General features: G+C 37.5%; 6 protein-coding genes across 9 annotated transcripts; 3 read left to right on the top strand and 3 right to left on the bottom strand.

Moving 5' to 3' along the window:
* Positions 1-3,132: 3,132 nt before the first annotated feature.
* LOC121998354 (transcription factor DIVARICATA-like) lies at positions 3,133-4,842 on the top strand. 4 transcript variants are annotated; one of them, XR_006116482.1, is made up of 4 exons: positions 3,135-3,813; positions 3,894-4,203; positions 4,322-4,578; positions 4,671-4,842. XR_006116482.1 is itself a non-coding variant. In XM_042553254.1 (3 exons), the coding sequence occupies exons 1-2, from the start codon at positions 3,260-3,262 to the stop codon at positions 4,192-4,194; spliced, it is 855 nt and encodes a 284-aa protein (XP_042409188.1). In that variant the 5' UTR covers positions 3,135-3,259; the 3' UTR covers positions 4,195-4,203; positions 4,322-4,842. The 4 variants fall into 4 exon arrangements, 3 of the variants coding, with proteins under 3 accessions (XP_042409190.1, XP_042409188.1, XP_042409189.1); XM_042553254.1 differs by having other exon boundaries at positions 4,322-4,842; XM_042553255.1 differs by lacking the exon at positions 4,671-4,842 and having other exon boundaries at positions 4,309-4,622.
* A 12,108-nt stretch (positions 4,843-16,950) lies between these two features.
* Positions 16,951-22,631, top strand: LOC121998353 (non-specific phospholipase C1-like). Its single transcript, XM_042553253.1, has 3 exons — positions 16,951-18,255; positions 21,405-21,581; positions 22,055-22,631. The coding sequence occupies exons 1-3, from the start codon at positions 17,109-17,111 to the stop codon at positions 22,372-22,374; spliced, it is 1,644 nt and encodes a 547-aa protein (XP_042409187.1). The 5' UTR covers positions 16,951-17,108; the 3' UTR covers positions 22,375-22,631.
* Positions 22,632-23,481: 850 nt separating this feature from the next.
* Positions 23,482-24,198, bottom strand: LOC121994503 (transcription factor bHLH149-like). The gene has a single exon (XM_042548514.1). The coding sequence runs from the start codon at positions 24,111-24,113 to the stop codon at positions 23,586-23,588; it is 528 nt and encodes a 175-aa protein (XP_042404448.1). The 5' UTR covers positions 24,114-24,198; the 3' UTR covers positions 23,482-23,585.
* Positions 24,199-27,270: 3,072 nt separating this feature from the next.
* On the bottom strand, positions 27,271-40,986 carry LOC121998352 (COBW domain-containing protein C15D4.05-like). The gene is made up of 11 exons (XM_042553252.1): positions 40,629-40,986; positions 40,458-40,549; positions 40,200-40,366; positions 34,747-35,033; positions 33,351-33,501; positions 32,912-33,158; positions 32,467-32,535; positions 31,997-32,075; positions 28,592-28,709; positions 27,646-27,724; positions 27,271-27,557 (listed from the first exon to the last, which is right to left on the bottom strand). Exons 1-10 carry the CDS (start codon positions 40,897-40,899, stop codon positions 27,697-27,699), a joined length of 1,509 nt encoding a protein of 502 aa, XP_042409186.1. The 5' UTR covers positions 40,900-40,986; the 3' UTR covers positions 27,271-27,557; positions 27,646-27,696.
* A 15,073-nt stretch (positions 40,987-56,059) lies between these two features.
* On the top strand, positions 56,060-57,051 carry LOC121998351 (ras-related protein RABA1f-like). The gene is made up of 2 exons (XM_042553250.1): positions 56,060-56,389; positions 56,492-57,051. The coding sequence occupies exons 1-2, from the start codon at positions 56,172-56,174 to the stop codon at positions 56,925-56,927; spliced, it is 654 nt and encodes a 217-aa protein (XP_042409184.1). The 5' UTR covers positions 56,060-56,171; the 3' UTR covers positions 56,928-57,051.
* Positions 57,052-57,076: 25 nt separating this feature from the next.
* Positions 57,077-63,385, bottom strand: LOC121998350 (D-amino-acid transaminase, chloroplastic-like). The gene is made up of 4 exons (XM_042553249.1): positions 63,079-63,385; positions 62,741-62,916; positions 57,463-58,136; positions 57,077-57,387 (listed from the first exon to the last, which is right to left on the bottom strand). The coding sequence occupies exons 1-4, from the start codon at positions 63,133-63,135 to the stop codon at positions 57,299-57,301; spliced, it is 996 nt and encodes a 331-aa protein (XP_042409183.1). The 5' UTR covers positions 63,136-63,385; the 3' UTR covers positions 57,077-57,298.
* Between the last annotated feature and the right edge of the window lie 8,704 nt (positions 63,386-72,089).

Below are 72,089 nucleotides of genomic sequence, written 5' to 3'. Positions count from 1 at the left end.
TAAATAAGAGGCTACGATAGGGACCGAGAGGAGGAATTGGTTTTGGTCTCCCGATAAAATTAAGCATCCCGTGTTCGCCCCGAACACACAACTTAATTTTATCAATAATAATTCATTCCACTAGAGAACTATTATTGAACTACCGCACCAATCCCAAATTACATTTTTGAGCTCCTTCTTATTATGAGTGTGTTAGTCTCCCTGTGTTTAAGATATCGAATGTCCACTAATTAAGTGAGTTACTGACAACTCATTTAATTAATATCTTAGTCCAAGAGTAGTACCACTCAACCTTATCATCATGTCGGACTAAGTCCACCTGCAGGGTTTAACATGACAATCCTTATGAGCTCCTCTTGGGGACATTATCAACCTAGTATCTCTAGGACACAGTTTCCTTCTATAATCAACAACACACACTATAAGTGATATCATTTCCCAACTTATCGGGCTTATTGATTCATCGAACTAAATCTCACCCATTGATAAATTAAAGAAATAAATATCAAATATATGTGCTTGTTATTATATTAGGATTAAGAGCACACACTTTCATAATAACTGAGGTCTTTGTTCCTTTATAAAGTCAGTATAAAAGAAACGACCTCAAATGGTCTTACTCAATACACTCTGAGTGTACTAGTGTAATTATATAGTCAAGATAAACTAATACCTAATTACACTACGACCTTCTAATGGTTTGTTCCTTTCCATTTTGGTCGTGAGCTACTGTTTATAATTTATAAGGTACTGATAACATCATCTTCTGCATGTGACACCACATACTATGTTATCTACAATATAAATTAATTGAACAACTACAAACAAATGTAGATAAATTGACCAAATGTGATTCTTTATTCAAAATAAATGTTTACAAAAGCTTAGGCTTTCAGTATACACTCCAACAAGATGGATGTGAGATTTTGCGGCAAGAGAGGGACAGAGATTATGTGAGATGGTGGAACCCTAGCTCCGTCTCGCTAAGGGACGCAACTTGTGAGAGATTGTTGCTACGAGGCAGGGCACGACAAGGAGAATCGTCAACAAGGGCAGCTGTGGTGAGGAGAATCGTGAGCCTCAACGAGAGAGAATCAAGAGTTAGGGCTTCGGGCTAGCAGGGACTCAGGCGTTTAACATGGCAAAAGATTTTGGGTTTAGCAAAAAAAAAATAGCATGAACCCTACCACAAGGGGGATCTGCAGCGATCCACAACTGAACAAGTGATATATATATATAGCTTACACACCTATACTGGGTGGCCAGTGTGGCACCCTTTAGGGGTGGCACCTCAAGCATGAGGGGTGCCCATGCTGGTTGTCCAACGTGGATGTGCAAGCTATATATATATATATATATATATATATATATATGAGTTTTGTTACCCTGAGGACTTTATGTCATATATCTCATACACACTCAAATTTTTTTTGGGTACTTAATACTATAATTTAACGACTAAACTCTAAAGACAAAATCTTATTAACATCATTGAAATATTTAAAAAATAAAATAAAAAATAAAACAAATGAAATGTTGGTTGTTGCGGACTCATCTGCAGGATAATTTTCCTATATATATATATATATATATATATATATATATATATATATATATATATACTCCGTAAACATCTCAAAAAAAATTCATTTTGAAATTTTTTTACTTAATACTATAACCTACCTCCTAAAAACAAAAATCTAATTAGCATAATCGGAAACATAAAAAAACAAACAACACTGGTGCCTCGTGTGTGTATAAACTTTTGGCCTGTGCGGCATGTGTTCGATTCCTGGAGTTGATCCAAGTGCCTTGAGCATTGATTTTTTTTATTTACTTTTTAAAAACTTAAATTCCTTAAATCCTAAATCCTAAATATTATACCTCAAATTCTAAATCCTAAACCCTAAAAAAAAATTAAGAAACTAAACACTAAATCCTCAAATCTCAAATCCTAAGCTTAAAAAAATTATACATCCTAAATACTATATACTCCCTGTGAGTATCTAAATTTTTTTCGTTTAAAATTTTTTTAGCTTGAATACTATAGCTCATCTCTAAATCCTAAAGTCAAAATCTAATTGACTTAACCCTGAGCTAAAAAACAATTTTAAAAATCACAAAAAAATGCTCATAACAATTGAGGCGTATCGAATCAATTCGAGGTACCTCAGTCATGCACAACGCACACAAACACGTAAGAAGAGTCGGACAGGATATTATTTTCATATATATACACACACAGCAATGATATACTGGGTGTTGGCGTTGTGCGCGCCCAATGTGCCATTCGATTTTTTTTTTTTTTTTGGGTTTTTTTTAGTGTATCTAAATAAATTTGTACCATTTGATTTCTCATAAAGGCACCTACTTTTTAGTTAAAAATATCATATTTTTTTTACCCCATGTGTAATGATAGAGTATCTCCTTAATTTCTCAAATATCTAACGATTAAATTTCAACTTTGATAAATTAATGTATAAATTTTTCTTAATGGGTAGTTGAGTTAAAAATATTGGACTGATAGATCTACCATTACGAATACTTTTTGATTTATCCTTGTTGTCAGTGAAAAATTTCTATGATAATAAGTATCACCTCAGGATTGATTAGTGTAGACAACTTTAAAAAATATCAAATTTTTATTTGTAATATAATGATAAAATATTTTAAAAAAAACATATTTGTCCTCCTGAATATCATGGTGTGATAAAATATTTAAGAGAATTTCAAAATATAGATAAGTTCTGTCCCAAAGACCAAAAGATTATTTACAATCCAGATTAATTAGGTAAAGTTGAATTATATATAAAAAAAACTTAAAGAAGTATAGTGGGATTATCAAAATAAATTAAATTCTTTTTTAGTGTGGATTAATAATTGTAAGAGATCAAAAATTTTAATTTTAGATAAATATTGTTTATGAATGAAGTTGTAATGTGGGACAATGGTGCGATGACATACTGTCTTAAATTTATTTTAATGGTCGATACAAAATTTATATAAAACCGGATTTATTATTTTTAAAATTAATTAATATAAGTTATTAATATCTTATTAAATAAATAAAGTTGTATTCCCTCATTAGTGTATTTTTTTTCTGTTTTTTGGCATATAGGCTGAAAGTGAAATGATTCACGATTAGCGGACGATTGATAGCTTCGGATTGTTGCGTCGAAAAGGAAGAAAGCGGCGGAAGTGCTCTCTCTTCCTTTACCTTTCTCGAGGTAGATCGTTTCATTTCGCGAGTTGGATTCGAATGATTGGGAGGCTACCGTGCATCTTCCGGCTTCCAATTCACCTCCGACCTCGCTTCCTCCAACCAAGGCTGCATCTTTTGGGGGGTGTCTGCGACCAATTTCTGACTTTTGGGGGTTTCTGCAACCGACCACGAGTTTCGTCGATGGATGCTCTTCCTCAGAAGCACGAGGCGGCGTCGGCGGCGCGTTCCTGCGGCCCCAACTGGTTCGTCGCTCGGGAAGGCGGCGGTTGCGAGGGGTGGAGTTGGACGGCGGAGGAGAACAAGCGATTCGAGGAAGCGCTGGCAAAGTTCGACGGCGAGGCTCCGGACCGCTGGGCCAAGGTGGCGGCTTCGATCCCCGGGAAGACCGTCGGCGACGTCATATACCATCACCGGGAGTTGGTGTTCGACGTGATCCAGATCGAAGCCGGCCGCGTCCCCTGCGCCGCCTACGGCTTTCCTCCATCTCTTACCTTGGACTCCGAAGGACGTAGGCGCGTAAAGCGATCGGGTGGGCGGTCATCCGATCACGAGAGGAAGAAGGGAGTCCCGTGGACGGAAGAGGAGCACAGGTAAGCTCGCCTCGGCTTCCTCGTGATCTTCCAGTCACACATTTTCTCAAAGATGCGTATCTTTCCCCCAAATTGTTTAGGTTATTTTTGCTAGGTCTGAACAAGTACGGCAGAGGAGATTGGAAGAACATATCGCGGAACTCGGTGATCACCAGGACCCCTACTCAGGTGGCCAGCCACGCGCAGAAGTACTTCCTCAGGCTCAACTCCGGCAGCAAGGACAAGAGAAGGTCCAGCATCCACGACATCACTACGGTTGATTTGCCGGATAACGAGCCCACCCCCTCTCCATCACGTTTAACAGCGATGCCGGCGTTGCCAGGCCACTCACCTATTCATCCTGCTCTGTTCTTCAATTCGTTGCAGTCGCCGACTGGATGAAGGCGAATGGTAGTTTAACCTCTGTAATTCTCCTACATAGTTTCGCAGTTTTAATTAAGCTTGATTCTATCGTCAGAATGATGGATTTGTTATTGGATTTACAACTATGATTAGCTCTCTTTCGCAGAATTAGACCGAGATTGTTCATCACTTCATGCTCGATTTGACTTTGTCCTGATGAAAGCATGCAGAGCGAGTTGATCTATGATTTGTGAAAGTGACGGTCAAAATGCCACTTGCTCAGCATCGAATTCCTTAGTCCTCTCTGCTGTAGGTGGAGGAAATAAACAAGGGAAGCCAAAGTTGTTCTATTGTGTCGTTATCGCAATCTTTAGCGTTCCATGCATGCAAATCCTTTTGGGTGTGCTCAACGAAACTTGAAGTGTAAACTACAATTTCATAAACATAGTAAATTAAATATTAGCGCAGTGGGATTTTTTTTCTGACAATGGAACTTTCCTGAAATGGCTGTGCAGTTCCTGAAAAATCTACGCTAGGCCTTGTTAAACCTGATAAGCTGCCGATATCAATTTCATTCGGAACGGGATCATCAGCAAAAGGCGATGTTGAAATAAGCACAACTAATATTAAAATGTATGTTAAAAATGTAAATGAAAAATGAATGGAAAAAGATTTTATTGTGGATAAGATATTATTTTTACATTGTGAATTGAGTCGTTGGAAAGTTGACTTATAATAAATCATAATAATTAAAATGGTGAGAGCACAAGTTGGTAAAAGATAAATACGTTCGTCCCAACGTCTCCGTCAATCGATCTCAGGATTCACGCAGAGGAGGTAATCATGGGCGTCTACTAGTGTTTGGAATAGTGACTAGCACATAAGGGAGGTATTTACCTCAGTTTTATCGAGATTCGAACCCCAGACCTCATGGTGGTAACATCTCATGCACTAACCACTAGACTCATTCGAGGGGACAAAAATGGTGAGAGCACATGCTCGCAGGAGGAGTACAAATTTAGAGATCGAATTAAAGTAACATTAAATGACTCTTGTGAACCCGTGTCAAATGACTAATCAATCGAGTGAAATTTATTCAAAGGATATGATAAAGTATAGAATAAGTCTTATATTGAAAAAACATATAATAAATCTTATATTAGTTTTTATTCTTTTTTTTATTTATTTAAGTTGTCACGTGTATTGTTATATACCTGTGGTATATATATATATATATATTTTGGCATGTACAACAAAATCTAATCTGAATAATATTCCAGATTCTATACAATGCCGCCTCTTCTTCTTTGTCTCTTTTCTTCTTCGAACTTCTCATAGAAAGTTCATCAGGATCAATCTGCGTTCATTTGCCTGAAGGAAATCTAAATATCTTTTAATTTTTTTAATTAATAATCCATTAATTAAGTTTAATTTATATTTTCTTAATTATATTTAAATTGGTCCTAAATATTAAATTTTATTAGTTAATTTATTCTAAATATTAAGAATAAATCTTGTTAGTTAATTTATCATTGAGAATTATATAAATTTATGCTTAGATGATGTTTAAGACAAATTATTTTGATATTGGCTCAATTGATTTTACTTGAGCCACGTTACGACTATTTATCTTTTCTTTATGCTCTTAATTTCATAATGGGTTTTAAACTAATTTAGGCTGTGTTACTTCTTTCTTATTTTCTTATTAATCCATCAACAATTTCACGCCCTAGAATAATATACATATTCTGTTCAGCGTCACCATCTAGATTGATTTTTTCTTGCCTGCTTGTAAAAGAGACACTAATATCTCGGATTTATAAGAGCATTCACATCAATTTTCTTATCTAAAATTTTGGATAAAAAAAATACTTTATTAAATTTTGATATCACTTTTCACTACACTATATATTAATTTTTCTTTTTTTTCTCTCTCTTCTATAATGTTTAAGGAATGAAATTCATTTCTTAAATTTAGAGAAGTATTGTTCATAAATGCTAAATTTAGGAATGGATAGGGTAGTTGATGTATAGATTTTTTAGCTACCCTATCTAAAATTTAGAGTAAAATATTTAGATAGGGTAACTGATATGGATGCTCTAATAGTCGGATGTTAATAGAGAATCCATCCGCCTTCATTTCCTTCTTTTAGTAGCACATTTCGCTTGACTGCCTTTTTTCTGATAACATTCGGGTATATGTTCGGTTTGAACCACCTGTGTTTGGTTGTATATACGTGATTATGTTGTTATATCTTGAGAAATAGACATCCAACATGACATTAAAGTAAAGTCAGAGAAGACAAATCTGTTTTAAGAAAATTAGATTCGAACATATACCTCGACTTCTCTAGTTCCCGACTTGGCACTTGGCGAGCTGCGCTTGACATTTGGACGTTGCACTTGGGCCGGGAACTTAGCAATTGGTGTGTTCAGCTATCATACTCGATCACTTAGACTTAGGGTTACTTCCCGAGAACTCGACTTTACTTCCTAACCAACGCGACTCTGCTCCCGAGCACTCAGCGTCCCACTCGGGATCACTCAGGCTGCCCACTTAAACGACACTTGCACTCAACAACCCACTCGGGCTACACTTGGCATCACTCAATGGCTCGGACCTTGTGACACTCAACCTCGTTGTCTTTTGGACAATGGACTCACTCAGGTCAATCATGCTCTCAATGCTTGGGCGACAGTCTCCCTGCTCGAGCTCAAGCCACTTAGGAACGATCCGCTCAACCTTCCTTGCAAAGTTTGGACTCCCAACACTGACGATGTCCAGCTTTCCCAAGCAAATTCAATGCATAAGGCCATCGACATATTGAATTCCTATATATTTATTTTCACCCTTCGCTATTTGACTGTTGGCAATAAATTAACTCCTGGCTAAGTATAATCATCCTTGCTACAATTTAATTTGAATTCTTATAATTTTGATTCACAACTCCCCAACAAATTTTATAGTAAAACTATCCAATAGTATCAACTAAAATTTTATAGTCACAACTCCACAACAATTTTTATAGTAAAATTATCCAATAAGAGTTATCCTTTTTGATTTTTACCTAAAAATTTCTATCACAATTTCTGTCAATATTATTATATATAGTGATAATATTATAAAATAAATTGTTGTTTAAAAGTTTTTTTTAAAAAAAAAAATCATTATTGTCATATTTGCATTTAATGATGAACTTATTAATACATTTATTAATAACAAAAATATCATTAAAACTTTCAATAACAAAATTGTTCTTCAAGTGATTTAGGAATCAAAATTTTCTTCCTTATTTTTTCCCCCGTTGTGTGTCATGTAGACACGACATGAATCAAACGATAAGCGCTTAACAACTATGACAAGCAGATTGAAAATGAATGAAAGTGTTTGTGCTGACCGTCCAAAGGCTCTTGGCAGAGCTAAAGCCGAGGAAGCCGCCAACACAAATTCTAAAGGCTCTGGAGCATTGATTAAACTGATAATCAGCTAGTCAAGCGATGAACAAACAGGCAAAGCTCCCTCCATTTCGAGCCTTGAAATTTGTGTGCCGCATAACAGAAGCAAAAGGGCTAGCTCAGAGAAGGTTCAGGCTCAAACAGTGAGTTGCCAACGCTTTCCCACCTCAAAAGAAATGAAGCGAGCTTTTGAAGAGCACGGCGCATTGGCGCGTCTCTCTGCTCACTCTCGAAGCCCTGCCCAACCAGAGCTTTCGCTCGCTTCCAGGAACGACGAGATTCTTCCGCCACGATGCCTCCAAGAGCAAGCCAGCTCAGTTAGCGTTCCACGCCGATCGATCGTCTTCCACTTTGACCATTGCTCTGTCAATCTCCTCCTCCTCCATTAAAATTCCTCGAGCAGTTATAATTATGATGAATAAAGATAATTAAATACGTTAATTATACCATCTCTTCTCTAATTTGAGTGTAGCTTTTTGAAGTGGTATGATGAATAAGCGTTTGATTGGCCCTACACTAATGGATATGATGAACATGGAAATCATGTGTTGACAGTTAACGGACTGTGTAGAAAATATGTTCTAAATGCATATAGACGAATTAATTAAATGTGATAAAAATTTACAGCGATCTCCCATAGATCCCCAATCGGCAATGACGAAGCTCGCTATCGGAAGAGCGATCACAGGATCGGAAAGCCCTCCGCAATTCCACAAACCAAATCCCGCCGCCTTGGATGTTTTCCTTTGACTCTCGTCGCACGCTTGCGATTTCCACACCCTGAGCCTTGGACGTACCCCCTTTATATAGGGAAATCCACTAGGGGTATAATGGTCCTTTTCCATTATGAGTAGTGGGGAACATGGGCCACGTTCCCCACTATCCCCATTTCCAACATCTCCCACTCGTCCAAGGCAAGTCACTAAGACTAGTTCATTCAGGTAAGTCACAATGACTTAATAAGTCACATAGACTATTAGAGAGTTTGGTCACATAGACCATATGAGAACATCCAATCCATACTTAGAGAAAATGATTCGTGCGACAGCAAGTACACTGAGCGATAGTTGCTAAGAAGATTGTTACACCTTGACTTAGCCGCTCGTTGAGCAATCAATGCTAATAAAGTTGTTACACTTTGCTTAGCTGCTCAAATAAATTAGAGACACACTCTTCATGGCACATAGCCTCTTTCCTGGTGGCACATAGCCTTCATCCAGGATTCATCCAATCTTCAAATGACACACAGCCATTATCTTGAAGATATCCATGTCTTGCTATTTACCCAGATTAAATAATTTTCATTTACATCGATATGAACATCTCTAATCCCTTATAATGACCACTATGTCATGAGCATGTTCCATATCCAATATTCACATTCATTTCCGTACATAACAGAAATGGGTCGACCAGTGAATACCAACAAAAGATGTAAATATATTTAATCTTCCTTTTTAGCTAGAATCAATTCATTTTAATCAGTCGCTTTCCTAGTTATGCTCCATAGACCGAATCATCCATAGCCATAGGATACACGCTAAAGTAGCAGACACAGATTAAAACTTCAAGTAGACAGTTAAATAGTCACTAAGGCAAAAATTGAGATTAACATATAATCTCAAAGGTCTCACATAGTAGAGAAACAGGGATTCATTCTCCTACTACCTTTATTGTCGCAATAGCACATGTGGTATGAATCACATGCTACGATGTTATTCTCTTTACTAAAAAGAGTGCATGTTGTCTTCAAATTTAACATCGTACAGATTTCGATCTAGACATACCTAACGTCTAATCCTGAATTCAACATATGAATTCTAATCTGGCTTTCAACAGGTTCAGTAAATGGTGGGTTCATTTACTTCGATCATTATTTACACATAAATGATCTCATCTTGACACAATTATCAAGACGACCTCAACTTATGAATCTGTCTCTAATTTCAGCTACGTAAGCTGTTTCATAAGTAACGGTCTTACCCCTATTTGTATTTAACAAACAGAGATGATCGTCCATGTGAGTGGACCAATCTTCACCTGCCAACATGCTCACCGAGATCTTACATGAATGTAACAAATACAACATATACACTGAATAAATTATGGCAAATAACATAATCATAACACAAAGTCTGATTGTTATTTCAATATTGTTACATTCTACGAAGTCCCATAGACTTTACATGTTCTTTAAATGACTCTTTAGTCATTGGCTTAGTAAAAGGATCTGCAAGCATAACACGTGTAGGGACATACTCAAGAATGACTTTTCTTTTAGCCACAATATCCTTTACAAAATTATATTTAATTTCTATATGTTTGCCTTTGCTGTGATATTTGGGATCCTTGGAAAAAGCTATTGCAGCTTGACTGTCACAGTAGACAGTTACTGGACTCCCACTATCCTCAGCAATTTTCAGATGCTTCAGAAACCTTCTCAACCAGATCGCTCAGTTGCTGAACATGCCACATATTCACTTCCATAGTCGACAAAGCTACACAAGCTTGTTTCTTGCTATTCAGGAGATGGCGCCACCATTCAAAGAAGAATGCATAGCCCGATGTGGATTTTCTATCATCCAGTCTCCACCAATCGCATCGAATAACCTTTCGACTCATATCGATCCTTGAAAAGAGACAATAATCATTGTCGCCTTGAGATATCTGAATATCCTTTTACGCCTTCTCTCGGTTCTTGGTTTGACTGGAAGCGACTGACCAAGCCCACAACATAGCTGATATCGGGACGTGTACACAACATAGTGTACATTAAACTACCAATAGCACTGGCATATGGTTTTTTATTCATCTCAACTATTTCCTCTGGAGTTTTAGGACACATACTCTTGCTCAACACGGTACCTTTCACAATAGGTGTATGTTCTATGTTGCAATTAGACATGCTGAAATGATGTAACATCTTATTTATATAAGACTCTTGTGACAGACCCAAAAGTCTTTTAGGACGATCTCTTATGATCTTTACCCCTAAGATGTATTCAGCTTCTCCCATATCTGTTGTATCAAATTGTGATGACAGTCACTTCTTGACTTCATTCACATATCCTATGTCATTTCCAGCTATCAGCATATCATCAACATATAATGATAAAATGACATATTTTCCTTTTTCCCTTTTCAGGAAAACACAATGATCCTCATTGATCATCTCGAAACCATAAGATAAAACGACTTCGTTAAATCTTATGTTCCATTGTCTTGACGCTTGCTTTAGCCCATATATAGACTTTCTAAGTCTACATACTTTTTGCTCTTGGCCTTCAGCAATGAAACCTTCTGGTTGAACCATATAGATTTCTTCGTCAAGATCACCGTTAAGGAAAGCGGTTTTTACATCCATTTGATGTAATTCTAAGTCATAATGTGCCACAAAGGCCAAAATAACTCTTATTGATACAAATTTCACTACGAGAGAAAATGTCTCTTCAAAGTCAATACTCTCCATTTGGGTATATCCTTTTGCAACTAAACGAGCTTTGTATCTGTTGATCGATCCATCTGCTTTCCTCTTTATTTTGAGAATCCATTTATTCCCAATAGCCCTTCGGCCCGGAGGAAGATCGACTAAGTCCCAAACATGATTTTGAATTATGGACTCCATCTCTTCAACCATTGCAGCTTTCCATTTTTCTCTAACTCTACATCCCAATGCATCCTCAATGGATTGAGGCTCGTCGTCATCAATTGGAAGTGTAACCAATGCCTCATTCTCAATATCAAACCTCTTCTTAGGTTTGATCTTACGAACACTTCTCCGTAAGTTGGGCTGTTGAGAAGTCAACTCATGTCTCGGCATATCACTCCCACTCGGTTGACTAGACTCAGGTATCCCTTTTGACACCTCTCTTATTGATAATATCTCATCCTCCTCAAATAGAGGAACATTTTTATCAACATCACCTCTGATTGGGAACTCTGTTTCGAGAAAAGTCGCATCTCTCGAGTCTATTTCGGAGATGGTTCCATCTAGTTGCTCACCTATGAAAACATAACCTTTGGAGGTCTCATGATATCTTATAAAGATACATTTCTTACCTCTAGGCCCCAGTTTTCCATACTTGTGAGAACTATCATGAACATAAGCAGCTGACCCCCAGGGTCTCAGATTACTCAAATCTGGTTTTCTGCCTGTCCAACGTTCATATGGGGTAGATGGAACTGACTTTGAAGACACTTTGTTAAGTATATAGGCTGCAGTTAATAATGCATCTCCCCAATAGGAGATTGACAAATTAGCTTGCGCCATCATAGACCTAACCATTTCAAGAAGAGTCCTATTTCTTCTTTCAGCTACCCCATTTTGCTGTGGAGTTCCAGGGATTGTCAGCTGTCTAATAATCCCTCTATCATTACATATTGTCTCGAACATATCAGACAAATACTCCCTACCACGGTCAGTGCGTAAAGTCTTAACTTTACGTTCCGTTTGATTTTCAACTTCGTTCATATAACGAATGAAGCAATCTAATGCTTCGGATTTGTGAGAAATCAAATACACATGACCGAACTTAGAGAAATCATCAATAAATGTAATGAAATAGGAAGCTCCATGTCTAGCCTTCACATTCATTGGACCACAAATATCCGAATGAATTAACTGCAATGTTGATTCAGATCTAATAGCCTTACCAAATGGTTTCCTAGTTGCTTTTCCAGCAAGACAATGCTCACATATAGACAATTGAATCTTAGCTCGAGTGTCCAATAAACCCTCTTTAGCTAATCGATTCATACGTTCTTGTCCTATGTGTCCTAATCTAGCATGCCAAACCTCATCAGTTATATCTGCATCACTAGTTAAAGCAATGTTTGAAAAACAACCATCAATATCATAATTGACATCTGGTTCTACATCAAGAACCATAAAACCATTTGTTAAATAACCATATCCGATTGACACTGAGTCAATCTTAAGTTCAACAGACCGACTGTAAAAATTAATACAATACCCTAAATCAAGAAGACACGTAACGGAAACAAGATTCACACGAATTTCAGGAGCATACAGGACATCATGTAGAAATAAAACTCTACCACCACGTAGGTTGAGTTTGCAAGTGCCGACTCCTTTGACTTCAACTCTTGCATTATTTCCCACATAGATCCACTTGTTGCCAGCTGGTACCCGACGGTACTCAACAAATGTAACTCGTTCCCGAGCTACATGGTTGGTTGCTCCCGAATCTATAATCCACAAAGGATAAGAATCAGCTAACAACACTGAACTAGCAACAAAATGCTCTTGAAAAGAAGACACACTTGGATTTACCTTTTTCGGCTCAGTGCACTCCCGAGCAAAGTGGCCCTTTTTGCCACAGTTAAAACAAGTCAACTTGTTTTTAGGTTTCTTTCCAGTCTTCTTGACTATCTTCTTGATTGGGCCCTGTCCCACACCAGCAGCTTCCTTCTTCTTTCCCTTCCCTTTCTTGAACCATTTCTTTTTCTTGGATCCATATGATCCTGCAGAACCTTCAGCCACATAGGCTTGTCCAGAAATCCTTGCGGATTCAACTCTCTCCGCCTCCAATTCTACATGGCGTGAGACATCAGTGAAAGTCTTGATACTCTCACTGTGAGTTAAGGTCTGCTTCATGGTTTCCCAAGAATCTGGAAGTGAACGTATAACTGCTTGAACCTGTTGTTCATCAGTCAACTCATGACCAGCAGTTTTAAGCTCCCGAATCATGTTCGACATCTCCCTGAGGTGTTGAACCATTGACACATTCGGACGCTTTTTGTAGCTGTCAAATTTAATTGTCAGCTGTCGAAGTTTGCTCAGACTTACTCCACTGTATTTTTCTTTAAGGGCAACCCAGACTTCATGAGCCTTAAGATATGACTCATATTCAAAAGCTAGGTCATCTACCATTGAACTAATCAATATACCCTTTGCAGTGGAGTCCTTTTTCTTCCATGCCTTATAGGCATCAAGATCTCGTCTGTGTTGTGCAGTGGGACCATCTACAGGTACTTCCATAACCTGATTTACAGCCTCTAGAACTTCTTGTTCCTCAAGTACATATTGTATCTTGAGGTGCCAGATCTTGTAGTTATCCCCATTAAGTTTTTCGCCTTTGTTGAGTTCAGCTATTATGTTTTTGGTTGCCATAATCTATCATAAATAAACAAATTATTTAGTATTCAGTGTATCATATGTATGCAATTTATGATTGACTTAATATTACTTTGAGTTGGTTTACAAAATCAAGTGACAACTATGTTTTCACTCATCATCCGTATGACCAATCAAATTAATATTAATCAATTCTATTACATACATCCCAACAAATGAACTAATCATTTATAATATCATGAATTCATTAATTAAATGAACTAATCATTTAATATATCATGTTTTTTTTAATTAAATGAACTAATCATTTAATACATCATGAACTAATCATGCATCATGTCAAGCAAACAGCATAAATAAATGAACATATCATTAATATAAAATTATGCTGCAAATTGTTAACATATAACCAACTGACATGAATGAAATGGACTAACTATTGTTCATACAAAACGACAATAAAAATAACAGAACTCTAATAAACTAGATAGGCAACTACCACTCCCACTAGGACAGACACTAGTGCAGTGGTTAATATAATCCCTCTCAGCCTGGACTCATTTGGGGTAATCCCAGGCATGACAGCTTCAAGATTTTCTTTTGGATCCAGAATTGGATCCTCTTCTGGTTCCTCCTCGATCATTTCCGGGTCCTCTTCGAACTCTTCCGGATCCTCTTCAGTCATATGATGAAGCAGCTCCTCACATAATACAGAATATGTGACGCGTCCTTGATGACGCCCCCAAATATAATCTGCTATCATCCTAGGATTTTCTGGCAATGATTGCATCAAAGCCCAAATCCTATAACTGTCCAGGACTGGAAACTCTTCTTGCTCAAGTTTCCAAAACAGATCATCAAGCCGTCCAATGTGTCCGTCGACTCCATAAGCAGAGTTATACTCTATCTCCTGAATATCCTCCCTGAGCTGATTTCGTCGCACTTCGCGACGAGTCAATGTGGTAATCGTCCATGCCATCTGAAAAATTGAAAATAAATAAGTCAGTACAAAACCGACTAACCAGTACAAAACCGGCTTATTTCAATTTATACAGGCATAGTACCAACATAAAAAAAAATCAAGAAAAACAAATCTTCTCGATTTTCAGGAGTTCAAGTCGACTTTTAGAACTAATCTAATTGGTCAAATCCATTGGATCGGTTGATTAGGGATCCAGATCTTAAGCTTGGTCCATTGTCCTTAATTAGAACTAATCTAATTGGACAGGGATTTTTGTACCTATGTTCTGTTAATTTTTCTCTAAGTCCATTTCAACCAATTTCAGACTTATTGATCAAACTCAGATCCGTTTGATCAAACCAATGCCATTGGTTTAAGTCTGACCAATTAGAACAAATCTAATTGTTTTGATCAAATCTAACCCATTAGAACAAATCTGGTCATTTGATCATATTTGGTCCAAGTCCAATTAATCAACCCAAATTAATTTCGGGTTTGGACCAAATTGATTCAGTTAAACCAACTAATGATTTATACTTAAACCGGGTCTAAATGGACCAAAATTTATTTTGATCACTTATCATTAATGATAAAATTAATTGAATTTATTTTCAATTAATTACTGTATGCACCCAAATTGAAATTAATGCTACGGTAGGCATGCATCCAAATTAAAAAAAAAATGTTACAGTAGGCATACATTAGCATGAAACAATAAGCATGCATTAGCATATTTCAACGATGCATCATTTGGCAAACAAAAAATTAAACTTTAATTAAAAAACATAAGCATATTATGTTTCTTAATTTCATATGCATGCTGTATTTTCGTTCACGGTTTTTTTTTTATTATTTGATTTTTCAAAATCAAACTTTATCTCACACGAAGCACTGTGCTTCGTTATTCTGCCGAATTCTCCGCAACTGCCTACGTTGCACAGGCCGCTCAAGCCACGCACGCCGCTCACAGCGACGAACGCTGGTCATGGCACATCACCTCCCCTCTGCAGCCAGCCTCACAGCGACGAACACTGTACAGAAAACTGTACAGAAAATTCAAAGGCAGCCTCGAGTACGCCGTTGGCCAACACACAGAGACAAACTCCATGATTGTTCATTCGAGACCTTTCAACAGACGTTGATTACGGCTGCTTTTGATGCCGACGACTGTAGCAGATTGCAACATGAACGCAATATGCTTGGCTACGGCAAAACTAGACGGAGACGGACTCCGTTCACGGCAGCAATTTTAAACAGGAGATCGCACATACATTTAGAACAAACTACGCGCTCTGATACCATTGTAGAAAATATGTTCTAAATGCATATAGACAAATTAATTAAATGCGATAAAAACTTACAGCGATCTCCCGCAGATCCCCAATCGGCAATGACGAAGCTCGCTATCGGAAGAGCGATCACAGGATCGGAAAGCCCTCCACAATTCCACAAACCAAATCCCGCCGCCTTGGATGTTTTCCTTTGACTCTCGTCGCACGCTTGCGATTTCCACACCCTGAGCCTTGGACGTACCCCCTTTATATAGGGAAATCCACTAGGGGTATAATGGTCCTTTTTCATTATGAGTAGTGGGGAACATGGGCCACGTTCCCCACTATCTCCATTTCTAACAGACTGGACAAAGTAAAGCTCTTAGAACTTGTGACCACAATGGTCACGAAGATCATGCATTTGAGAGCTGAAGACCTAGATTGACTAGAGTGTACGAAGCTCGATGAACTGAATCACTAGAGCTTAATTAGGGAGGAGTCTAATAGACTCAAGAGCTAGAGACTTGAATAAATTGGAGATCTAGAACAAATTTGGTGGACTCAAAAGCTCGAAGCTCAGATTGGGATGTTGTTTGGATCAACTTATTACACTAAAGCTTCAGGAGGAGCCTGGTGGACTAGAGGTCCAAATTTGATAGTAAGGACGTTATGGCATTACTGGAGAAATGTTAACTATTAATTGAGCTCCCTTCATATATAATCAGACGTATTGCGATTTGCGAAGGACATCAAACCTTCCACGTACGCTATGCTGCCTGCTACGATGGATTACGAGGAACATCAAAGGATGCCTGCTACGATGCTTGTCTTTAGCCCATGACTCATCGTCATCGACCGAGATTCGTGTAGTCGAATTAAACGAGCTCAACCGTCCACGCTACTGCGTTTACCGACACAAACGAACTCAACTGGTGATAAATGATTCACGCATCCAATCCGAAGAGTCGAGATACGATGGTGACGCGGTGCCTTTTTATTCTTGTTATTCGGTGCGTCGGTAAACGCCGCCCGGGTCCTGCCTGCCTGCCTGACTGCGTGCCGGGTCGACTTTATTCGCGTCGAGTGTCGACGCACGCTTCGTGGCTTCCTGACCTCGCTTCGTCTCTCTCTCTCTCTCCCCTCCCCCCTCCCCCCTCCGATCGCCGAAATGGATTTGGGGGATCGACCGTGGCGCCGGCGTCGCCTCCTCGCCGTCGCCGTCGTCTTCCTCTACCTCTTCGCCTCCTCCCACTGCATCGACGCCGATCGGATGGTCGGGTGGAGGAGGAAGAGGCCCAAGCACGAGATCAAGGGCCCAATCAAGACTGTCGTGGTGCTCGTGATGGAGAACCGGTCGTTCGATCACATGCTCGGCTGGCTCCGCTCCAAGGGCGGCCGACCAGATATCGACGGCCTCACCGGCCGAGAGTTCAACCGCCTCAACGCCTCCGACCCTTCATCTCCTGAGGTCTTTGTCTCCGACGGCGCCACCTTCGTCGACTCTGACCCGGGACACTCCTTCCAGGCGATTCGGGAGCAGATCTTTGGGTCCGAGGACACCTCTGCGTCGCCGGCCCCCATGAACGGCTTCGCGCAGCAGGCTGAGAGCATGGGTGAGGGCATTTCCGGTACCGTCATGCGCGGCTACTCCCCCGAGGACGTTCCTGTCTTCTCCGCCCTCGCGGAGGACTTCGCTGTGTTCGATAAGTGGTTCGCCTCCGTCCCGGCCTCCACCCAGCCCAATCGCTTCTATGTTCACTCGGCGACATCTCATGGCGCCACCAGCAACGTGCGCCGGGATCTCATCCATGGCTTTCCACAGAAGACCATCTTCGATTCTCTCGACGAGGAAGGGCTCAGCTTCGGCATATACTACCAGAACATACCTGCTGTACTTTTCTACAAGAGCCTTCGCAAGCTCAGCCACCTTACCAAATTCCACAGCTACAAACTCGCCTTCAAGCGGCACGCCAAGCTGGGCCGCCTGCCCAATTACGTAGTCATCGAGCAGCACTACTTCGACGTGAAGCTTTCCCCAGCTAACGACGACCATCCCTGCCACGATGTCGCCAGGGGACAGAGGCTTGTGAAGGAAATATATGAGACCCTTCGAGCGAGCCCGCAGTGGAATGAGACAGCCCTGCTCATCACCTACGATGAACATGGTGGGTTTTACGACCATGTGCCTACTCCCGTCACAGGGGTGCCCAATCCGGATGGTATCATTGGCCCTGATCCCTTTTATTTCAAGTTCGATAGATTGGGGGTCAGGGTTCCCACCCTCCTCATCTCCCCTTGGATCGAAAAACAAACTGGTAAGTGACTTCGTTTCTGAATTTTCCCTTCTTTCCAAATTGATTGAAATAAATCTGATAACTATGGTTTCAAATGCATGCATACCGGTCATTTATACTTATATTTCAGTTGGATAGGCTATATACTGATAACTATAGACTCTTAAGAGATGACTTGAAGGTGGAGATCCAAGGCTTTGACATAGTTAAACTCGGATTGATAAGAGGGGCATAATACATCTAGGGTCATATGACTGTACAAAGATAAGGTGAAATTGAAAGGATATCACCACAAGGCAGGTAATAGAGTTCTGAAGGTGACTCTTGGTACTCATCTCCATTTGACAAAAAAGATGTAGAAACTCATGTATCACCTTGAGACATCCTTGGGGCAGTTGATATAGTTACATGTGCAGAGAGCTCAGGTGGTACAATGCATATCAACACCTAATAGTTCAAGAGCAAATTTGTCAGTTGCTAGTGGCTAGAGAGATTCAGGAGATCTTCCTCTATTATTGAGTGACATCATCAAGTGAGTTTGGTATGTGGATCCAACAACTTCCATGTGTAGAGGAGAAGCATGCCGTGGGAAAGCAATTCCATACTGGAGTATCACTTTGAGGTATCACATTAGTAGGATAGCATCTCATCAGCGGGAGATTGTTAGATGTTAGCTTGTTTGTGGGCAGAGGTGAGCATTGCCCTACCCCTTGGAGTGAGTCTTTTACTTTAACAGGCTTATTATTTGTCCTTGCTACTAAACTTCTGCTTTAGGATTATTTTTCACTGATTCTTACATGGTTATCATATGGTGGTTCGTAGAATTTTGGTAGTTGTGAACTTTTTTCACTAGTTAAGAATTCTGGAACCTAGGGAACATTGTATGGTGTGTTTGGAAGTTGTGAGATACCAGATTGCCTATAATGAGGAAGTTTTTTTTGTGGGTCAAGAAGAGCTTTTGATATTTGGGGAGGACTGCTCCAGTACTGTTAAGGGAGAATCTTAAGGATGATTGAATGAGATTTTCTGAACTGTTGCCATAGTTTGTTGGAATTTTCATTGTACTTTTTCTTTTTATATTATAGAGACTAGATTGTCTGCCGATTAGGCTTTCTCGGACTACATTATATTGTTCTCATCTTTGTTTAGTTATGCTATACTACTGAAGGTGATGAACATTTCATCATGTGAGCTTATAGTGGATGAGATTTTGCATTTTAGAAGTGCTGAATTTGGATCTGTATGTGTGCAGTTTAAGACAAAGGAGTCTAGCAAGTGGTATTGGAGTGATTTTTAACTTTATTAAGTGGTATCAAAGGCATTTGTGATCCTAGCAAGCATGTGACATTTGGTAGAAATCTTGCTTGATTTGTTAGTACTCTTGAATTTGACTTCCCAACATATCATATATTTCTTATAGATGCCTTCATTAATGTATTATTAATGCCATTTGGATATCCAATAGATAAGGAATAGAGATGCTTCTTTTGGATAATGAACTTCGTTGATTTTTTTTCAAAAACATACTGTTTGATACTTGGGGATGATAATTTTGAAATAGCTTAATTACCAATGTGTATGGCAGTTCGACAGGAAACCACCAAAGTAAAACATGTAGTATGTGAAATAAGTCGTGGGTAGTAAATATTCTTTTTTCATAAAAGTATATTAAGGAAATGATTGAAATAAAAAGTCTGAATTCTCCCACTCTATCATGCACAATTCTGAAATGTAATGAATCTGATATCATACATGTAGCCGTCCGATTGAAGGAAATACCATCCACACCCTTCTCTTTCTTTATATAGGTTCCTTGAGTTTTATAATATTTCAATGTACCCACATAAGGATTTTTTTGGGGGGGGGCTTTTCTACTCTGTCATAAAATTAAAATTATCTAGTTTGTAATGAAAAACAAGGGTTACTTTATCTTTGCAAAGGAGAGACAAATCAAGTATTAAAAGAGAAAAAAAAATCTTTTAGCTTTTCCCTTCTTTCCAAAAGAGAGTGCATGTTAGACCTAGGGGTGAGTTTCCTAAATTTTCATATCAAAACTTAAACCAGCAAGTTTCCAAGCTCAATGAATTGATTGATTTGAGTTGGATAACCAAAGAATAAAAAAATGACTTTTCCATAGTAAAGATCCATCAAATGGTCCACCTTTATGGTGGATGAATTGATTTTTTTTTTTATTTGGTTTGGTGGAGTTGTTTTTTAGGTTTCCAGTCTTGGAAGTTGACCTAATTGCTAATCTTTCCTTCTTTGAGCTGAAATGTAAGGGAAAGAAAAAAAAATAGATAGGATGCTTCTATTGTTTACTTGGACACAAATGAGAGGAGGGAAGAAAATAGAGAGTGAATATTACAATTTTATAAGTTAGATAACTTCAATAAATAAAGGGGTGGAGTAAAGTAAAGAAAACATTAGTCAATGAAATAAAGGATAATTTAATTGATTCTGCTATTACAAGTGATAAGTTCAGTAGAGGTAAGATTCATATAGCCAGCTCCAAATAGCTGGAACAAACATAGCTTGATGATGCATGACGATGATGACGACCAATTCATATTGCCAGCCAATTTGAGGGAAATGAAAGGAAAGAAGGAACCATTTAATTCTTGTTTTCCTGTCTAGGAGAGTGGTGGCTAATAAATTGATTTCAATTCATCTGCACTATCTCCTAATAACAATTTTTTGGTTTTCTTTTATCATTTTTTCCATCTGCTAAAAAGGTGTGAAAATTAAGTGAATGCTTTTTCCTCCTAATTTTTTCTCTAGAAGTAAACAAAACAGGTGAAAATTCTGCCTTTGTGGTGGTGATGCTACAAGACTTGCTTTCATTTTGCAACGATAGATTTGCTTTCATTTTGCAACGATAGTGTAAAGGAGTAGTGATTTTTTTTGAGTGATGTGATTAGAAATTTTTTGTGTTTGCTAATCTTGTCTTTCTAATCCCAACATTTTTAGTTTACATGTTTCCACCTTTATCGTGTTTCACGAGTATAAGAACATTTTTGTTCCATTTCTTTGTTTGATTTAATTTAGTTATTCTGTGCTTATCCTGTAAATATCCATGATGCTAACTGTCATGAGAAGTACACCTGTTTATAAATTATCCCATCTGTTGCATGTAGTGTCTTTACAAAGTTTTCATTTTTTTTACCATGCAGTGATCCACGAACCTAAAGGGCCTTACCCAGATTCACAGTTTGAGCACTCTTCCATTCCCGCAACTGTAAAGAAATTATTCAATCTGAACTCCAATTACCTCACAAAGAGGGATGCTTGGGCTGGAAGTTTTGAGAGCTACTTCAATCTCCGGAAGACGCCGCGAACTGATTCTCCAGGTATCCATCTCCTCGTATGTTAAAAAATTACAAGCACCTACAATTGTGTGAGAATATACCTGATATATATTAATTTTAAACTTTGATACTCTTGGATCAGATCATTTGTCAAAAATAATCCTATTTCTGATAGAAAGAGAATACATTAAGATGATAAGGACATATTTAACATTATGGAATCTATTATTAGAAAGAGTTGAATCTGTTAAACAGAGATCTGAGTTCTTAATTATAGAATGTCTTATTCTGCTTGTGGCGTCATCACTAGCAGATTAATAAGTGTTCTTTTTATCAGTTTGAATCAGAATAATAATATTAGTACTAACTATTAAATAAATTTAGTTGGAGTTGCTCCAGGAATACAAGGGAAGCCAAGCTAAAAAAGCTTCATCTCATTGCTAAAAACTAAATGCATTGGATTTATTATCGGTTTTTGGATTCCAATCCGGCTAATCTCCCGTTGTTTTTTTTAGAGAAACTTCCTGAAGTAGACCTACTTAGGCCATTTCCAGCTAGGGAGGATAAAGTTCTCTCCGAATTCCAGATGGAGTTGATCCAACTTGCTTCTCAACTCAATGGAGACCATGTTCTCAATACCTATCCGGACATTGGCAAGGACATGACTGTTGGCGAAGCGAACAAGTATGCAGAGGATGCAGTCGCAAGGTTTCTCGAAGCCGGCAGGGCTGCGCTGAACGCCGGAGCAAACGAATCCGCCATTGTTATGATGAGGCCTGCTTTGACTAGCAGGACCAGTGGGTGGCCGTCTGATGAGGTTGTTCAAATCGTCTAATCCTTGCACGATACGCAAATGTCATTAGTTGTTTTGTATATTTTGGTAGTTTTTCCTACTGGAGCCAATGATTTGTAAGAAAATGGGACGGGATGGGTCTGGGCCATACCCTGTTTATACATAACATGGCTTTGCTATATATATATATATATATATATATATATATATAGGTAATTTCATGTACATGCTCTTCCAAACTTGTGACGACTGACGCGGATGATTATTCAAGATTTTTATCGTCAGACATTTTTATATGAGATGTTAAAGGCTACTACTATTTTCCTAAAGGCAAATTTGGGTTGTCATTTCTTTCTTCTTGTAAACTGTTGGACCTCTTCCATGTTGGAGAAAATTATTGTAGCTCTAGCGAGAGCCGGGCCAACAGCAAGATTGTTGTTGCTCCCTTCGTACCAATGATGGTGATCTTCTACGCCAAACTAAGGTCAACCCTCACCCTCCCCAACGGGAGAAAACAACAGTTTTTGATAAAACACTGCAGCAAAAAGATCACCCCCTTCGCATGGAGTCAGGTGACCAGGCTTTGGGTACACGTTGAGGATGGATCCCGCCCGTGATCTATTGTAGCAACACTACAAATTGTGCCAACTCGTAGAGACAGTTTTTGACCAAACATGGATCATATAAATGAAGAAAGATCTTCCTCCTAAGCTGAAGCAACAACTCTTACATTTGTTTAGCTCTGAACAAATGTAAATAAGCTAGCTGAATCATCATAGAATTTAAAAACACATGATCAATCAATAAATCCACTTAAAACTCAAAGGAAATTGCTGATATATATGATTCATTTACCAAAATGATATGATTAATATCGTCAAGAAGTTTATTTTATCTTGATGATCTAGGTCAATAACAAATTTACAGGTATAATTTTGCATGCAGCTTTCTGCTACGTGAAGAGAGAAGCTGCGTGATTTTTGAGAATCTGCCAAGAACAAAGGAGGCTGGTGAGGCTGAATTTGGTCATCGACGTCCAAATTAAGAATGATTGTTCCTATTTTGATTTTGATTTCAAATCAAGTCCCTGTCAAGTGGAAATAACATTTTGATTTGTTATTTTTTTTAGGAGGATGAAAGAATCTGATCAAGAAAATCATTCAGCCATCTCTACTATCAGACCAATTCTCATGCTTTTACAATCTTGAGATCGAGTTCAGATGAGGAATACAACAAAGGACGGGAAATCCCAATCATGCCCCTCCCCGCGCCTCCGCCTCGGCCGCTCTCGCCGCCGAGAACACCTCCGCCAGCGCCCTCATGGCCTTCACTTGCATCTCCAGCGCCGCCACGTAGTCGGCGGCCTCCTTCAGAACACTCTGCTCCGACAGTTTCCGGCACCCGGGCACCAGCCTCCGGAGCACCTGCAGCCGATCCGGCCTCACTCTATGCGCCTCCGCCACCGCCGCCGCCGCCGCCGCCGGCCGCGTCCGCGCGCGGCCGATCTTGCCCGTGACGCGGAGGAGCTTGCGGCGGGAGCGGCAGCGGCGGAGGAGGATGGCCCGGCTCCATCGGGACTGCCCGCGTGCGGTGAGCGCGAGGGCGGCGTCCGCAGAGGCCTTGACGGCTAGCGGCCCGCAGCCGGCGGTGGCGCGGAGCGCGTCGAGGAGCCGGCGACCGTAGGCGCGTTGCTGCCCCGAAGAGCCCCACCTGGTCGGCGGCTGGGCTTTTCCTCCGGACGACTCCGTTTTATTCCGAGACGCCGGCGAAGAAGTTGTCATGTTGCAGAGAGAAGGAAGAGAGATCAGAGAAAGAAGAAGAGGAGGAGAATGGAGAAGCAGATTTGTAACGGAAACAGAGATATAAATAAATAAAGGTGGTATCTTTATTTATTTTATTTTATTTTTCTTTCTTGTCCCAACTCCCAACTCACAGTCTCACATGGAATAAAAACTGTTTTGCAAAAAACTAAAGTGATATTCTTGTCATTTTAATCTTTTTGTCGGCAAAATTTATTTTAACCCCTTAGAGTTTACATATTCATAGATTTTAATATTATCAGAATATTCTCCAAATTGATCCCTTTTTTTAACAGAATTTCCTTTAAATTAATTTCTAAATAAGTTCACACTATAAAAATTATAAATTTCTCACTTTTTTTTTAAAAAAAAAATTACAAGATGAGTATTTTAGATTTTTAAATGTTGTGTTGTGAAAGTTATAAAAATTATATATAAAATTTAAATTTTAAATCTCACCGCAATTTAATTATAAAATTATCTCATATATATTAAAAAATATCTTATATTATAAATACTACGCAATTATATAAGACACAAATATCATAGATGTGACAATTATGAAACGTATTACAAATTTAATTTTGAAATACTACAAATTGTGCATTTTAAATTTATATTAAAAAATTCTTATTTTTTTACGTTAGATTTTTTGTAACCTAATTTGCTAAGGCAAGGGTATTCTAAATAAATATACAACATTTGAGGTTTCTTTTGAGAAAAAAACAATTATAATGTATTTTTTTAAAAAAAAATATACTAAAGGCACATTTTGGGATGTTATTCAATCAATATATTGAGTGAACTCGAAGTATTCCATGTTTTTGCCTTTTTATGATATTGATCATGATGAGAAGAGAAATCAAAAAGAAATCAAATATCTATAGGACTACAACAAGGCGTTAAGTATTTATTATTATCATTTTTTTACCCAAAAGCAAAGAACTGACCTACTAGTGCCCTCCTGCCACTTCCGACCTCTATTGCTACTGTTCCATACCTCTTCAGATCCACGGCTCATGCCACTTCTAACCTCTACAGCTCGAGCGTTCCAAACCTCTCTAGCTCTACAACCCGGCCGCATTAGACCTCTCCAGCTTTACAACTCGGCCACGTCAAACCTCTTCAACTTTATAGCACGACTACACTAGACCTCTCTAGCTCAGCCAAGCCCGACAGAAGTCTCTTCTGTTCGACCCACCATTGAGAGCGTAGGTACCAAGACATGTAGAGGATGTGGAGTGATTGGATCCAATATGTGGATCCACATGACAATCCCACGACCTGAACGTGGCTCCTAAGAGCATATTTAAAGCTAACCTAGCTACTTCTGCGGGTGTGTGTATGCATACAAATTCAATCAAACTTCTTCTACTTTTCAAATTTCTAATCACACATGAATATCAAAGTGGTTACACCTTAAAATACAATTGTCCAATTCCAAATTGGATACGAGCTTGAAATACCTCACAATTTAGTTTAAAAAATTATTTTTTAAAAAAAATAATACTCATTTGGATGCTCATTTTGTTAATATCTAAAATAATTAGAGGAATTTTACAAATTAAAAAGAAAAATAGAATCATGGTGCAAAATAAATGAAATTCTTTCATACTATATATCACACGTGCTACTAGTTAAGTCCATTATTAGCGTTCGGATGCTGCGTTGCTGTTGTTTGATAATGATGTCCATTCCGAAAAGACTATTGAATGGTTAAGCGGGCTCTAATTAAATTAGGTGATGTAAAATAGGTTAATTAGCGGTGACATAATTAAAATATTATTGACAAGGTTTATTCATAAGCATCTAATGATGCAACATTTTATCCACCGTCAACAGCCCTTGGGCAGTGGATGGTCAACTCAGTTGGATGGTGATGCATGGAAAACAAGAAATTTACTTGGGGAAATCATTAAATCAATCACACTCAAAAACTTAAGAGAATTGGCCACTGTATTTTGTAAATTTCCAATGGATGCATCTTGATATGTATGTATGAATGAATTTGTGAGGGTCTGTTTTTTCAGGACGGGCAGTTAGCTAGTGTTAGCATCGACCATGATATCTTACAGAAGATATTCTCAATTTGTTGCAACTCAGTGTCAATAGAAGAATCCTGTTGCAAGTTAGTACAAAGCACATAATTGTAATAGCTTCTGCTATAACATTAGTATTATTACAAGCTGCTGGAGCTGTCGTAACTCTTTTGACTTTGCCAATAAGTTCTTATCACAAAGTGTTCAGTATCCTGTCTAAATCCCTCATATTAAAACAGATATCTACAACTCTAGTGCGTGGAGGTCATCCTAATCACCTTTTGCACCACACGAGATATATACAACTCTAATAACTTACTTAATAAGCCAATCAAATGACTGGTGGGCTTCCTCATTTTTTTTTGAATTTTTTAAAAAAAATCAAATTAGATTGAATTGAAACGCAGCAGGTCAGGGCTTAGTGGTCCTTAAGCCATGAAGTAGTGTGATTATGATATATGCTTCGTGTGTACAGGAAGTAATAAGATATTATAAGATGTCATTATGAACAATTTAATAGGATAAATGTTATCAGCTAAGGAAGAGTTAAACCAAATATTCTACTTTTGATTATAACGTTGTTTATAAATCATGTTGAATACGATTTGATTCCATGATATTTATAGTATTTAATGCGGGTAAAACGACAATAATTTAAAATATTGTAAAAACAACCTTCCATGGAATAAACAATTATTTGTTGAAGTCGTAAATACAAAACATTTGGGCCGATCTAATGACTCGATCAATTCCACATGCTTGCCATACCCATTCAAAATGCATATTTTATATAAAAATATATCAAATAGAATAAAATAAGAATAGTATCCGTCCAAATGAAATAATAAATAATTAAGAAAAATGATTAACAGATATCAATTTCATTTAAATTGATACTCCAAATTCCTTTTTATTAAAATATATCGACATTTCAAATACTTTTTGGGGGAAAAAAGTATATAAATTATTTGTTTCAAGGAATAATAAGAAACCAAAAGCATAATTATGCAATCCAGTTAGCAACCTTTGTTTTTTAATTCTTGTCACATTCTTATTTTTCATATTTCGTTGATTTACAAATTTTGATGCAGATTGGCATGTAAGAAACAGAAATTAAAATCACGATTTTCACAAAGATACCACGGAAGCCTTCCTGTTAACACGTTTTTTTTTTTCCTTTTGAAAGGCAAATTTTAAATTCTCCATGTAATATCTAAGCAATAAATGAAAAAGAGATATATAGAGTATACATTGCAGCATACACTACCAGATCACGCTGGCCAAGCATGCTTGGTTTTAAGCAACTGAAACGTAAGTTGCCATCAGTTCTGGTTGTGAACCAGACATTTGCTTTTCAGCTCAAGACTTTCTATTAGTAGGCAACCAGCTGAATTATTAAACATGATTAGATAGAGTTAAGAGTGTGTTAGTAAAATCTTAACAAGCAGTGCAAGGGAGAAGGAACAGGAAATTACCTCCAAAGTTCATGATACAGAGGCAGGCTTTACAATAAGCTTCAAAGTAGGTCAATGGACATGAGCTGTAAGATCTGACCTGGAGCATGCCCACAAAATATTAGGCTAAAGACTGGAAAATAAGGTGTAGGTTAGGGTGTCTAAATTAATTAAAATGATCGATTAAATATCTATTATTCATAAACGGCTTGGTCAGATTATGTCCCAACCTGATCCATTCATTTATTTGTTAAACATAACCGGCTCAACTTATCTTATAAGATGAATACTTTTAACTCAGACCCAAACCTGCAAAATTATAGGTCAGGTCATGCCGTCTGAGTGAACTGATTGTGCCAACTTTTGTCACCCCTAGTGTAGGTTGGCAAAATCTGATTACATTCCCTGAGGTTTAGAATTTAAGGAAGGTGAAGTCAATTCTTTATCACTAATACCATGTATATTTATCCTACTCCATCTCATGTATGGATATCTTTATGGGTGTCTATCCAAGAGTCCAATATAATTATTATTAATATCTATAATACTGAGTTAGGAGGGATAGATGGAAAACATAAATATGAGAGGAATTATGACTGCTAAATTTGATTAACAACTTATCCCAAAGTTTAAGTTGTTAGAAAAGAGACAAATTTATATATTTACACCCTTATACACCCTTTCTAATGTGTAGGTGGTGAGAATACTTCACTTGATTGGCTCATACTCAACAAATGGATTAATGACGATACCATGATGAAAGCCCAACAGCAAGCCCAATCCAACGTAATACATTAGGGGAACCTCTTGATATTTATGCATACTAAGCCTCACTTAACAATATGAACTAAGACATCTATTCTACCCTCTCATTGTCACTTCTTACTCCCTTTAACATGTCTACTTTCAACAATAACAATATCTGTGTTTCCAGTACTGAAAGCAATCAAAATTTCCATATAATTACCTGCAAGGGCAGAAGTTTTTGCATATCTTGGAGATAACTATGCTGGTAGCAGAACGAATTTCATCCCATGCCGTATTTACACCTGTACCTTCATCTAATAATAGCTGAAGATTATACTCTGAAAGAAATAAGGTATAATTAGTTCCCTGAACAACTGTCTTAATAGATAAATTTCTGGTTTGTGTAACTGTCCAGTGCTTGAAAGAAATTTGGTGTCATGCTACTATACCCAAACGCTAGAGCAACATGAATTTATTAAAAGCTCTAATGCAATTCATTAACAACAGAGGAACTATATGTTAACAAAATGTTATCAAATGTTTGTTGAACATGATTTACTCGAGATTGCCATGAATCAAATTAATAGCTGTGAATCAAATAGTAAAGTGGAAAGAAAATATATGTTAAAGAGCATTATTGGCAGCAAAATCAAAGTAATGGAAGCTGGCATTGCAACAGTTGATAATCCTTTAGGGTATTTGTAGTTAAGTGATCTCTACTTTAATTGATTTCATTCTCGATCAGCTTTTGGTTCTCTAATCTGGAAATCAAAATTAATCAATTTGTTAGGTAAGCTGATCCTCGTGACTATTTAATTAATTTCTTTGTCGACCAGTTCAAACGACTCCTATTTTCTCCATTACAGCATTCTGCATTTTGGTAATCCATATAACAGCACCATTTCAGTTATCATAATGGTGAAAGTTGTGAGTTACGATATAGTGTGAGAGCATACATCTAAGCACTGATTAACTGGCTTGTAGCATGCAATTACAGAGAAACATACAGGCATTAATAACTAGGCTCATGACGTGATTGCTATTACCTAATTGGGATCACAATTTCAGGTCAGGTCCAAGAGCATTGCAAGCCTATTACCGCTAAGTAATTTGGTGCCTAATTGGAGATCATAAGATGAGAGCCATTATGAAATATTGTGACATTTGGGAGAAATAGTGGTTATTACCTACCTACCTTTAGACCATGCAACCTTAGTGATACTGTGGGTCTACAATGGTTAAGTACTACCTAACTGAAGACTATGCATTTGAAAATACTGTATGGCTGTGACAGTAGGTTTTGTCAATTCATATATGGAGATCACAAGACTTGTGACAATAGAATGTGGATTTGCGATTATCATCGACACCAGCTTTAGCAAGAGACCAAAATACCATAAAAATTGGCTTTATGCCTATGTGCTCTCTTGGATCTATTTTGGTGATCCATCTACATATTTTGAGCATATTCTATATCCATTCATCACAGAGATCTACAATTATTGGATTGACTACTACTTTTATCTTTGTCTATTTTAATTCTCTATGTTTCTACAGGAGGCTCTCCACCAGCGCAATTTGTTTTTTGTACACGTACTGACATTGGTCTGAGCCAAACCATAGACGCATTACTATTATTATTACTCTAAGACACTATTACTAATGTAGTTTGAGTTTTGCATGACAATTTTTATTTTTGATTTACTCAACATTTATTATTTTGTGCTTGTATTTAAAAAGAATTCTTGTTGTAGATTTCTTACAACTTCTGCTCAACAACAACAACAACAACTAAGCATTTTCCCACTAGGTAGGGTCGGCTTTCTTACAACTTCTGCTCAAATGAGAGAAATATTATGTTATTAAAACTAATATACTTGTGTGATAATCACCTTTACTGTCAATGATATTGTCTTCACAATATTATCAATAAGTGACACAAACAGGTACCAATATAATTGCGTACCAGAGAAAATCTTGCAGTGTCACAACTAATTTTGTCCATCTCTTATCCCTAGGCAAAAACAAAATCTCTCCCATATTTGTCAAGTGTTTCTTGGTTACTCTAGCATGTAAAACAGTAAAAGGAATATCTTGCCACACTCTGTTATACAACGTAACATGTTTTTATCCATGCAGATTGATACAGTTACTCCTTTCTTTTGCATCGCACTATATTTCTGAGTCTTATCATCGGATCCTTGCTATTTATATTGTATTGTCCCTTTCCCATCTTCCCTGCAAAGGCACCGCCATGAGAACCTCAACCACTATTGACCTATAGCAGAAGGCCAAGAGTTGATTATGTGACAAAAGTTTTTGAGACTGCTGCTCTCCCAATACCATCCACAATTCCAGATCTTGCGTCATATTTGGATCTTCCCATTCCTCCAAAATAGGTACTCATTAATGCACTACCTCACACCCACTTTCTCATTACATATCTTATATTGCTCTATTGCCCATTATTTTGCTTGTTATTTCTTCTTTAGCCATGTTAGAGGCACTTTTTGATCCATGAACGAGATAGACTATCATGTATGAGATGACAAATTTACGTTATTATGATAATTGAAACTTAGTTCCTCTTTCTTACGGAAAATACAAAGTTGGTTGTAAGTGAATGTTTACTATGAAAATATCACTTGAAAGTATCTTTGACAAGTTAAAAAGCTCAATTGGCTTAGGGATGCATTCAAACTTTTTGTGTGATATTGTCATTTTTTTTTATGTGGCCAAGATTTCTTCAGCTAAACCCTCTGTCACTTTGGCAATATCATTTCAATTACCACTTTATTAATTGGATATCAAGAACGTCTAATTTTTAAGAGATTGTATTATCGAAGTACACATGATTTAACTGCTTAGGTTTGCTGCCAGGGAGAGTTCAACTTTCTGTAAATTGAAAGTCTTTTGTATGGGTGAAGAATTCTCTCAAGAGTATGGTTTGGTAAATTTCTCAAGGCTCTTGTCATGATCATAGGAAGGAAATTTAAGCATTTTGTGATATCTCAAGAATGCTTCTGGAATGGATCTCCTATATTGTGACTATGGCTATTTATAGATTGTAAACTATATAAATGCATATCTACAAATAAGTGGTTCACTTCAAATTTTTGTGTTTTTTGAGGAGACATTGTTTTCGATCTAGTTTCCATAAGAGGACAAAATATATAGCGAATGCTTTTCACTTTGTCCAAGGAAAAAGCACAATCCAAGGAAATACCATATTATGTGTTAGCTCTAATGGTTAGTTAGCAAATTTGTAGACTAAATCTTTGATAAGTCATAAAAAGATATAGTATTCATTATAAGGTGTAGTTTTATAATAATTTCGAACCAAGTATTAGAAATCTAGCTGTAAATAGCTAAAGGCATATTTGTATACACATGGAGCAATAAATGTGAACTATTAGCATTCATCAATTCTACTTACTAATAGGCTATCAGTAGAATGATGAATCTCAATCAGTTGCATAAAGCAATCTTTTCTTTTTAGAAGAATCTAACTTGCAAAATATGTAAATCCTTATCCAACAAAGATCTTGTTCAGAGAACATGTATGGAATGGAATAACTAAGATCTTGCACAAAACTTGAGCACAGATATGTTTGATTAGGATCACCTTCACCAGATGTCGTGGCTGTTACAAAAATCTTTCCTCTGCCATTAATTAAACGCATCAAAGCTCCACTAAGATGAGACTATCCTCAATAGAAAAATGGATCAGTCAAAGAATTGAAATAGGAAGATCATAATTATAAGTAAAAATGAAGTAAATAAAGCAATCTGAGAACTTTTTTACAGTAAAATTAAATGGATAATGGATATAAAAAAATGTTCCAAATCTATCTAAAAAAAGTAATATGAGAGTTATGTTAATGGAAAATGGTTATTTGAAACACATAGGCTGTTACCTCAAAAAAATGTTCCAAATCTATCTAAAAAAAGTAATATGAGAGTTATGTTAATGGAAAACGGTTATTTGAAACACATAGGCTGTTACCTCAAAAAAATGTTCCAAATCTATCTAAAAAAAGTAATATGAGAGTTATGTTAATGGAAAATGGTTATTTGAAACACATAAGCTGTTACCTCCTTTACACCACGTAATGGTGAACCTTTCAGACCGAATACAACAAGGGGATCCTTACTAGAAGGTTCCTGTAGTCAAAAAGAAAATAAGACCATGCTAAGAATATTCAATATCAGAAATCAAACTTTTATTTTTTTTTCTTAAATATGGAGAAATACTATAATTAAACATTAAGGAATTTTGTAGGTTCCTTTTTTTATGACGGGGAAAAAAAAAATTGGTTTATTAGGCTAAGTTTGTTCATATATGTGGTAAGCTGAAGGTAGGATTTCCATCCATGTAAACTGTTAAAATGCTGATTGTTTGAGCATTACATTGATTTACAACAAATTTTAAGCAAATTCATAATATCCAAAAGTAACTTGGTGTTTTTTTACTAGCATTGAGAAACATGTTGACAAGGTTCATAAGCAGATTTAGAAGATAAGAAACCTATTCAAATACCTTAAATCTGCTATCACTTGCAACCATCATAGAAAAGCTTCTAGCATGTTCTCCCACTGTGCCAGGTTCTAATGCGACTCCTCTCTGATAATTTGCAGATGCAGAGAGCTGTAAAACGATTGATTGCAATTCAGAGTTATCTGTGCCTATTAGTACAACACGTGATTTTGGAGAACTTTCCCAATGTTGACCACTGACAGCTTCTACTCTTTTGAGACCACTCCATTGGAAGACAAAGCGATTTTCTCTGTGATGAAAAACCAGTATGCCACGTGGAATTACTTGTTGATAGTCATGCAAAGCATGCATAGCTCAGCAGTATTCACTTATTTTATAAGATGGATCAGGAGATTATGAGAGTAGTAACTGGTCGAACAATGCTGCTTATATAGCATGGAGAACAATGGATAAAGGTATAGTTTCTACTGAACTTTCGTACCTATCCTCAGCAAACCATATGATGCCTTTAGCTCTAATTAGGCTCCTTGAGCATCTCATGATGTTAAGAACTTTTGACTGAAACAACGCCAAAGACAATGGAACTTCAGTTTCAAATGAAGCTGATGAGAATGATGCTCCATGAGGAAAGCCTAATAAAAAAGGGAGGGAAAAGTGAAGACTGACAAGATAAAAGCAAAAGAATGATATCTAAATAATTATCATAATCAAGCCATGTTTCTTGCTTGGGTTCAACTACATGGATTTTATCCCTCCATTGAGCTCAATCTAAATAACTATTTAAAAACATAAAAAATAAGCATGTTTAGTGATATATTAGCTTTATCCAACTAAACATCTTATTGTCACTCTCACATTCGAATGTACTGGTTTGAGTTTGGGTTAAAGCAACTGCAGTATGCAATGAATTGGAATAGCCATTAAAATCAATGTCAGTCTAAACTGTACCTCACACTTATATATCTAGCTTGTTACACGAAACAAAAGTGACAACTAAAAATATATGGCTGCCACTCAATGAAGATGATGAAAACAATGTCATAACAGCCAGATTTTTTTGGTAAACAGAAGTGAAAACCATCCAGTAAGTCTTCATTTTAAAATGAGATAGGAAAGACAATCTGCCACAAAAACAGAATATATCTTCCTAAATTAACATTGTTTCAGTTGTCTTACATTTCGTGCTGCAGCTTTTACAATTTACAGCATGAATTATTTACTTGTTCTTCAAAGTTAGTCTAAGTACATAGGTTTCTCCCAAAGTTACTGATACAGATAGATAAAGTAACAAAATCTGAATTAAGTGATCAACACAACTACATAATAAGGCCTATTTTAGCAGCAACTATGTAACATTAACATGGGAGAAACTTTGATGGTTAAACTCTTCCTTCAAGGCTTCAATCCCGAATTTGGGCTTGATAAGAGAAGCAACAACAATTTGAAAGGAAAAAAAAGGCCAATATGCTCTAAGAGCATCCACAATAAGATCGAATATTTCTCCCAAATATTTGTGGTCCCTGCATCCACATCATCAATCAAATATTTCATTCCTTAAATATCCCACAAACCAAATATTTATGGGGTTCACCTATTAAATACCCTACTATCAAATATTCCAAATTCCACCATTAAATATATTTTTTTAATTTTGTTTTGTTAAAAAAACAAAGAGAGAGACAAATTACCGGGCATAACTCTATGTCCAGTGATTTCAAATTTCCTCCATAATATCCACTTTCAATCGGGGATATTTGAGATTGGGAATATTTGGAGAAATATCCCCTCCAAATATCCCCTATTGTCGATGCTCTAATTAAGGGAAACTAAACTAACCAAAAAAAATTCCCATTAAAAGCAAGATAAAGATAAGTTACCAGCATCGAAATTATCAGAAGGCTGGCTGCCAGTATCACCAATAGAAGAAATTTGCACTGGAGCATTATTATGCCTAAATGCCATCTTGGGCAAGGATTCATGAGAAAGAATCCCTGGCATACTATCAAAGTTTTTTTCAACATCTAATGCCTGAAGTTTGGTGCAATCAATCACAAGATCCAGAGGAACTCTACAAAATTGGGAGCGGACAACCTTTGCACCACCTGTTAACCCTTCTAAAATATCTTCAGCATTAGATACCTGACTGAGAGTAGCCAAATCACATCTGCAAGAGATAACTGATCGCAGCCATCAATATATTGTCACGTTCAGCCAAATTGTAAATAGGTTGATAAAACAATATTTAAGGTGGATTAACATATATTGTGGCATTGTCAAGTTGAGGACTACATGAAACCTAACTCTATAAAGTTATACAATCTAATGTTCCAAACATGGTTTAATCTGCATTCTCAAATTCTTCTAAAATCTTCAGAGTTTACCACTTTTAGAGCATAAAAATATGAATTGAAATTGTCTTATTGTAAGATGAATGAAAGAAATAAGCAGAATTTATAAGGTTATATGTTGCAAGGTATGATTTAATAAAGTAATAAATTCAGATTCAGTACAACAAATGTTTTGCTGTTGGCAAACATCTTGTTAGCAGGGCACAAGCTTGAAGTTTGCATCCCTTTGTGTGATTTGTAAGAAAAATCAGTAACTAATCTAAACCCTAAATTGGAATGCATGAAATCTTCTCCAGAAAAGTCTTATTTCTTTGATAGGAATTGTTTTAAATATTTTTCCACAAATTGAAGTGAGTTCAACACTTAGGTTCATGTTATTATATTAAACCAAACCATGTAACAAACTAAATTGAATTGAATGTCTCCGATACTAATTCAATTAGACTTATTAATCCACAGATATCTATCTTGCACTTGTTTATTTATACTAGTTTAAGAGACCCATAGAAACTAAAAAACCTAATTGCAAGCTGACTTCTCGCATCCCAACACCCACTTTGCTCCCATTTAAAGTTCATCATAAATCTAAGTCATTCTAAAGCTTGACAAAAAGTTTGGTTCAAGGCCAAATTCACTAAAACTGAAGGACAACAACTAAAGGTAAAGGTGCCATGTTGTTCAGTTATTTCTTATGTTCTTCATTCTAGAACATGAAATGGCTGTCTAAATATTTCATCACCAATTTTGTAATGGGCATAAGAGACCAACATTATTCAAGGGTAATTGATAGCAATAGTTGGCACACAATTAGTTAAAGAAGTTCCACGCAAGTTTAAAATGTTGAGCTGTGTCAGAATTTGAATCTTTAACTGGAATAATACAGTTTCAGTATGATATTGTATTGTGTTAATACAATTTCAATACTTATTTTCTTTCTTATAATAATCTATAATTTATTATTCTCAAATATTAATGGTATTGTATCAGCACTACTATGCTAATACCAAAAGGAATGTTATACATCAGATCTTAGATCAACCTCATAATTTTCTAAAAACCAAATGAAATAATTATTCGGAACTTGTGGTATGATATTGATTTCTATGACCATCAACAATACCATCTTAATATCAAAATGTGTTTCACACATCAAATTTTACAACATTCTTGTCAGATCAACCCATGGTTTTTAAGACCCAAATTAAATAATTATCCCATAATACTGATATTGGCTTTTTCCATATATCCATCAATATATCTCGATTTTGCAGTTGAACTTGAGCTAACGGTCCTAGAATCAAAATTGTACAACCACATGAAAAAGATACACATATCCCTGAATCATGACTTGATGGATCAGGATCACCATATGATGCATCAGAGTTATAATAAGAAAGTTGAGAATATAATGATTCTTGATCCGAACAATTTTTAGTTAAGCTCTTATAATCTTAATAATTACAAGCTTCATTTTGATTATAACTCTTATATCTGTGTTGTTATTGACTCTTAATAAATCTAGCTTATATCATTCTGGGTTGCATGTGTGTAACTTTGCTAATGTATCCATAGCTCAATACTAAAGTTTAGAGAATATAAGTTTCACCACCATCTAATATATTTCAATTATCATCATCTCAATTAGTAGTTGCAATATTGTCAACGTCGCTATCATTATTTCAAACTTCTTTTAGAATTACAATGTCAGAATGTGACAATGTTTTGTCACTCTCATCATCTCATTGGGTTCTTGTTCATTGATTGCATTTAGTTCCCTTTCCCTTGTGCTAGATTAGATTTCTATTTCTTTTTATAAGAGATTGTGGAAGTTTTCTCATACCCTTTATTTATGACCTTTGATAGTGTTGGCTGGAATGTTTTAGAACGTTTAGGTTAAGATCCAAACAATAGAAATTCTCAATTAGAAGCTCCATCATCTTCCTCACCAGCATCTCCTCTAACTTACTTTTTTCTCAATCAGTAGGTAAGGAATTGAAATGGACATGGTCGATCTCCTACTTCATCAACTAAAGGATTCTCAACCTCAATAACACTTCATTAATATCATTGGATCATCCTCATTCTGGACAAATCAAATTTATACCACTAGACTCTTCTTCTTCCTTCTCTTCCTTATCTCCTAATCTTTAATTGAAATGCATATGATAATAAAGATAGAACATCTTCTTTGAGCAATGATGCAAGATGCAATTTTGCACTTTCACACTTCTAGCAATGAGAGAGAGTTGACTAATTTCATTCAAAACCTCTTTAACACGTCATCTAAGTGAGAACGTGTTCTTAATTCTTTCAAACTAGAAGTTGATTTTCCAAATTTTAACTAACACTCAAATGTAAGATAAATAAGTGGTATAATTAAAATAGTCCTCTATTTGTGTTGATAATTAATAATTGATTATTTTATATTATCAAAGTCCAATTTATACCTGAATGACAATATAAAGGATCATAGAAGCTTCTTAAAATATTCGTTGTTAATAGTCATATGCCTATTTTGACTCTAGGTAATAGACTCAACAACTAATTCTCTATTTTGTTGTAGTTTTGATATTACACTTTAGAGGAGCACTAGGAGATCATCATTTTGATTAAACACTATCAATATTGATATGCCAGATTAAGATACTAACCTAAAATACTCAAACAAAATTTCCTTATTATCAAAAAAAAAAGTGTACCGCCATATGAAAAAAAATTCCAATTTGGTTGACTAGAGCCGTCAATTTGAGTTGGTCCCGTCAGATTGGCTCGTAAGTGGGTTGGGTTGAGATTTTAAAATGGATCCAGACGGGTCGCTCGGGTCGGCCTGTGGTGGGCTTGGGTTAGCCAGTGGGTTGAGGGAAAAAAAATCTTCTAAAATGTAAAACTAAAGTGGAAAATTCAATGGACTCATGGGCTTGATCCATCTAATCTACAATCCAAACCTAAAAATTTTCAACCTTTTATATATATATTTTTTATTTTTTTTATTTTTTGGCGGGCTCGTTGGCTAGCTCGCCTAACCCACAATCCGCCTTGACTTGGATTGAGTTAGGTTGGGGATTTCCCAACCCGTCAGAATGGCGGGGCGGACCGACCCGCCAAAAATGAGTTGGCCCGTTTTACAACACTATGGTTGACCCATCTTTCAATAATTATATCAACATAATATTGATGCATATTTGGTAACTGCAGGCGCCTCTTGATTTTACAAACCTAGTTGTTGTTGATCATAAGATGTCTCTAGCAATAAATTTCCTCATTAATCTATAAAGTGGGTGATGATTATAAAGGAATTTTATAAAAAAAAATTATCTATTTTTATTAACTCTTTCAATATATTGAGTTTACTAATGCCCATCATCATCATCATCAAAGTAGTGCAATGTGTCATGCTTGATCCAAAACAATATTAGATGTTCTTGCTCTAACGACACTAGCTCTCTTGAAGTTAGCACCATTGTCTATAGCCACTACTACTTTATATTCTACATCTATTTCTTAATCTACACTATTCAAGATATGTATGATAACACCAGGGTATTTTGCAGTTGCATAATGATATTTTATGGTTACATTAACAACAAATTTATAAAATATCATATTTATACAATAGAAAGTTGATAACGCTTATACGCAACCTTCATCTTGTGGAAGGAAAGAAATGACTAATATCAACTTATAGTAAGGTAACACGAACACTTGAACTTTTCCCCAATGTTGATGTAGAGGCTAAACCACTAACACTAGTCGAGTCACTTCCACAAGAACTAGTTATGTCACAACTATATGGCATTTGTTGTTCATACTCATATTAACTTGGGAAGTATAAAGAGTGACTAGAAATTGTTAGTTATTTGGGATATCATCGCTATGACCTTTAAATTCATCATAGATTCTCCAAAAGCTTGCCTATCAAACCCTTCACATTGTTGTTCTTTATATTTGACCTTTTTTTTTTATCAAGTTCCTCTGTTACACAATGAAATTCTTAAAGGACTTTTGAACACTTTGAAACATCCAAGTATCCATAAGCAAAATGGTGATTGAGCCAAAAGAACTTACCTGACCCTACTTTGGTGTCCGTGGCATTGTTCCAACCCAGATAGCACTGTGATTAACCTTGTGTTTCAATCTCTAGCAGAACAAAAATTTTGGACTGTGTCGGGCATTAAAGCTCAATACCTTAAACCATGGTTCCATAATTAGAATGAGTAATGTTCAATCTATGGGTTAGAATTGTAGGCTACCTATCAACATGTCTAAACCATCTCAACCTATTTTTTTCACAATTTATCATTTTTAAAATTACATTTAATTGCACATGGGTATTACTATTTTTTAATTTTGTCCTTTCTAGTAACTCTACATCGCAAAGAAACTTCAATTTTGTTCAAAGCAAATGCGAGGCAATATTGATTAAAATGAGATAAAATATTTCAACCGTGTAAGAAGACAATAAAATGAACCAATAGGAGAAGATAGCTTGCTTCATGTTTCAAAAACACCAGTCACAATGGAAGAAAAGGATTCAAGTGGCAAGAAAAAAAAAACATGTTGCCTATCAGTGAGTGGAATAGAGGATCAAAGTGAAGTCAGGTGCTAATGGAGAAGCAAGAAAAGTAAGGAAAGATCCTATAAGGAGATAAGAGGTGTTAGTAATCAAGTCAACTGAAATTTCTGTATTGGCAGAGTTCAAGAGCAAGAAGTAGTGAAACATAAAAATAATACTGATAGATGGGTACTGGAAACTTTGTTTATGATAATGAAAGTTAGCCTCTCAATTGCATTAATTCAGACAGCACACAAATTTCAAAGGCACTATCAGAATTAATGCAACCATCACATTTTAGTCACTATCAGTCTATTTTTAATGTCAATGATAACATGTTTAGCGGGCACACACAAACGGAAAAAAAGGGGCAACTTGCATGCTTGCACTTAAATCCAGCGACTGAAAGATATAATGTTGATAAGCATACTTGTTTAATAAAATGATATCGACATGCTGCAACTGCCTCCTGACAATGTCAATATTAATGATCTTATCGAGAGATTCTGCATCAACCACAGCAACTGTAAGATCCAGATGAATGCCTACTTCCTTCAGATCGGCAACAAACTTATCAGGTCTTGCTAGCCCAGACGTCTACAGAAACAATTTATACAACACACATAATCTCGTTTTAACACAGTCAATCAACAAGAAGAAAAACCCATAAAAGGCAGTAGAATAAGACCTCAACGAGAAGACAGTCGAAGTTGTGCCTACTATCGACAATCCGCTGAAGGGACTCCCGGAACGGCCCACTGACATCACAGCAAGCACAGCCTGAAATCAACACGGTGTCAGTCTAACCAACAAAGGAGGAACCAGATCGGCCACGCGAGGAGAGAAAAGAAGAAGGAACCGTGGGTGAGGGAGACGGTGGATAGGTTAAAGGCCTGGTTGAGGCGGGCGGCGTCAAGGAGAAGGGAATCAACGTCGGAATCGGCGAACTCGTTGACGAGGACAGCGAGTCGGAGGTCGCCGCGGTTGTCGAGTAAGTGCTTGAGAAGCGTGGTTTTGCCGCTGCCAAGAAAGCCGGTGACGAGGGTGCAGCCCATGCGGCCGCCGGCAAGGCCGGACCGCCGGTTGAACACCCGATTCTCAAACGCGGCGCTCATCTCGTTCCCCTCCATTCTACTTCACTGCAACCGATTCAGCCCTCGTCTTAGCAATTTGGGGGTTGGAAGGTTTCGAGAATTTTCGATTAACATTGAATAGAAAAACTTGGCATTTATCTATATAAATAAAGATTAGTATTTGCCACTTTTAAGATGTTAAGAGGCGTTTGATTTAGGGAAATAGAAGTGGGAAATGGGAATGAGATCATTGATTGTCATTGTATTCTCAATTTCAAGGATTTATTCTCTTATTTATATTCCTATTCCTATAATCCAAACATTAACAATGAGAATCAATGATTCTCATTCCCATTCCCCACTTTTGTTACCCTAAACCAAATGCCCCCTTAATGTTTGGATGATAGAAATAGGAATATGGGAATGAATCCTTGAAATTGGGTAATAACTCATTCTCATGTACCTCCCCTTCAATGAGTCATTACCCTATTTTCATCAATCAAAATATTCCCTTATTCTAAAAATACCCTTGACCTAAAACTAAAATTTTCTTCCTTAATATCAAATATCAAAATATATTTATTTATTTATTTCTTTCATATCACTTCTCTCTCCTTGTTCTCTCTCATCATATTTTCTCTCTCATCATTTTATCACACACTTTCTCTCTCCTTAATCTCTCCTATCACACTCTCTTTCCTTTTTTCTCATTACACTTTCTCTCTCATCATACTTTCTCTCTCCTCAATCTCTTTTATCGCACTCTCTTCCTTCTTTTTTTTTCATCATTCGTTCTCTCTCATCATACTTTCTCTCTCCTCAATCTCTCCCATCACACTTTCTTTTCTTTTTTTTTCTTATCACACTTTCTCTCTCATCACACTTTCTTTCTCCTCAATCTCTCCCATCACACTCTCTTTTCTTTTTTTTTTTTTCTTATCACACTTTCTTTCTCCTCAATCTCTCTTGTCACACTCCCTCCTTTTTTCCCTCAACACACTTTCTCTCTCATTATATTTTTCCCTCATCATACTTTCTCTCTCCTCAATCTCTCCCATCACACTCACTGTTCTCTTTTTTTCTCATCACGCTTTCTTTCTTATCATACTTTCTCTCTCCTCAATCTCTCTCATCACATACTCTCTCTTCATTTTTTCTCAATATATTTTTTCTTTTTTCATCCTCTCCCATCATACTTTCTATCACATCATATTTTCTCTCTCATCATGCTCTCTCCTATCACACTCTCTTTTCTCATTTTCTCTCATCACACTTTCTCTCTCTTCATTCTTTTCTCATCACACTTTCGCTCTCATCATTCTCTTTCATTATATTTTTCTCTCACATTCATTTTTCTCTTACATCTAATTTTTTCTCTTATTTTCCTTTAAGGGTAAAAAAAATTTTTTGACTTATTCCGATAGAAAATATGCAACTAACCAAACATTACTTTTAAGAGTGATATTCATGCTCATACTCATTCCCATTCCACAATACATTGATTCTCATTCCGATTCCTATTCCTAGGAAAGAACCAAACGCCCCCTTAATTTAACAACTAAATTACTTTAAAATTCATAGTCCATCTACCACTAGAATTGCGTTGGTCCCAATCGGATTATTAAAGTATAATTATTCAATTATACATATCAATAGTAGTAAAAGGTTAAATTCATCACCCAATAATTTAAAAAGATAAATTTAAAAGTTATAGTTGCCCAAGACGGCAAGACCTTATTAAGATTCAGACTCTTACTTTATAGTAGTAACTCTATTATACACTAACACTTAATTTTATCCGGGGCTGAATCGTTACATATCAAAGATTTGATACATGGAGGAGCCAATGCATTGCAATGTGACGAACCCAACAATGGTTTGGATTTTAGCCTAAATAAACAAGTCTAAGTTATCCTGAAGAGCTCAAGAATGGCACCATCTGAAAACTCTGAGTGTCAGTAAGGAAGATCGAACAGTGGAGTCATTGAGTTGGTGAGACGAGCTAGGTCCTCAAGTTGTCAAATGCTTGAGCAGCCGAGCTGAGGTGCTCAACAGAGACGGATCATTGGGGTTGTAGCCTAGCCCAGTTGCTCAGCCAACTCTATTACCTAGTTCATTTTCTTAATAAGGTTTTAGGTTTTATTCCCCCTTCGTTGCTTTCTCTCCATGGCGTCGATGATGAATGGCAACAACGAGCAACGACAATAATCTCCACGGCGACTCAGGTAGTTCTTCGATTCTCTCTAGACTCTATTTCTCTTCTCTTCTCAATTTTTCTCTTCGTTACTTTCTCTGATTCTCTCCACGGCGCATCAGTGATGAAGGGCGACAACAAGCGAGCAGGCGAGCAACGACAACAATCTCCACACCGAGTCGGCGACAATAAATCTAGATCTCATGTAGTTCTTCAGTTCTCTCTAGACTTTAGTTCACTTCTCTTCTCTTCTCAGTTGTTCTGTTAAGATTTAAAATCATGGATCAGTAGATCACCATTCACCTCTATCCTCTGAGCCTCTCCCGTGGACGGACGACTCTTGCGAAGAGAATAGTTAGCTGTCAACTCAATTGCCAAACTACGAATGCTTCATATGGGTCCTTCTCCAGCATGACCATTTGAGAAGCATTAGGCCATTATAGCTATTTGCATCAAATGATCAAAAGGTTCTCTTTGGCTGCCTGATCAATCATCAGAGCTAAATAATTTTTTTTCATGAACCAAAATAGATGTAACAATTAAAATTAACATGAAAACTAGCAGAGTTAGATGCCCACGATTGCCCCCTTTGTCTATGTTTATTATTTAACAATATAAACTATACTTTTAAACATTGTATTAATTAGGCCTAGTATTTGCAAGTTGATTCTATTTCTAACACACTGTCTCAAACTCACTAAAAATTATTATGAAAGGTTTTGTTGTTTTTCCAAACTAGAAATAGAACAGAAAGCTTCGGGTGCGTTTGGTACGCACGTTTTTCATTTTCATTTTCATTTTCTGGAAAACGTGTGTTTTCTAGAAAACAAGAAACGACTTTTTGTCATTTTTTTTTTCTAGAAAACGCTAGCTACTTTTTTTAGAAAACAAGAACGAAAAACACAAACCAAATACCATTTTTTCAGAAAACGTGCGTTTTCCAAAAAATGAAAATGGAAAACGCGCATTCCAAACGCACCTGAATTCACCTTTTCTTTGTTTTTTATGCAAAAAAAAAAACTTCACATTTTCTATTTGATGCTATATTGTCTATCTTTTATTTCCGTATGTTTACTTCTATTCACCGTGGACAATTAACTAATCAACTATTAATTCCTAGAACATATTATTAAAGAGCATGATTATTATAGAGTTTGTTTTGCCAATTAAACCCTAAAACCTATTGTCTAGTAATCTATTAAATGAATAAAAGATGCTGTCATTTTTTTACTATACTTGGTGGAGTTGTTGACTTGTTGCCAAAAAAAAAGTTAAATTGGAATTATTAGTATGCCTTATTGTCCACTTGAATTTTTATTTCTTGCACTCATTTTTATCTCTTGCATTGTAGATTTAAAATTGTGAACACTGGTGTGATCTGAATTTGGTAGCGAGACATTCTTACTTTGGATTTTAACCTCAAGAAAGTAAGTTCTTTTATCTTTTTCATTCATTGTTTGCAATTTTGTTATTTTCTAGTATGAGTTGTAATCAATTATTATTTTAAAGTTGCTCTCTTGGTATATTATGTTATTTTTTGAGTTCTATAACCTTTAGGGTTTTTTTTAGTAAAAATTGTAATATATAATTTATCTCAAGATATGCTTATACAATTCATTGTACTTTGAGTTATTACTTGTTTATTTATATGATTGTTATTTTATTACTTATTTAGGGATATAACTTGAACTATTTCAAAATGGAACATCAATCTGCTACAAAGAAAGGAAAGATATCCTCTTTTTTTAAGAAGAGAGATCGTCAAACTAGTGAAAACACTTCAATTCCTATCGTCCCTACAATGCAACTTCAATTTAGTGAAAGTCTTCTAATTTCTAGTGTCCAAATTCCTACTAGTTCCTCTCCCAGTAACGACCATCAGTCATCCAAATTCATTGGTTAGAGTTTTCACCTTCAACAAATAAGGCATATTTCTTTTATTGTTTTCTTTTTTCTGAATGATGTTAATTCGTCTAATATATCAGCATTGGTCAATGAAGGATTTGGCAATTGGAAAAGGGTAAATCAAGAAAAAACATGTCCATTTCTTACTCATATTGGTTCTGCAGCCTCTTCGCCTCATACTATATGCGAGAGAATGGCTGAAAATTTGATGAAGCCCTCACAACATATTGATAGTCTGATGCATGCCCAATCTCAAGAGGAAAAGGAGAAAAATCGTTTGCGTTTAAAGACCTCAATTATAACTATTCGTTGGCTAGCACTTCAAGGTTGTGCTTTTAGAGATAATAATGAATCTCTATCTTCATCTAATCGTGGGAATTTTCTTGAATTGGTGAAGGCTTTTGCAAAAATGAGTACACCAATTGATAAAGTTGTACTTGAGAATGCTCTAAAAAATGCCCAATATATCGCTCTAGAAATTCAGAAAGAAATTTTACATATTATGGCCAATAGACTACGAAAGATGGTTCGTGAAGAAGTTAGAGATAAATGCTTCTGTATTCATGTTGATAAAGCACGAGATATATTTAAACGGGAGCAAATGACCATTATTTTGAGGTTTGTGAACAATCATGGGATTTTGACAGAAAGATTTTTTGCCATCAAAAGTGTTAATGACACTACTGTTGGTGCGGGAAGCATCCGACGATCGAACCTGAGTTTTGATAATGACAAAAGATTCAAAGTTAAGGGTTGTTGTAATCTAACATGGTTGAATGAGTATTTCAGGAAAGTCCTAGCTGCGGTTAGGCAAAGGGAAAAACCCTAGGGGGTGGTAACCCTAGGTCATAAGGGGTGGTAACCCTATGCGGAAAGTCTTGACAGGTCGATGGCTTCAGGCAAAAGTCCTAGGGGGTGGTAACCCTCGGTGGAAAGTCCTGGTGTCGCGAACCAGGTGAAAGTCTGGACTAGCCGGGAAGCGGATGTCCAGCAGAAAATCCGGAAGCATCGAGTGCTGAGCAAAAGTCCAGTCGATCTGGAGGATAGACTGGCAACAGGTAAATCTCCTGAGTGGAGTAGGTGAGGACGCGTTCCCCGTAGAGGGAACAGTAGGCGTCGGGTCGACCTAGGATTTCCGGTCGGAAATCCGAAGTCAGACTCGGACAGTCCGAAGACTATCAATTCTTCTTTACGATGTTTTGTCTTATTCTAACACTGTCTTGCAGGGGATTTTGCTCGGACTAACCTTTGTTTGCAGGTGAGGAACCTGCTGGAAAAAGGCTGTCCGGGCGCCCGGGATGGATCCGAGCGCCCGGAGGTCCGGGCGCCCGGAACAGGTCCGGGCGCCCGGGACCAAAGTTTATCCCCTGCGCGAAGTTGACACGTGGAGCATCCTGGTTGGTTGGCCACGTCACACTCCAGGCGCCCGGAAGGGATCCAGGCGCCCAGAACCTCATATAAAAGAAGGGTCGAGGTGCAGCACAAAGAAGAACGACAATCTAAGTAATCTCCCTGCGACAAGCTGCTAACGACTCGATCCAGAAAGTGCTGCAACGACACCCCGACAACCCGGAGCTTCGATTTAGTCTTTTGTTGTCGGTATAATCTGTTTACTGCTTTAAATTATAGTTAATCTGTAATAGTTTTATCGTGCTTATAGTTGTTGCCCACGGAAAGCGATCAAGGATCGCGGGCCTTCGAGTAGGAGTCGCTTTAGGCTCCGAACGAAGTAAATCTTCCTGTCTCTCTGTGTTTGTTATTTCTTTATTCCGCTGCGCTTTTACTCGTTTGTTTTACGAATCGAAAGAAATAGCCACGAATGCTATTCACCCCCCCTCTAGCGTGGTCTCGATCCAACAATTGGTATCAGAGCGGGGTCGTTTTTAATTGGTGCAACCACCTTTCAAAACAAAATTTTCTTTCGATTTTATATTTTTCGGAGTCAATTAGAATTTAGCCTTAAAGCTTTATTCTAATTCTTTTATCGAATCGGCTTTTGCCCGAAGTTGGTGCAACACCACTCGAGCTCGTTATTATTACTATTCTTTATTCCCACACTACTAATCCAAGACGTAGTCTTGGAACATATATTTTTGTTGTTTTTGTTGCATATTACAAATGGCTCAACAAGAGGGGTTCAGTACTGTTCGTCCCCCACTATTCTTCGGAGATGATTTCGGTTATTGGAAGGGAAGAATGGAGACGTATCTGAAGATTCAGTTTGAAACATGGATGATCATTAAGACAGGACTTTAGCTACCTTCCGATGACGACGGCAAACCAACCCCCTGCGAGAAGTGGGACGCCTCTCTAATCAAAAAGGTGGAAGTCGACGCCAAAGCTACCTGCACCCTCCAGTGCGGCCTTACCAAAGAAGAACTCAACAGAGTCGGCCCGTTCTCTTCCGTAAAGGAGCTCTGGGAAAAGTTAGTCGAACTCCACGAAGGCACTAACGACACCAAGGTAAGTAAAAGAGATCTTTTACTTAATAAATTATATAATCTAAAGATGCAGGAAGGCGAGACGGCAAGTTCTCTACATGCGAGAATCCAAGACATCCTCAATTCTCTTCACGGAATCGGACAGAAGATAGAGAATCGGGACGTCATAAGGTATGTTTTAAACTCATTTCCAAGGAACACATTGTGGGCATCAATGGTAGATGCCTACAAAGTTTCCAAAGACTTGTCTTCAATAAAATTAGACGAATTATTTTATGAATTTGAACTTCATGAGCAGACTAATGCACAGCCAACCGAGAAATGTATTGCGTTGGTTGCAGGTACAAGTCGAACACGGGAACCGAGATCACGACGAAGAACGGAACTGGAGTCAGAGGTTGAACCAGACTCAGACGATGAAGACATTGAAATTACAACCGAGCTGGTAAACCTCGTAAAGAAGCTCTACAAAACGAAGGGCTTCAACAAAAGAGATCTAAAAAAGGCAGTAAAAACGAAGGAAGGTTCACAGAACTCAAAGATGAAGTTTGAAGTTACATGCTACGGCTGCAACCAAAAAGGGCACATCAAATCCAACTGCCCTAACCTTAAGGAAGTCAAAAAGCAAAGATGGAAAAAGGTCCTTAAGGCAACATGGGACGAATCTTCATCGGAGGACGACGACGACGAGCTCGAACAGACGAGTCTACTCGCATTAATGGCCCGGGACCAAATCGTCGAATCCGGAAGCGAGAGCGAGTCCGAGGCGGAGTCCGAGCAAAGCCACGGATCCGTATCCATTTCCGAAGGACCAGACCCCGCTGTAAGTATCTCCCGGTTAAATATTTTAGTTAGTTATTTATTGCGCAAATTAGCGAAGTCAAACCTGAAAGTGAAGTCACTTCTAAAGGAAGTATCTGTCCTTAAAGAAGTGGCTGACACTAAAACCTTACCTGACCAGAGTCAGACTGAATTTCCAACTCAAGTTCATAAACTTGAGGAAGAAAATTCAAGTCTAAAAAATCAGGTTAAAGATTTAAAAACTACTTTAGAACGGTTTTCTTTGGGCTCCAAGAACTTGGACTTAATTCTTGGGACACAAAGGGCCATTTACAATAGAACTGGGCTAGGATATAAAAGTAAATATAAATCTTACTTATCCTTAATAAACAAACAAAGTAGTAACACAGCCCAAGCATGGGTCCCCAAGTCCAAATTGATCAATCAAGTTGGACTTGGTCAATACAGGGTCCCGAAGGATCAAATACATTACCTCGATAGACCATATCGAGGCCGTGATCCAGGGGGAACAAAGAGAAAAACGATATTTCGAAATTAAATTATAAATTCAAAAATTAAATTCAAAATTCGAAATTAAACTATAAATTCAAAAATTCAATTCAAAATTCGAAATTAAACTATAAATTCAAAAATGAAATTCAAAATTCGAAATTAAACTCTAAATTCAAAAATTCAATTCAAAATTCGAAATTAAATTATAAATTCAAAAATAAAAAATTCGAAATTAAATTATAAATTCAAAAATTAAATTCAAAAATTAAAATTATAAATTCAAAAATTAAATTCAAAAATTAAATTATTAATTCAAAAATGAAATTCAAAATTCGAAATTCAAATTCAAAATTCAAAATTTAAAATTATAAATTCAAAAATTAAATGAAATTCAAAATTTGAAATTAAATAATTAAATCAAATTAAAAGGAAGGCTCCAGATAATCTGGCACCTCCGAACTTAATATACCCGATAAGGGTAACCAAGAGTAGACCACCCGGCAGGGTAATTAAGGTTAGGTAAAATGGGCTAGGTTTAACTTGACCCATAGTACTGGTGAAATTTTTTGGATGATAGTACGTTAGGGAAGCTTGGGCATCGCATGTCTAGGAAGATATGGCTTCGACCTGGTGCATTTGGCCAAGTGGAACTGACCGAAGCTACCCTTAAATGGATCCTAACTAGTTAGACCAAGGATTAGTATTAAGTTCAGTGGGTAGGACTATTTGGAAAACCTCGAAGGCATGGTTACTTTAATGAGCTCCTTGTGACTCACCATAGCCCAGAAGTTTATCCAAAGAATGCTTACTTGTTGAACCCAAAGCTAAACCTGAATCTAACACAAAGTTAAGCCAGACCTCTGAATTCAACAATAAATCATCTCACATCAATTATAGATTTCTCTGATTGACAATTTAGATCGGGTGAGATGACTAAGCAAACTAAATTTTAAATCTTACTTAAAGTTAAGTTAAACATCCTTCAAAATCAAATTAATTCAAATATCTCCAACCTAAACAATGTTAATCAAGTTAAATTAATAATAATAAAAAATAAAATAAAAATAAAAATTTTGAACGAAACAAGGTCAAAAACCGGGGGCGGGCGCCCCCAGTATTCAGACCTCGGGCGCCCGCAGCGATCCCGGGCGCCCCGCCTCACACGACCCCGGGCGCTCGGAACACGTCCGGGCGCCCGGAACCCCTTATATATAGGGGGCAGCAGGCGCCCCCTACCCTTGCACCCAAATCTTCCTCCTTAGCTTCCTAGCTTATTTGCGAAGATTTTGAAAATTAAAATTTTCCGCGGTTGATCCGGAGTCGTAACTCAACCGAGGTCGTCAGTTCTAAAATTTATTACAATGGCTCCTCGGTAAAATTTTTATCCCCTCCTAAACTTTCTTTCTTATAATTTTTTTTCTTAGTGTAATGTTAGTTTGAAATTTAGGAAGCGTACTAAATCTGGTGCTGGGTCCTCTACCCCTAGCATTGACCCTAGGTTTCCCACCGAAGAACTTAGGATTAAGTTTATGTCCACAAATTACATGGCCATTAGGACCAAATGTATAGATAGACCGTTCTTTTTACGCTCGTGTATCCCAGTCTCCGAGGCTATAAACCACTATAGGTTGCGAAACCTCGTTGAGTGCACCAGCCCAGTAAACATTAGTTTATGTGCCGAATTTTACAACAACCTAGTGAAAGTAGACGACTACTCCTATACCACTAGGGCAGGTGGCACGGACATCACACTATCTCCCACTACCATTCGTGAGTTTCTAGGCTTACGAGAATCATCCTGCACTTTTTTATGTTATCCCCCTAGGGAGCTACCTTTTGGAGATCCCTACTCACATATCACCCTCGATACGATCTATTCGTATTTCTTCGAGGACCAGCGTGATCCCACTAAGACCCAGTTTAGGTCCCTTAACCTTAGAATTCAGGACTATGCCCTTTATAGGGTTATAGTACTTTGTATTCTACCGCTGACCACTCACGACATTGCGGTGATGCGTCCATTTCACTCCTTTCTTCTCTATGCCATATGTCATAGGTTAGACATAGACATCAGCCTGCACATATTTTCTACTATTATTTACACATCTGGATACGTGACCAGCAGACGAGTACATATGCCTTACTGTCACATACTGACAGCCTTCATGTCCTCATTGCACATTGATATCACCAGAGGTGACATCCGTTACATGACCGAGTTTGACATCATAGGAGCTAGGAACTTCTCCCTAGCACATATCCATATAGACGATGAGGGTACCATGTCCTGGCGTAGAGGGGCACAGCACCAGCAGGCGGAGGACGCGGAGCATGATGAGTTCATGTTGGCACTATTTCCTGAGGAGGCTGCTCCTTCCCCACCACCACCTCGAGCACCACACCCAGCTCCCCGCACTCTAGGCGATCGAGTTTCCGGACTAGAGAGGGCTATGTCGAGTCTTCAGCACGAAACCTCCGAGTTTCATCAGTCCATACGGCGAGAGGTCTCCGATCTTCGACGAGAGGTCCGACAGGAGGTCTCCGACTTACGACGAGACGTACGACAGGAGCTCTCCGACCTGCGCCGAGATCTACGAGACGACGACCGAGCTCGTCACACTGAGCTCTTGACACTACTCCGGTCGTTGGGTTTCGGACCACCACCCTCATCATCTCAGTAGCTCTGACTGTAGCTTTATTATGACCCTAGTACAGCAGATAGCAGCTATTTTATTACTGTGTTATCTATCTAATAGACCGTTTTACTTCAGACTTGATTGACTATACCTCAATCTAATAGATCAGTCTCTTAATAACATTTTCAAAATTCTAGGCAAAATTGATTTACCAAAATCCCCACTTTACTAGACTTTCGAAAGTTGGATTTAGTCTAGGATTGTACCCTTAGAAATCATGTTCCTCCAGGACTCAGCCAGAGCATCTCACAAACACCTATGTTTACCTTGATTGTGTTTGTAAAACATAGAACGGTGTGAGATGCATAGGGTACAGCCTGGACTCAAGAATGCTTATTTCTGTGCATCAATATGAGTCTGGGCATTAAATACATAATTAACAGTAATCAAATCAAGTCTTCCAGCCTTAGTCAAATCTAACTGGATCAATTGACTTGACTTGACTAACCAGGTGAACACTGTTGCCCTCTAGGCAATCAGCAAGTAGCTAAATGGTTAGACAGTTGGTGGAGGCAATATTAAAGTTTAAGCATGTTTGTACTTAAGGGCTCTGATACCTGATCAAAACCAAATCTTGACTCATGCTTGGACTTTAGAACACTGAAACCTTACTAAAACTAAATTAAGATTATCTCTTCTCCTTTGCCTTAAGTATTCTTGAAATTTATCTCAAAAACATTCCTTAAGCAGTTTTATCAAAATTTTCTCCAAACTTAACTTTCAAATATCTTCTTCTTTGAATTTTTTTTTTTTGAAAATTCATTAAGTTGTTAAAGCTTTAAAAATTATTTTTCCTTGCAAATTTATTTGAAAATCTCTGAAGTTGAAACTTGTATTTTGAAAACTTTTCTATGAAAATTTTGGAAACCAATGTGTTTCTATAGACTCTATAGACTCAAAAAGAGATCATGTTTTTCTATGTCTATTCAAACAAAATAAATTCTAAGGTGTTGTCCTTCACTTTCCTTGCCTAAGTTAAAATGTTTTTAATTCTGTCTTGAAAAATTAAGTTTTTCAAAACTAGCTCATTTTTGATATATGGCAAAGGGGGAGAGTAGAGAAATTCAAAGTAGAGAAACTCAAAAGAAAAAGGAAACCCTGTATTAAGGGGGAGCTTCACAAAAAGTTTACAAAAAGTTTAAGTGTTAGCTTAAGTTAGGCGTTCATTTGAATTTATATACTTAAGCTTGCTTAATATACTTATGCATTTGTTTTTTTTTACTTAACTTTGAATTTGGGTTGCCATAATCAAAAAGGGGGAGATTGTTGGTGCGGGAAGCATCCGACGATCGAACCTGAGTTTTGATAATGGCAAAAGATTCAAAGTTAAGGGTTGTTGTAATCTAACATGGTTAAATGAGTATTTCAGGAAAGTCCTAGCTGCGGTTAGGCAAAGGGAAAAACCCTAGGGGGTGGTAACCCTAGGTCATAAGGGGTGGTAACCCTATGCGGAAAGTCTTGGCAGGTCGATGGCTTCAGGCAAAAGTCCTAGGGGGTGGTAACCCTAGGTGGAAAGTCCTGGTGTCGCGAACCAGGTGAAAGTCTGGACTAGCCGGGAAGCGAATGTCCAGCAGAAAGTCCGGAAGCATCGAGTGCTGAGCAAAAGTCCAGTCGATCTGGAGGATCGATTGGCAACAGGTAAATCTCCTGAGTGGAGTAGGTGAGGACGCGTTCCCCGTAGAGGGAACAGTAGGCGTCGGGTCGACCTAGGATTTCCGGTCGGAAATCCGAAGTCAGACTCGGACAGTCCGAAGACTGTCAATTCTTCTTTACGATGTTTTGTCTTATTCTAACACTGTCTTGCAGGGGATTGTGCTCGGACTAACCTTTGTTTGCAGGTGAGGAACCTACTCGAAAAAGGTTGTCCGGGCGCCCGGGATGGATCCGGGCGCCCGGAGGTCCGGGCGCCCGGGATGGATTCGGGCGCCCGGAGGTCCGGGCGCCCGGGACCAAAGTTTATCCCCTGCGCGAAGTTGACACGTGGAGCATCCTGGTTGGTTGGCCACGTCACACTCCAGGCGCCCGGAAGGGATCCAGGCGCCCGGAACCTCATATAAAAGAAGGGTCGAGGTGCAGCACAAAGAAGAACGACAATCTAAGTAATCTCCCTGCGACAAGCTGCTAACGACTCGATCTAGAAAGTGCTGCAACGACACCCCGACAACCCGGAGCTTCGATTTAGTCTTTTGTTGTCGGTATAATCTGTTTACTGCTTTAAATTATAGTTAATCTGTAATAGTTTTATCGTGCTTATAGTTGTTGCCCACGGAAAGCGATCAAGGATCGCGGGCCTTCGAGCAGGAGTCGCTTTAGGCTCCGAACGAAGTAAATCTTCCTGTCTCTCTGTGTTTGTTATTTCTTTATTCCGCTGCGCTTTTACTCGTTTGTTTTACGAATCGAAAGAAATAGCCACGAACGCTATTCACCCCCCTCTAGCGTGGTCTCGATCCAACAATACTCATTGAATTTGAAAAAAGAGATATATTCAAATGTTCTTAGAGGCCAAGGATACGATGGTGCTAGCAATATGCGTGGCGCATGGAATGGACTTCGGACATTATTTCTTAAAGATTGTCCCTATGCATATTATATCCACTGTTTTGTCCATCGATTATAACTAACATTGGTTTCTGTAACTAAGGATATTAGTATTATTTGGGAATTCTTTTATCATTTGGATAATATTATTAATATTGTCACTTATTCTACTAAGCGCATTGTTGAGTTACATGTTGCACAGAGAAATGAAATTGAGTATATGTTGACAACTGGAGAATGTATTTCTGGAAGTGGGGCCAATCATATTGGTAATTTGCAATGAGCAGGAACTACTCGTTGGAATTCTCACTATGACTCAGTAAAAAACTTGATAGGTATGTATGCTGCAACTTGTAAAGTTTTTGAAATTCTTAGTTAACATTCTCCAAATGGAAGAGCTAAGGCTGAAGTTCAGGGGATTTATAGAAACATGACAAGCTTTGAATTTGTGTTTATTTTGCACTTAATGCATAAAATTATAAGAACAACAGATACTCTTTGTCAAATTCTTCAAAGAAAATCTCAAGATATTTTGACTGATATTGCATTTGTCTTTACTACCAAAACTATCCTTCAAGAACTTAAAAATGCAGATGAGAAGAATTTTTTTATGAAGTAAAAGTTTTTTGTTCGAGAAATAAAATTGATGTGCTTGACTTTGATTATCCAAATAAGATCGGTCGTTTTCGTCAGCAAACTACAATTGAACATCATTACCACTTTGATGTTTTTACTGTAGCAATAAATTTCATCTTAATTGAGTTAAATACTCGGTTCAATGAGTCATCAGTGGAACTTTTTTCTCTTAGTACAGCTTTAGATCCAAAAAATTCATTTGAATCAATTAACAGTGATGATATTTGCAAACTTGCAAAGAAATTTTATCCTGAAGATTTCACATATCAAGACATTGTTGCTTTGGAATATGAATTGGTACATTATAAACTAGATGTGATGAAGAATTTGAAGGTTTCTACACTTGTTGAGTTATGTCAGTAATTGACTGAGAGTGGACGATCAAAGGTTTATGTTATATTGACTAGATTGATTCATCTTATTTTGATGTTACATGTTTCTACTGTCACTACTGAGCGAGTTTTTTCAGCAATGAAACATGTGAAGACAACACTTCGCAATAAAATGGAGAATGATTTTCTTGAAGATTGCTTTGCACTCTATATTGAATGAGATTTAACTAAGTATATAGATGTAGATTATATTATAGATGAATTTTATATTTCAAAATCTCGTAGGACACAATTTTGTTGAACAATATATTGTAAATGACTTATATATATATATATATATATATATATATATATATATATATATATAAAATTTATTATATTAAGTTTAATCCCCTCTAACTCTGATTCCTGGATCCGTCCCTAGTACTCGGGTAGCCAAGCAACTACCTACTTGTTGATGTAGTTCGGAGCCACATGTGCATAGGTTTGTTGATATGCTTAGGGATCATTTTCGAGTAAGAATGGTTTAAACTTTATTTGTTTTCTAGCAATGGAGAATCATCAAGTGTATGTCTAACACAACATGTTTGTTGTGGTCGTGGGAGTCACATAAAACACGCATGTTGCATAGTGGTTGTGTTTGATCTGGTGGCATATACAAAAATCCTATTATCCTATGCAGTACCATGACTGATTCAAGTCATTACAGGCACGATTCTTCGATGTCTTTTTTGCCTTTGATTCTTTTGCCCCCTTAGCAGCGGGCGCCTTCTCAATTTTTCAATGATCGAATCTTAATTTTAATAAAAAAATTTTAATATAAAGTTGATCTAAAAATATTAAGCTGATGAATCGTCTGCAGATGTTGATAAAGATAGCTATCTATGTTTTTATGATAAATTGTCGTCGTTCTAATTATACAGCGGGCCAAGTACTCGTCAGCCTTTCCAAAGTAAGCTGGGTAAGCGCGGAGCAGTTGCTATGCGTAACGGAAACCATCGAATTTCTCACAAGTTCTGGCGTTAGACCGGCAGAAAACGAGCGGGGTCCTTGTCGCTAGCCAATCACGATGCGAGTGCAGTCGCGGGTCGAAAAAGGATTCGCTTGCGGGTCGTAGAGTCGCACCCACCGCGCCACGAGAGCCGAACTGCGAGACCAAGTCCGCGAGAACTAGTCGTCTTCGTTTCGTGCCTTCGTCTTCGTTTTCGTCGATAAGAACGAGGGAGAGAGACCGGTGAAGGGAGCACGAGATTGAGAGGAAATTAGATAGAGGAATACATCGAAGTTTTTAAAAATGGCGTACAGATCGGACGACGAGTACGACTACTTGTTCAAGGTGGTGCTGATAGGCGACTCCGGCGTGGGGAAGACCAACCTCCTCTCCCGCTTCGCCCGCAATGAGTTCAGCCTCGAGTCGAAGTCCACCGTCGGCGTTGAGTTCGCCACCCGCACCGTCCACGTCGACGACAAGCTCGTCAAGGCTCAAATCTGGGACACCGCCGGACAAGAAAGGTACCCCAACGATATCCCCTAGCTTTAACCTATCGATTCCGCTATTCCAACTCGTTGACTTGGTGCCAATCTATTGCGTTGACCGATCGACATGAGAAACAGATACCGAGCCATCACCAGCGCCTACTACCGAGGCTCCGCCGGCGCCCTCGTCGTCTACGACGTGAGCCGCCGAGACACCTTCGAGAACGTGGAGAAGTGGATGCAGGAGCTGCGCAACCACACGGACTCCAACATCATCGTCGTGCTCGTCGGCAACAAGGCGGACCTGCGCCACATAAGGGCGGTGTCCGTGGAGGAAGCGGCGGCGCTGGCCAAGAGGCAGAAGGCCTTCTTCGTGGAGACCTCCGCCCTGGAGTCGACCAACGTGGACGCTGCCTTCGCCGAGGTGCTCACGCAGGTGTACCGTGTGGCGAGCAGGAAGGTGCTCGACGTCGGCGAGAACCCTGCGACTTTGTCCAAAGGACACACCATCGATTTGAACTCAGCAGAGGAGAAACTACCATCAGTGGACAAATCTGGGTGTTGCTCGAGCTAATTAACTAGCTAGCCAAGCATGTGTTAATTTTCTTGCAGAAAACGTAAAACTTAGTGGGTTTCTTGTTCTTGTTCCTCGAAGGATTTATCATTGCTTACAAAAACATGTTCTTCTTCAATTGTTACGACTGCTCTCTTTGATCAGGTACGTATGCAAGACAAGTGATTGTTATATCAGAAAGCCACTGAAGCCAAAAGTTGTTCCACACTATTGCATTCTTGTTCCTAGATGGTTTGCAATATCCATCTGGGATAGGGATAAACAAACACTAGAAGATAGATACTGCAGAAAGTTTCTTACAAATCAAGGAGAACAATTTTTGATTATTCCAACTACCAGGACATGCATATCGGCTATGCAAATACCTTTTACTAATAAGGAACTTGAATCCTTTCTGGACCACCAAGCATATCCTCCCAGAGCAGATCAGAGAGAGCAAGCGTGAGTTCACCGACTTTTCCTAACACAGACATGAAAGAATAAGAAAACAGAAAAAAAGACATGAGATTTATCTGCTCAAGGGAATAAGCAATACCATCTCCAATTGGACGATCATCCCATTCGACGATAGGTAATATAGGCAGGCAACTTCCAACAAACATCATCTCAGCTGAATCTTTCGCGCTATCAACTGTTATATCAACAATGCTAACACTTATTAGAAGACCTTTCTCTACCAATTGGGGAGCTAGTGCCAGAAGCCTCTTAGCAGTGCAGCCACTAAGAATCTTGTCAAACGATGGAAGCAGTAATTCCTTGTTTTTGGTTATGAATGCAACATTAACATTAGGGCCCTCTGCTACGTAGCCTTGCTCATCGACCCAAATTGCAGACCAGGCACCCTTCTCCTCTGCCTCCATTACTGAGAGAACGTTTGGGAGATAATTCACATTCTTCACGGTAGCAAATAAAGAAGGTTTCATTGGCACGGTGGATGTAATGACTTTGACACCTCCCTTGCACTGAGAAAAGTCATCGTCAATTACTACAGCATAGAAGGCAGCTTCTGGGCAGGCAGCCGGCGATAACAAGAAATTACCAGGACCAGCACTGAGCCAGTATCGAATTGATCCCTTTTTACATTTTGATGCCGCCGTCATTTGGACAAGAATATTATGCAAAATTTCACGAGGAAAGGGTGATTTGATCTTTGCTTTTGATGCTGATCTTAAGAATCTGTCCAAATGAGTGCCAAGCTCATACAGGTACCTGAAAATTTGCATACAAGGTCACATAAGACATTTAGTTTCAAGAAGAAAAGATCAATGCATCCAAGACAATTTACTATGAAGTTATTTGTCTTATGAACTTTCTCGAACAAAAAAATTCATAGCAAATAACGTTTAAGTAAACCATCCGATGCAATTCTTTAGCCTAACCAAGGTTACAGCGAATAAAACATAACCTTAATTATATTTGGTTTAACCTAGGTAAAGCTATAATCTACTTTGATATTTACTATATTACCCTTCATTAAATTTAATATTTAATTATTTTAAAAATAAATTATATTATATTAATAATAATATTATTAATTAATAAGTTGATAATATATATAATAAATAAATATAATTGATTTATAATTTTTAAAATTTAAAATAAATTTATATATATTTTAAAATATAATTAAAATAAATTTATATATTTGCAATTACTGTGCTTCTCCCCCATTCATTGGCAACGCCTCCTCCTCCGTGAACCGCAGGTGCCGTCTCCCTCCTTTGCAAACTGCCGACCCCTCCTTTACGAATCGTTGGCATCGTGCGCCTTGGGTTGTTGCTCCCTCCACCGGCGTGCCGCCTCCTTCGCGAACGGCTGGCGTCGTCTCCCACGAGCCGCCAGCACCTCCTTTGCGAACTGCCGACACCTTCTCCCTCCTTCGTGAACCGTAGACATCTTGGGTCGCTGCTCCCTTCGTCGGCGTGTCGCCTCCTCAGCGAACCACCGGCGTCATCTCCCTCCTCTGCGAACTGCCGGCACCGTGCGCCTTGGGCCACTGCTCCTTCCTCCGCGAACCGCTGGTACCGTGCGTCACTGCTCCCTCAATTCGCAAACTGCTGATACCTTGGGCCACTGCTCCCACCGTCGGCGTGCTCTGCCTCCTCCGCGAACCGCCGACGTCGTCTCCCTCCTCCGTGAACCGCCGACGCCTCCTTCGCAAATCGCTTGCTCACAGTCACTGTTTGCTCACGGTCATTGCCAGCTCACCATCGCCTGCCTCGAGGATAATTTTGGAAAAAAAATTATTCTTAACCCCGAAATCATGAAAAACCTAAGGTTTCTAAGGTTTTCTGATTTCGGGATCGATTCCTTGATTGCTGACATGACGAGAATGCTACATTACTGGGAATCAATGATTACTTAAACCAAACAAGGTTATCGCTGATAACCTACCAAGGTTATCAACGATAACGCCCAACCAAACGCGCTCTTACTACCATCCATTTACTTTATAAAGGCTCATGTCTCTGGAATCCTGTTAACCTGGTTCTTTTCCAAGCATACGACAATCTACGAAAGAGAGATTGTACTTTGGTTTCCAATCTACGAATGAGAGAGATCGTAATTTGATTTCCAATTCACAACATAGATGGACCATAAACCGACAGGTGAATCTATAGGAATTGCAATTCAAAAGTTGTTCCTGTTGAACTAGAAAAAAATCCAATTTCATTGATGCAACTGCACTAACATGTTTCTGATTTCCCTGCTAACCAATTGAATTTGCGAATACAACAACAACAACAACAACAACCAAGCCTTATCCCACCAAGTGGGGTTGGCTATATGGATTCTTTACGCCATTGAGCTCTATCTCCTACTATATTATCATCCATACTTAAATAAATTTTGTTTTATTTTATTATTCCTCACCAAGTCTTTTTTGGTCTTCCTCTTCCTCGTTTGATATTGTGTTTGTCATAATTTTACATCGTCTAACTGGAGCATTTATTAATCGTCTAAGTACATGCTCGTAATATCTTAAACGTGTCTTTGGAATTTTTCCTCAATAGATGCAACTTCGACTTTTTCTCTAATACTCTCATTTCTTATTTTGCCTATCCTTGTATGTCTACACATCTACTTTAACATCCTCATCTCTGCAACTCTCATTTTCTGCTCATATGCTCAAGTCATAGCCCAACATTCAGCTCCATATAACATAGTAGATCGAACTGCGGTTTTGTAGAACTTTCCTTTAAGTTTTAAAAATATTTTATGGTCATATAAAACACCCGACGCTTTCCTTCATTTCAACCATCCTACTTGTATTCTATGTAAGACATCTCTCTCAATCTCTCTATCGTTTTTGCAAAAATGATCCTAAATATTTAAAGCTCTCGATTTCGGACAACTCTGTCATCTCCTATCTTAACAATTGTCTTATTACATTTAATATTGGTAAACTTAAATTTCATATATTCCGTCTTTGTTCTATTAAGCCTAAAATCTTTCTCTTCTAGTGTTTCTCGTCAAGATTCTAGTTTAGCATTTACTCCTTCACGTGTTTCATCTACCAAAATAATATCATCTGTAAACATGAATCATGGTATGTGTCTTGAATATGTGTAGTGAGTTCGTTCATAATTAATATAAAATATAAAGACTTAGAGTTGATCCTTGATTTAATCCTATCTTTATTGGAAATGCTTCAACTACTCCGCCTGAAGTCTTTACACTAGTCGTTACATACTCGTACATATCCTTAATTAGTTCAATATATGTTACGTCAACACCTTTCTTTTATATAATTCTCCATATAAGACTCTATCATAAGCTTTTTCTAAGTCAATTAATACCATGTGTAAATCTTATTTTTGCTTCCGATATTTTTCAATTAGTTATCTAAGAAGATGTATAGCTTCTATTGTTTATCTTCAAAGCATGAACCCGAATTGATTTGTTGTCACTATAATTTTCTTAATATTTTTTCTATTACTTTTTCCTAAAGTTTCATGATATGACTCATTAGTTTAATACCCCTTAGTCTGCACAATTTTATATGTCTCTCTTATTCTTATATAAGGGAACTAGAGTACTTACCCTCCATTAATCAAATATGTTTTTGATTTTCAATATCATGTTAAATAATTTTATAAGTCATTCATACCTTGTTTCCCTAAGTACTTTCATACCTCTATCGGAATATCATTTGGTCCAATGACTTTTCCATTGTGCATTTCATTTAAAGTTTGTTCTACTTCTAAAGTTTGAATTCTACGATAAAAATTAAATTTATATATTCATTTGATTTACTTAAATTAGCTAAGTTCAATAGGTCACCTAAACCTTCATTAAAAAGTTGATGAAAATATCTCCTTCACTGCTCTTTTAGTTCTTCATCGTTTACTAGTACTCTATTACATTCATCTTTAATATATTTTATTTGGATAAGATTTCATGTCTTCCTTTCTCTCACTTTAGTTATTCTATAAATATCTCTTTCCCCTTCTTTTGTATCCAACTTTTGATATAATCGTTTAAAAGTTTTATTCTTTGCTTCATTCACTATTTTCTTAACATCTTTCTCGACTATTGTATATTTTTTAAAGTTTTTCTCATTCTTACAAATATATAATTCCTTATATGATGTTCGTTTTTTCCTTCACTTTCTTTTGTACTTTCTCATTTCATCACCAAGATTCCTTATTTAGTGATGCATGTCCCTTTAACTCACTGAGTACACTCTTAGCTAGTATTTTCAACTTTGATATAATCTTATCTCATATCATATTAGAGTCACCATATATTTCGCCTAATACTTGTTCTCCTATCTTCTCTTTAAATATATTTTGCTTTCCTTTCTTGAACTTTCACTACTTCATTCTACGAGTCGTATATATTTTTTTCTATTGATATTATGCTTGAGGCGTATATCCAACACTACTAACCTATGTTGGGTAATTACGCTTTCTCCATGTATGACTTTACAATCTCTATAAATCTTTTATCCTTCTTCCTAACTATAAGAAAGTCAATTTGCGATTTATTATTCCCACTTTTGAATGTGACTAAGTGTTCTTCTCTTTTATTAAAAAATGTATTAGCTAATATAAGGTCATATGTTATCGCAAAATCTAATATAGTGTTTCCTTCTTCATTTCTCGTTCCAAACCCATAACCTTCATGTACCCTCTCATATTCCTCATTTTTTTACTCCGACGTGTCTATTTAGATCACCTCCTATTAAAATCATTTCATTTGGCGAAATGTTTTGTAATACTTCGTCTAAGTTGTCCCAAAACCTTGATTTAATAGTTTCATCTAATCCTACATGCGGTGCATATACACTAATTAAGTTCATAGTTTATATTGTCATTATTATCTTAAAGGATATAATTCTATCCTCTTTTCTAACTACTCATACAACTTCATCCTTTAACGAATTATATACAACAATACCCACTACATTTCTTGCTTTACTCTTTTCTGTGTACCATAACTTAAAACCCGAGTTTTCTATCATCTTTGCCTTATCTCCTACCCATTTTGTCTTTTATATACACAAAATACTAATTCTTCTCCTAATCATCTTCTCTCCTACCTCATTTGAATCTGAGAATATGATTCAAATTTTAAAACATGGCCTCCACAACCATTTTTCCCATCAATTTCATCTTCATATAAAGAGGATAAAAATGCAATTGTGTTCTCAGTCTGTGAAAGTAAATATTATGCAAAGAGGATAAAACAGCAACTTCTTGTTCTCAACTGATTAAAGAAACGACTATAGATTATCAGCTATTGTTCATAATGATGAAACCCTTGGCGACAAAACGATCGAAACAAGCACCTTAAACAACCAAACCCACCCGTCCATAAGCGTGGCTGTATCGAAGACACCATGCCCTCTGTGTACCATGTGATCGTCCATGGGGATAACCATCATCGCTGGATCAAGAATTATCCCACCGACCACGCTGGAATACATGGCCGGGTAAGGTTGCTTTTTCACAGCGCTCCATTTCTCCTTCAGCTTGTCCAAAACCTAATTAAAAAATCAATCAACAAAAGATTTATTTTTCGCTCAAAGTAAAACAAAAAAGGGGATCTTTTGCCAGCAACAAAAAAAACGGATCCACAAGAGTTCGGAAGCGGGGGAAGAAATAAAAATAAAAATTTGAGGGGAAAAGGCGATCATTTCATCTACCTCGGTGGCCGACGAGTAAATCGGAACTGGGGGCGAACCTGAAACTTCGTCCCCCATGGAGAAGAAGGAAGTGTGACGAGATGGCGGCAGAAGAGGCAAGAGCCGAAAGTGGAGTGTGAGACGACAGCGCGTAGGTAAGAGGGTTTAAGAAGGCGAAAAGCCGACGCTCTGGCTTGTCGAGTAGCGGCTAATAAATAAAAATTGGGCGAGGTGGAAATCCTGCTGTGTTGATGCGCCTCCGTCTCCCTCTCTCATCCGCTTTCTTGTCCTTTTCCTCTCGCTCGCTTGCCTTGTTTCCGCCATTTTCGCAAGCACTCTTTTCAGGTTTGGCGGACAGAGGATGAGACAGCGATGACCAAGCCACGCCGGCACGGAGTGTTTTGTGCTGCCGGCCATTGCTAATTTTAACAAATCTGTCGCCGATCCGATCTCAACTTCCTGACTATTATTTTCTTTTAAAAAGTTTTATAGTCTTAGTTTAATAATATTGTATTGATTTAGCAAAAAAATACTATAAATTTGAGTTTTATTTTATCAAAAATACTTTTTAAATTATTCAGAATTACATTAATTTAATTAAAATAATTTAATATTATTGTAATAGTGTTGATAGAAATTATTATAGTATTTAATGTGGTTAAAAATGCTATAAATTAAGCTCTATAGCTTTTTTTTTTTAATTTTTTGGGCCCTCTACATCCTTGTCACTAGCCTTATCCAGACACGGCCCGGCCCATAACTGGATAGATTATTTATTGATCTGATTAATGGTCTGAACCTTAACAGACCCGGAACTACTGGTTCAGTTGCTTTTTTTAATACATATTCTTTTTTATTTATTTTTAATTTTAATATGTATGAAATATTTTCATTGATAGAAATTGATCTCTTGGCTAAAAATTAAGGCGTTTACTTGGGTGTAATGTAATAATGTAATCAAATTTGTAATATAATGTAATGTAATCTTAATTACATTATTACGTTTGGTAATATAATGTATTTAATCTTTGATTAAAGGGTGATTACATTCTTTTGTTTGGTATATTTTTTATAAGAAATGTAATTCATATTATTATAAAATGATAATATCCTGCGACTTCTACCGACGACCGTCGCACCTTTGTCGAAGCTTGCGGTCATCCACGGCCGACTGCCGGTGACAGCCGGCGACCGGCGGTGGCGGTGGCGGCGGCCGACGACCGTCGACGGCGGTCAAATACCAGCTGACGATCGACGGCGGCCGACGACCAGCAGTGGCGACCAGCGACGGCGGTCGGCGGGCGACGGCGACAGTGGTGACGGCCAGCAACCGACGGCGACGGCCGACGGCCGACGACCGACAACGACGGCGGCCTACGACCGGTGGTAGCGGCGGCCGGCGACAGGCGACCTGCAGCAGCGCCGACGACCGACAGCGACGGCGACCGGTGGCGGCGGGCAGTGGACGGGTGGCGACCGGCGGGCGGTGGACGGGTGGCGACCGACGGGCGGTTGGCGGCCGACGATTGATTAGGGATATATTCTGCATTTAAATTTTGATTAAACAGTGACCTCGTAATGTAATTGGATTACATAGTATTTACTTTGTAATCTAAATTACAAAACTTCACTATCTTTTGTAATAGAGATTACATTACATTACATGTTTAAAATTAAAACAAACAAAATAATCAATCTTAATCTTGATTACATTACAAAGTAAATTATACTATATCAAACGTAGCCTAAATGTCTTATCCATATGGTCTATATTATATTGACATTTATAATTATTATTTATTTTTTTAATAATCAAAACCATTAAACTGATAATTTTAAACCTAGTCATCGATTTTGACCCTGGTAAGGTCTACTTGTCACTTGATTTGTATATTTGTTTTTCATATTTATGGTTTTTTTTTTAAAATGGTCCAAAGTCAAAGAGGCCTTTTTTATTATTATTGGAATACTTGAAGGTGGTCACTTTTTTATTACTAATTGTTTTTTATTAGAAGGATGTCTCACCCATTTCATTTTTCACTGTGTTTTTTTATTAATTGGACTTATTTTGTACTATGGCATATCAACTATAATTCATAACGGTGTAATATGGATATTTTTATTTCTAGTCAATAAGATAGTTTATTAGTTTATTTCTAACCATAATAGTATTATATTATAGCAACGCAGCCAATTGTATAGTAGTATAATTTTGCAGATGTAAAATGAGCTCAGATTTTTTGTTTGTCCGATATGTTTAATTTTTTCTTAGTGCCTTTTTTTAGTTTGTACGTCAAATCATAATTGAAATCTCACCGTTACAATCTACCCTAGATTTATCATCCTTTATAGATTGGATATACAGTCGGAAGCTATCGAGGATAGACAGATTACATAGCACCGAACAAGGGACTACGACCTCTGTCCACTTGTCTTAATCCAAATTAGAATATGTTTTGAATTGAAAGAGACGCTTGGAAGCCAGGCTATACAACATCGAGCAAGAGATGACGGCATTGACCATTTATCTAAATCTAAACTACAATTTAAATAAAAAATAAATATAAAAAAAAAATAATTCTCAATTTGATTGGATTTTAATCGCGATATGAAGTATAAATTAGAAAAAGAATCATAAAAAGACAAAAAATTACAGACCCATGTATCAGAACTCAAGTAAAATATACTAAGATATGTACTTTTGGTTCCAATAAAAAACGATGCCCTCCCTTTAAAATTCCTAGTTTGTTGTCGTTTCATTCCGCTGTCAAAAACCAAATCAACCAGCCATCTACAAAAGAACTGCGGTAAAACCTATTTTGATGCATTTTCGGCTTTAATGCGGTAAAACCTATTTTGATGCATTTTCGGCTTTAATTTGGTATCGTTTAAACACTAAATATTTTTCAACTCCAATTAATACATACCATTTCTTACCCTAAAAAAAATAGACCTTAAAATATTTTATTTTTTCATCTTATAATTTATTAGTCAACATACATATTAATTTATTAAATATTTTTATTGTGATAATAATAATTATTAAAATTAATAGTTTTATGGTACATAATAATTAATTTTTTTATGATATTATGCTTTTAGTTACAAGAAAATAAAAATTAGTACCTCCTGAATTTTGGTGGAAATAATTTAATAGACATACTAATATAGATAACATACAATTATTTAAGATAATAACTATTTTAAATATTTTTATAAAACAAATAATACTTCATTAAAAATACATTATTATGAATCTTAATTATTGGAGTTATTATATTATTCCCACACATACTCAATTAATCTAGGGGCAAACTGAGTATTTTTATTTTGATTAATTCCTTTATATATAGCAAGGAACTTTTGAAATTGAGTATTGTCATCTACTGCTCCATCAACATCTGTAGTCAACGAGACTTCACCTTGACCAACAATTGATGCATTCATATCACGCTCATCTTAAATTATCATATTATGCATAATAATACATGAAGTCATTATATCATGTAAAATATTTTTCTGCCAAAACATGAAGGTCCTACAACAATTGCAAAGCATGATTGAAGCACTCCAAATGCCCACTCAATATCTTTTCTACATGCCTCTTGTTTCATTGCAAACAACTTATTCTTTGTACCCATAGATCATGAATTGTTTAAACAAGTGTAGACCATTTTGAGTATATACCATCAACTAAATAGTAACACATATTATACTCTTTTCCTTGAATAACATAACGGCAGGGGGGCAATACCTAAGCAAGGTTAGAAAAAAGTTGAGAAGACTTCAATACATTAATATCATTGTTAGATCCGGGTAAATCAAAATATGCATATCATATCCAAAAATCATAATCAGCTACAACTTCTAGAATAATTGTTGGTTTTCCACTATGACTAGAATATTGCCTAGCCTATGCTGTTGACAATTTTTCCACTTTCAATACATGCAATCTAGACTACCCAACATACTAGGAAAACCACGTTGCTCACCAATATGAAGAAGCTTGGCAACATCATTAGCATTGGGTGATTGTGAGTACTGTCCTCCAAATACTTCAACAACAACATCACAAAATCTGTTCACACTTTCTATGGCAGTTGATTCTCCTATTTTGATGTACTCATCGGTAGCATTTGTCGGTACACCATATGTCAATATTCGAAATGCAACTGATATTTTTTTTAAACCTGACAAACCAAGTTTTCCAACTCCATCTCTTTTATGCACAAAATAATTATCATGATTACTAACCGCATTAAAAATAAGCATAGATAAATTTCTTCCCATTTGGTATCTTCTTTGAAACATTACAACATTATATGTAGGATTTTCAGCAAAGTAATCATTGAATATATTACAATCAGCAGCTTCTCTATTATGTTTGATCACTATGTGACTAGGAATAGATCCTCGATGTTTGTCTTTGGTGCTTTCTTAATTCAAATGATTCAAAATGACTTGATTATTTCGACAAATCGCTTGAGTGATAAGCCTTCCGTGTGCGTTAAATATTTCATCATCTTCAGAGCTCGAGGATGATAAATTTGATGTACCTTCATATCTAGCATTCATTTTTTGAGATGAAGAATGTGACTGAATTATTTTCAGTTATGGTATGTATTTATAATGAATAATGCACATATCATTACTATTATTTCAAGAGATGAGACATCACAATGCACACATAACATTATTATTATTGCAAGCAACGGGACATCACAATGCACACACCATTATTATTATTTCAGAAGATGAGACATCACAATGCATACACAATATTTTTATTTTTACAAACGATGAAACATCACAATGTACATGTTGGACCCCGTGGTTGTTTTTATGTGATCAACTAAGTTTAGGTTAGGTCATGTTTGTCTGATCCCTGTGTCTAAGTGTGCAGGAACTTAGGAGCGCAGGAAGTTGAGCGGAAGGCGCAGCTAGCGAGAAGGACGGCACGGGAAGGGAGCCAACGGGCTCGGTGCGTCCGAAGGATGAGAGAGCTATGGAAGAGTACACCGGTGGGCGTGAAGAATGTGCGCGGCGTTCAAGGGGCGTAAAATCGGGACGGAAGATTGCTCGAGGAGAAGGCCGGGAACTAGGTTCGGGTGAGCCCTATTCTGGATGGCCGAAATCACCCAAGCAAACTGAACCAGAGCAAGTCAACCGGGAAGTTGACTTGACAAGTGTTCGGTCGACCGAACCCTCTGATCAATCGACCGAACCCCTTTTCATCAGAAGCCAGCCGTTGGAGACACGTCAGCAGCCACGTCAACAACTAATGGCTGATCGATCGACCGAACCCTCTGATCGGTCGACCGAACCGAAGATAATCAGAAACTTGGTCAAAGTGATTTGATCGAGTTAGATCGAGCAGAGACTGTTGGCTGATCGGTCGACCGAATGCAAGGATCGGTCGACCGAACCTAAGCTCGATCCAAATAGCTTGCATCCAGACGGGAAGCTGGGAAAGTACACAGGTTCGGTCAACCGAACCTGGGGATCGGTCGACCGATCCCACTCTCGAAGTCAAACGCTGATCCCGAAGATCAGGGGCTCTGGATGAGTCTTGGAACCCATATATAAAGGGGTCTCGAACAGAACAACGAAGGATCAACTCTATAATTTTTTTCTAAGCAACCTTTGTGCTCTTAAAGTGTAAAAGGCTTCTCCGTCTTCAAAGAAGAAGACTCTTTTAGTGCGCCTTTCCACCGCCTTGGATTAACAACCGTCTAAGTTGTAACCAAGTCAAATAGCTGAGTCGTCTCTATTTTCTTTTCTGTCAATTATTTTAATTATTAGTGTTGCTTTATTTTAAAGTTGAAAGTTTGAGGAGGGTATAATTTTTTATTGCAGGCAATTCACCCCCCCTCTTGCCGTTCCACGCTGCACCAACAAGTGGTATCAGAGCCCAACAACCTCAAAAGGATTAACCGTCGTCTGAAGTACAAAGATCAGGACAATAGCCGGCGCGAACATTCATCCCCCGAAGTTCGACGGAGATTTCGCTACATAGAAGCGAAAAATGGAGGTATTCTTTAAAACGGATTTTGACATTCTTATTACAATGAAATATGGTTTTGCAGCACCAAAAGACAAAGAAGAAAACCAATGGACGAAAAAGGAGCAGACTGATTTCGTGGCTAACAGAAAAGCTGAGTTCCACTTGCTCAGCGTTCTTCCGCCCCAGGAGGTAAGTCAAATCGGAAGCTACGACTCCACAAAAGACCTCTGGGAGAAATTCCTAAACACTATAAAAAAACCAATGTTTTAGGACCGGTCTTCTAAGAGCGTTTGATTAACCACTCTAAATACGTGTAGCAACAAGAGTGGTTAAATGAAACCGCTTGTAAAAGGTAAGAGTAATAGGAGCGGTTGGAAAACTGATCCAGCTGATTAATTGCAGCATCAGTTATTTAAAATCGTTTTGAACGTCATGAAATTTAAGAGCGGTTTTATAAACCGATTCAATTTTTTGGTTGGCAGCGGTTTATTAGACTTTTTAAAGTAGTCAACAAAACCGTTTCTACAAAGTCACATATTTTTTTAACCTAGGGTCTTTTGCCTATTATTAATATTTAAATTTCCTCAATTTTTAATCCTACGCCCCACGTACAAACAACAAATCGTGAATCATTAACCTTACTCCTTAAAAATCCAACATTCCGATCGAGATACTTAGAAAAAATAACAATCCAATTTTTGCGCCATTATTGGCTTCTCTATGATCGGAAATTAACTCACTTGTATAGGTAATACGCATGGAATCCATCTTCTAATTTTATTAAAAATTATTTTATAGATAATAATACAAACTGTCGAATCTCGATTGATTTGGTGAAGTCCAAAATTAAATTACATTAATATCCTTTTTTTATTTTAATACCTAAAATAATTTTAAAACTTATTAATAATTTTATCTTCATATCTTTATCAAAATTTTTATAAAATAAATACACGCAACATGTGTATTTCATTAATCAAAATATGAGATGCATTACATACTTTAATTAATGAAATAAATAAAATAAATAATCGATGCATATAATTGAAACATACTAAATAAATCTGAGAAAGGGAGCAAATAAATTTTTTGATATATTACTAAAACAAATTTAAAACTACAATTTACAATTCCATTAATTAAATTGTATACCGAATAAAAACAAACTTAAATTGTATAATCATATTTTATTTATATAAATGGATGCAATGGAAAATTTGCTCGTTGGTAAATTATTTTAAGAAAGAATAAAATTTCTATACCTGCACAATTTTAATATGGTTCACCAAGATTTTAACCATAAAATTTTACCAAAATAAAACTAAAATACCATGTTTATTGACTATGAAAGGGCTACCCTTTTTTTAGCGCTCATATTATTTTACTATTTTTTTCGTGATTCCTGCATTTAATTTCTAGAACCCTAAACTTAACTATCTAATGTATGTTGGGACCAAATATGTAGCTAGGGGGGGTGAATAGCTCAGCGCGATCTCGTGCTCGTTGTTGCTTGTTTCTTCAAAGATATGCAATGGAAAACAAACAAGAAACAAAAATACAATGCTAACAAGAGGATTTACTTGATATCCACCTCACAAGAGGTGATTAATCCAAGAATTCACACACTCACGCACCCTCCACTAATAAAACACTCCTTTACGATAACTACCGAAGGCGGAGAAGCCCTACAAGTTCACACTACAAGAAGAAAGGGGAAGGAAACAAAATATAAGCAAAAGCTTACAAGTTTGCACAAGAAAACCCTAACCCTAGCTTTCTTCTTCTCGTTGTAGATCCGCCTCTTGACTTGGAAAAACCTCCAAGAACCTTCAAGATCTGGCGTGAGAACTGTGGAGAAGTGGCTGGAGTCGCTGTAAGGATCGGAGATGAAAGCCGTGGAAGTTCTACCGAGAGAGACGCTCACCAACAACTATATCTTGCGCCAACGATCAAATCCCGATCGATTGGATTGCTCCCAATCAATCGGGGAGGCTTTGGATCGATCGGTCGATCGATCCAGAGCGCCTCTGTGCTCTCGGGAATTGCCTGGATCAATTGGTTGATTGATCCAAGGCTTATCGTGCGAATCGTACCTCCCAATCGATCGCCCGATCGATCGGAGGCTCCCAATCGATCGGCTGATCGATTGGGAGGCTTTCTGTTCGCGCGACACTTCTCCCCAATCGATCCAGTGATTGATTGGGAGGAGGCTTGTCGCGGGGACTCACCGAATCGATCGACCGATCGATTGGGCATGAGCCAATCGATCGACTCATCGATCCAGCTCTTGTTTTTGCCCAAAAACAAGTCCAAAGTCCCCTAACCCAACATCCGGTCAACCATGACCTGTTGGTACATCATGCCTAGCATCTGGTCACCCTTGACCTGCTAGGACTCCCTCACCAAGTGTCCAGTCAATCCCTTTGACCCACTTGGACTTTTCTCCTCGTGCCAAGTGTCTGGTCAATCCCTTTGACCTACTTGGGCTTCCCAACACCAGATGTCTGATCAACCTTGATCCATCTGGATTTCCTGTGCCTGACTTCACTCACCAGGACTTTCACCTAGTTTCACTCACTAGGATTTTCCTTCTGCCTAGCTTCACTCACTAGGACTTTCACTTGGCTTCACTCACCAGGATTTTCCTTCTGCCTGGCTTCACTTACCAAGACTTTCACATTTGTCTGGCTTCACTCACCAGGACTTTCCAGTCAAGTATCCAGTCAATCTTGACTAGGGCTGTAAACGAGTCGAGCCGAGCTCGAGCCAGCCTTGGCTCGAGCTCGGCTCGACTCATTTTATGTTAGCTCGGCTCGAGCTCAAGCTCGATCGAGCTTATAAATTTGAGCTCGAACTCGGCTCGATCATTTAATCCAAGGCTCGAGCTCGACTCGAAAAGCTCGAATTAAAAGCAAGCTTTCGAGCTCGAGCTCGAGCTCGAGCTAAAGCCAATCATAACTTGAGCTTATTTTACTGCAATTTTAACAACTTCATCAAATTCACCCATAAAACTGATCAAATACAATTA

This window comes from Zingiber officinale, chromosome 6A, assembly GCF_018446385.1.
Source record: "Zingiber officinale cultivar Zhangliang chromosome 6A, Zo_v1.1, whole genome shotgun sequence".
Classification (NCBI taxonomy): Eukaryota; Viridiplantae; Streptophyta; class Magnoliopsida; order Zingiberales; family Zingiberaceae; genus Zingiber; species Zingiber officinale.
Note: the sequence above shows the minus strand (reverse complement) of the source record. Positions and strands in the feature narration are given on the sequence as shown.

Excerpts from the sequence above, each read along its gene's own strand:
- LOC121998354 (XM_042553254.1), top strand. The coding sequence starts at position 3,260 with ATGATTGGGAGGCTACCGTGCATCTTCCGGCTTCCAATTCACCTCCGA. Across the intron at positions 3,814-3,893 it reads TGGACGGAAGAGGAGCACAG|GTTATTTTTGCTAGGTCTGA; the intron begins GTAAGCTCGCCT and ends CAAATTGTTTAG.
- LOC121998353 (XM_042553253.1), top strand. The coding sequence starts at position 17,109 with ATGGATTTGGGGGATCGACCGTGGCGCCGGCGTCGCCTCCTCGCCGTC. Across the intron at positions 18,256-21,404 it reads TTGGATCGAAAAACAAACTG|TGATCCACGAACCTAAAGGG; the intron begins GTAAGTGACTTC and ends TTTACCATGCAG. Across the intron at positions 21,582-22,054 it reads GCCGCGAACTGATTCTCCAG|AGAAACTTCCTGAAGTAGAC; the intron begins GTATCCATCTCC and ends TGTTTTTTTTAG.
- LOC121994503 (XM_042548514.1), bottom strand. The coding sequence starts at position 24,113 with ATGACAACTTCTTCGCCGGCGTCTCGGAATAAAACGGAGTCGTCCGGA.
- LOC121998352 (XM_042553252.1), bottom strand. The coding sequence starts at position 40,899 with ATGGAGGGGAACGAGATGAGCGCCGCGTTTGAGAATCGGGTGTTCAAC. Across the intron at positions 40,367-40,457 it reads TCGACTGTCTTCTCGTTGAG|ACGTCTGGGCTAGCAAGACC; the intron begins GTCTTATTCTAC and ends TTGTTTCTGTAG. Across the intron at positions 32,536-32,911 it reads CAAGTGATAGCAGATTTAAG|GAACCTTCTAGTAAGGATCC; the intron begins GTATTTGAATAG and ends TTTTGACTACAG.
- LOC121998351 (XM_042553250.1), top strand. The coding sequence starts at position 56,172 with ATGGCGTACAGATCGGACGACGAGTACGACTACTTGTTCAAGGTGGTG. Across the intron at positions 56,390-56,491 it reads GACACCGCCGGACAAGAAAG|ATACCGAGCCATCACCAGCG; the intron begins GTACCCCAACGA and ends CATGAGAAACAG.
- LOC121998350 (XM_042553249.1), bottom strand. The coding sequence starts at position 63,135 with ATGGGGGACGAAGTTTCAGGTTCGCCCCCAGTTCCGATTTACTCGTCG. Across the intron at positions 62,917-63,078 it reads TTTACTCGTCGGCCACCGAG|GTTTTGGACAAGCTGAAGGA; the intron begins GTAGATGAAATG and ends TTTTTTAATTAG. Across the intron at positions 57,388-57,462 it reads TGATCGTCCAATTGGAGATG|GAAAAGTCGGTGAACTCACG; the intron begins GTATTGCTTATT and ends TGTCTGTGTTAG.